Consider the following 72,089-nt stretch of genomic DNA (forward strand, 5'->3'; position numbering starts at 1 on the left):
CATCCAGTTCCATAGGCTTTCTGTCTAGTTACAAATATTGAGGAGATGGTTCATGGACTCTTCCTCATTTTCACATAGGGGACAGCGTGAGGGGCCTATGAACCCTTTTTTCTAAAGATTCTCCCAGGTAAGAGTTCTTCTATGCATCAAGAGCCAAAGAAATGTTTTAATCTTCAGCCAAAGTTCAGCATCCCATACTCTGTTATACCAATTGAATTTTTCCCCTTGGTCTCTTCCTTCGATATATCCTCTTGCTTCTTTGAGGGAGAAATTACCCCCCTCAAGCTTGCTCCAACGCAGCTGATCTGCATCATAAGCATTTCTCATTTTCCTTTTATCCAGCTCTATTTGCAACATCCTCATAATGTTGTCCTCCTCTTCTGGTTGCAATGTATTGTTGAAGATCCACTCTTACCAAGCTTGATTAGTGTTGTTAGGCTTCCAGTAATGATTCATGGTTATCTTCCCTAGTTCCTGGTTTCTTCTCTGAATGGTGAGGAAATCTAGGCTTTCTAGCCTAGGTAATTGCTGCCATGCCTCCTCCCAGAATAGAGCAGTCTATCCATTACAGACTTCCCAAAAACTCTGTTCCTGAATTATACTTCGATTATTTCTAGCAAGGTTCCAGATTGGAGATCCGTCTGGCGGTTCCTACATCCTGATTAGATTCTGAGGGCTCTAATTAACTGCATACTTAGCTTTCCAATATTTGGCCCAGGGTATGTTTGATTCTTTAACCCATCTCCACCATAACTTAGCTCCACAAGCTCGGTTGACAGTATAAGGGTCCTGAAGGTTTAACCCACCCAGGTGTTTGGGCTTGTAGATCTTGTCCCATGCCATTAAAGACCACTTCTGTTTAACTAAGTTTCCCGACCAAAGAAAAGCTTTCTGGATGAGATGAATTTTCTGAAGAACACCTTTAGGTGCCGGGAGAATAGATAGCATGAATTGAGGAATAGCCTGGAGGATAGATTTGGTGAGGACAAGGTGGCCTGCAAAGTTAAGGGTCCTATGAGTCCAATGCTGACAATGCTTCTCTAGATTGGCGATCATTTTTTACCAATGCATTTTTTTCCAGGGTTTGTCTGTCAGTGGAATGCCTAGGTATCTGGACGGGAGGTTACACTTCTTGAATCCGAGGACATTAGATAGGTTTTTCTGGACTACTAGGTGTGTGTTAAAAAAGAATATGGAAGATTTAGCTAGATTGAGTTCCATACCTGAAGCAAGGCTGAAACGGTTGAGAATGTTTTTGAAACCAAGAGCCTCTTTAACTGAGGGCGTGCCATGCAACATTGTGTCATCGACAAACTACTGATGAGTGGTTGTAGGGCACGAGGGCAGGGGTTCGAGTCCCTGAATCAAGCCATCCTCTTTAGCTTTTCTGATAAGTCGGCTGAGACTTTCCATTAATATTACAAACAAGAAGGGGGGACATGGGATCCCCTTGCCTTATACCATGAGAAGGTGTGAACTGGGCTGTGGGAGCTCCGTTAACCAGAATTGAGAATCTGGTATACTTAATCAGGGCTCGGATCCAAATTATCCACTTCTTCTCAAAGCCAAAGGCAGTACGAATAGCCTCCAAGTAGCGCCAGCTGAATTTATCATAAGCCTTTGAAAGATCCAACTACATTAGCATGCCAGCTTTTTTCTAAGTTTGGAGGGTGTGAATCATCTCTTGAGGTAGCAATATGTTATCCATAATCTATCTCCCTTCTACATAACCAGATTGTTCTTATGAAATGATTCCTGGAAGAATTGTCTTTAATCTGTTAGCTATGACTTTAGATATAATCTTGTACAGAAAATTGCACTGAGCAATTGGTCGAAATTTTGACGGAGTGTTTGCTTCTTCCTCCTTTGGTATAAGGGTTATGAACGTAGAGTTGAGGGATTTTAGGATGGAAGAAGAGCGTCGAGAATCCTCCACCACTTCCCAAACTTCTGTTTTGATTATATCCCAATAGGCTTTGTAAAAGTCGATGGTGAAACCATCCGGTCCTGGTGCCTTACCATTGGGCATTTCTTTCACTGCATCTTCCACTTCTTCCAAGGTGATTTCTCGATTTAAAGCCTTGTTTTGGTCCTCTGTAATAAGCTTGGGAATAGAAGTCATTAGATCCCTAATGGCTTCCTCTCTATCAATGTTGGGTTCCAAAGCTATTTGGCTAAAATGGTTTATGAGGAGGGCGGATATTTCATGATGAGTTTGCATAGAGGACCCCTGATCATCCTTTATTCTTAAGATTTTATTAGCACTCCTGTGATCAACGGCAGATCTGTGAAAGAATTTTGTGTTCTTTTCACCTTCCTTAAGCCACTAAATTCTTAATTTTTGCTTCCATAGAGTTTCCTCCTGTTGACATCTGGTCTGCCACTCCTGCATGAGCTTTTGTTCTGTGTTTCTAGTTTCTTGAGTAATATTCCCCTGGATCCATTCCTTGTGAATCAGTTCCAATTTCTCCTCCAGCATCTTCTTTTCTTTAAATATGTTGCCAAAGACTTCTTGATTCTAGGATTTTAACTTGGTTTTGATATGTTTAAGTTTAGCTTGGAGCACGTACATCTTAGTGCCTCTTATACCTATCAGTTCATTCCACCATTGTTTTATTTTTTATGTAAACTCTGGATGACTGAGCCAAAAATTTTCAAATCTGAAGGGCTTATTCCTTGGTGTGCCCAGGATGGCCGCATTCATTATTATGGGCCAGTGGTCTGACCCTCCACTAGGTAGTATGTCCGAATCCACAGTAATCCCTTCCAGTAGGATGGTTTCAGTTACTAAGAACCTGTCCAATCTAGAGGTGATTTGCCTATCACCCCCTCTTTTATTGTTCCATGTGACAACTCCGCTCTTAGGGATGATGTCTACCAGCTTGGCTGATTTGATGAAGTCTTGGAAGGATTCGGTATCCCGGTTGAGCGTTCTGATTCCTCCTTTTTTTCCGTAAGTGAAGTAATCATATTAAAGTCTCCTCCAAAAATAGCTTTTGCTTGGGGATATCTCAGCTGCAGGTTGGATAGATCTCTAAGCATTAGCAGTTTTTCCTCTAGTTTTTGAGGGCCATAGACATTTGTACATAGATAGGTGTTGGGATTCCCTACTATTTGGATTCCTGTTGAGATGTGAGATCTGGCCGCTTTAGAAGATATAAGCTAGATAACCTGAGGATCCCAAAGAATGACCAAGCCCCATTCCCATCCATTGCATGTTGTTTCCAGGCATTCCATCCTTTTGCCCAATTTTTTAATGATGTTTTCCATTGTTTTGCTGGAGCATTTAGTTTCTTGCAAAAAAATTATATCTGGTTGTTCCTTTTTGACTTTCTTCTTTAGTAACCTCTACTTCTTTAAGCTATTTATCCCCCTAGCATTCCATGAAAGTACTTTCATAAAAAGGAATTTTTAGGAGGTTAGGGTAAACGTCTCAAGGGCTTTCATCTTTCCTGAGTTTAGGAGCATTTGACCTAGCTCTTGTAATGCTTCATTGTTTGTTCTTCGTCCTCGTTTTTTTCGGTGCTTTGGGTTGGTTGTAGTTTGATGCAGCCCCTGAGCTCTCACCCCTAGACCTTTTGTTGTTCCCATACTTCTTCTCTGCATATCCATCTCTGCTTGTTGTCTTGCTATGAATAACGTGTTGATTCTATTCACCTCTTCTTTTGATATGTGTTCAATGCCTTTCTTTTTCCATTGTTCTACCATGTTTGGTAAGTCCATTCCTTCCTGTTCTAGAATGTCTCTTAGTTCCATATCCTCGAGTCACATTTCACTAGTCATCATTTTTGAATCCTCTTCCAGTCCTTCTGTTGGTTCCGGAACAAGATGGTTAGAATTGGGTTCTTGTGTCCCTGGTGTGGTTGTGGTCTGACATTCTCGTAATGGCTCCTGCACTTGAGTGGTGTCCTCTGGTTTCATCTCTGATTCCAACACCTCAAAAGCATTGCCTATAGTTCTGAAGGAGGTACTTGCTTTATTTTGTTGTCTTTTGTTTGCTCGCTGTCTAGCATGAGGTCGAATAAAAGCCTCCTTATTCTTACCCCCTGTGTTTTCCTTAGGTTTCTCCACCGTTTTGTTCATTGGGCATTCTCTGATCAGATGGCCATGTTCATGACATTTCCTGCAGTGAAATGGGATTTTCTCATAGTCTATGGCTTGAAAATACCCTTCATCTCTGTATTCCAACCATAGACCCTCATGCAGAGCTCCCGAAACATCCATCTCGACACAGATCCTAGCACAGGAGGTGTATCTCTTCTGTAATGTTGCCTCTGAGGCTTTGATGAAGGTTCCTAACTTATTTCTTATCTGTTCAAGTGCTGCATGTCCCTAGTAGTCAATGGGTAGAGAAAACAAGTGAATCTAGACTGGTACCTATTGAAGGTTTCTTGTTCTGGTGTGAAGTTGTGCTTCCAAGGTCTCATGTATAGATCTGCTGAGGCAAAGAAATGTGGGCCTCCATCAAGGATCTAATTCTTGTCATCCAAATTGTTGAAAACCACTGTAAAGAAGCCTTTGGCTCCTAGGCGGAGTCTTACATCTCCTCTGGGTTTCCATTGTTGATTGATCCACAAGCATAGGGCACATTCTATTGGCCAGAAACCCATAAACTTGCAGATCGCTGCATGTTCTGCCATATGTTCTCTGTACGCATCTAGTTACGGGTCAGACATTATTACCCTTAGGGTTTCAGTTGCTTTGGGATTGCATGGTCCCTAGGTCTCTTTCTTTCTAGCTTCCGAATCTGTTCCTTCCTGTCCTACCTTATCTTGGTTTGAATCCTTCTTTTTCCCTAATCGTTCATCCTTTAGCTCCTTTTCTTTTGATTTCTGTTCTAGGGTATGGTTTTCCTTGTCTTTGTCAGCTTTGCTGTCGCCTCTAATGATTTCTTTTCATTTTGGGGAATCTTTGCCCTCACTGTTTAGCTTTTCTTTATTTGTCAGATCCTCCTTTCCTGTCTTCTCAGAACCTGAGATTTGCACCCCATCCACTACAGTTTTACCCTTGTGCATCATTTCATGTTTATAAGATGGGGTCCCGTTAGACCCCACGTTTCTCATCTGTAGGGTTAGAACCTGCCCTCTTCTGCGAAGCTCTGCTGCTCTGGCACTGTCTTCCTCCAGAATTGGTACTCTTACTACAGTTTGAACAGGTATTCTTCAAACCCTAGCCGCCATCGCTTTTTCTCCCCTTTGCAGCGTCCTAGAAAGATACTTGATTAATACATACAATCATTAATTTATTATAAACGAAATGTTATTAGCGTCATTGTTACTTAATGAACTTTAGAGTGTTTCTAGGTGCAACAAAAATTATTAATAATTTTTTTTATCAAATCATTTCATAAGAAGTATGAATAAATAATCATATTAAATGTATATGAGGAAATAATTGGATAATAATTTTATTTTTTTTGGAAACATGAAAATGCAATTATGATATTTACTATTGTATTTAAACAAAATATCAAAAAATGTTTGTTGACTTGATTTGACTTTATTGAATTGAATATTTTATTTATTTTTTGAACATTTTTATTTTGTTAAATATTAATAATTTTATTTGAGAATGCGTTTTATAAAAAATGAAATTTTTAATTTGACCTATTTAATTTTTATTAATATTTTTTAATATTTTTTATTATTGATAAGTAATAAAAGTTTGAGAAAATCCATTACCAAAAATATAATAAGTTACACAGTTTCACTAGTATCAACTCAAGTAATAAAACAATCTATACAAAAAAGCACAGTGACATAGTGACTCTGCTTTAATTTCTATAACAGAAAAGCCGGCTCCTCGTGGACATTGTCACTCTTAAAGGTATCGTAGTAGAATTGTTAGACAGACAGAAATAATGGTGATCTGATTCTAAATGATTCAAAAGCCGTCGTAAAATGCACCCGTAATATCTTCTTCAGAGCGCATTCTTTGTCATGATTGTCTGCTAATGTTTCTTTCCACACTGCAAAGACGGGGAATTCATCGTGAAATCAACAGTCAATGTCCTCCCCGCTAGTATCCGCCAAATTATATTGGAGTTGAGAGTAGAGAGGGCCTTGCTAATATTCACACCCATTATTCCGCTCTCACTCTCCTCCCAAATTGAACGGATCATCGCAGATACTTCTTCCTCTCGCACACCCTTGAACGACTCAATTCTTTTGGCACTCAGCAGTTCTAACACGCATATTTTCTTCATTTCCCTCCACTGATCTCCATAGGGAGCGAAGGCCACATCTTTAGAGTTGAAAAACGTTAATCTCCCAGCGGCTTTTGGAGGTCGGCTGGCAAAAATCAAGTAATGAATTTTGAGAAACTCTTTGGCTATGTCAGAAGAAGAGACGACGACAGTAGGGAGAGAGCCTAAGCGCAGAAAGAAAATGGGGCCATATTTATCAGCAAGGGCTTTAAGAGCACGGTGAGCAGGAGGGATCAGTTGGAAGAGATTTCCGACGATTGGCCATGGAAAGGGACCTGGAGGCAATCTTCAATCATGAGGACGGAATAGGGAGTGTTACATTTAATCTTGATATTTTCGGTTATAAAACCTTAAGGTGTGTTATATCTTCCTCCATGTATCTTTATAGTTATTGCAGCCCTTAACTTCACACCCATATAAAATAATAAGAGTAATAAGAGTCTCCAAGAAGAGTTTATTTTTATCCCATATCTAAAAATATGCAAACCTATAGTTATTTTCAAGCCTATAATAAGTTTTCTATCCTCCCTTTATTCTTTTCTCATTGCGATAATACTAATTCGGCTTATGATGGATATAGGTTCGAAGATATTTGTATGGTGGAACTTCTTCCAAATAGTTGTTGTAATATATGAAAGTATCATAAGTAATTTTTTGGATTTAATTGTCATGAATTTAGTCTGGAAAATATTAGTGGTCTTAATGACTCTTGGTCAAGAAGAAAATATCAATAACATAAAGGAACAGGGTTACAACAATACTAATGAAGTGTTGTGCCAACACAACCTATATCTTTGATTAATAAAAAAACTAAGAGTGAAATAAAAAATAGAGTTACAAAAATTTATGAAAATTTTGCTAGGTATGAGAGAGTTGTGAAAAAATTTCATCCTCAACATGCATCTGAAGCCTATTGTATTTAATTGAACAGTTATTTGGTGCATGTATTAGTAATCTTATGTTAAAAATGGTAGTGAATTACATCAATTATGAATTTAAAAATATGGAATAAATTAACACTAAAAACATGATACCAAAGAACTTGAAATCATTGGTTCCAAATATATCATAATATTTTTATGGAAATGTTATGTCTTTATATTAAAATAGTATGTGTATCTTTTAAAATAAAAATTATGTTTTAAATAGAAAAAAAAGTTTTAGGGTTAAATTTTTTAATTTATCCTATATATACTCTATCGAGCATTAAAAATAAAATTTAAACAATAAAAAATACCACATTATGTTTTACACTTTAAAAAAAAAATTGATCCCTATAAATCTTTCTAATTTTTGAAAAACTCTCAATATTATATGTCAACTACATGCTATTCCTTGAAAAGAAATAAATAACCAAAAATCTAAAATATCTCTGAATACAACAAAAACTCTACTTTAAACAATTGAGCAAATCACACACACTAATATGAACCCATTAATTTTACCATTAACTGTAGCACTTATATATACTCTATTCAACATTAAAAATAAAATTTAAACAATAAAAAATACTACATTATATTTTACACTTAAAAAAAATTAATCCCTAGGGAATCTTTCTAATTTTTTAAAAGCTCTCAATATTATATTTCAACTACATGCTATGCCTTAAAAGAAATAAGTAATCAAAAATCTAAAACATCTCTAAATACACACTAATGTGAACCCATTGATTTTATCATCATCTGTAGTACCAACCAAAGCGATGTAACGAAGTAAAAGGAGGCCAATGTCATAATGCATGAACAGTCCAAAATAATACTGTGTCGACTTCGCTGGCTGCCTTGGAGAAGAGATCAAAATATGGGAAACTGACTAACGTCGTTTTGGCGGGAAACGAAAATGATTACACCGCATTTTACATTTCTGGCAAATTTTATCGTGTCTATCAATATAGTTGTGATGTGTGTTTCATGATTTTTTTACGGGAAAAATATGCTAAAGTTTGAACAAATTATCTGAAGCCCGTTTAGCATTCAGCCTCTTTTTGATTCAGTAAATCCCAGATGGGCAAATTTATATAACATACGCTTTCTTCTTTCCAACTATAGAGTGTAGCATTTAGAAAGGTTGTGTGTGTGGATTTTCATAAGTTGCTTATATTATACTTCTCTTTCATACTCGGTAATAAATAATCGAAATTTAGTTTATTGATTTTCTTTTTAAATTATGTAGATTTTTATGGCTCAAACTTATGATTGAACAAATTTTTAATTGATTAGAAATATATTTAAGAAGAGGGTTATTTTAACAATAATAACAAAACATAAAACTATTACAAGGAATGGAAGATAATCATGTCAATTGCATGAATTGAACATGGAGAGGGAGTGTCTCAATTATTCTTCCCAACCATTTAAAATACGCTCAATTAACATCTTTATGTATTAATAATTAGATAGCTAATATAAAATATGGACATTTTCACTTATATAAATATGACATGTTAAAATGTGATTATATGAAAATATCAATAACATAAAGGAAGAGGGTTACAACAATACTAATGAAGTGTTGTGCCAACACAACCTATATCTTCAATTAATAAAAAACCTAAGAGTGAAATAAAAAATAGAGTTACAAAAATTTATGAAAAGTTTGCTAAGTATGAGAGAGTTGTGAAAAATTTTCATGCTCAACATGCATCTAAAGCCTATTGTATTTATTTGAATAGTTATTTGGTGCATATATTAGTAATCTTATGTTAAAAATGGTAGTGAATTACATCAGTTATGAATTAAAAACATGATACCAAAGAACTTGAAATCATTGGTTCCTAATATATCATAATATTTTTATGGAAATGTTATGTCTTTATATTAAAATAGTATGTGTACCTTTTAAAATAAAAATAATGTTTTAAATAGAAAAAAAAGTTTTACGGTTAAATTTTTTAATTTATCCTATGTATACTCTATCGAGCATTAAAAATAAAATTTAAACAATAAAAAATACCACATTATGTTTTACACTTTAAAAAAATATTAAACAGGGAAAATTTTGATCCCTATAAATCTTTCTAATTTTTGAAAAACTCTCAGTATTATATGTCAACTACATGCTATTCGTTGAAAAGAAATAAATAACCAAAAATCTAAAATATCTCTAAATACAACAAAAACTCTACTTTAAACAATTGAGCAAATCACACACACTAATATGAACCCATTAATTTTATCATTAACTGTAGCACTTATATATACTCTATTCAACATTAAAAATAAAATTTAAACAATAAAAAATACTACATTATATTTTACACTTAAAAAAAATTAATCCCTAGGGAAATCTTTCTAATTTTTTAAAAACTCTCAATATTATATTATTTCAACTACATGCTATGGCTTCGCTTGAAAAGAAATAAGTAATCAAAAATCTAAAACATCTCTAAATACACACTAATGTGAACCCATTGATTTAATCATCATGTGTAGTACCAACCAAAGCGATGTAACGGAGTAAAAGGAGGCCAAAGCCAAGCCAATACCAAGCCAATACAACAATATTTACCAAAGGAATTATAGCTCATCATGCCACTTGCAGGGATTTTAACCTATGAGGGGAAAATAATTATCATTATGCCAACCACTTGAGATAACCTCAATTGAATATATAATCATAATTATGATTTTGAATTTTTGGTTCATTAAATTGGTTGACTAGACTAATATACCAAAGTTGGTTGGAGTTGATTATTAAAAAATAATAATAAAAATTAAGAAAAACACAAAATGTCATGCGTTTGTTTGTTTTGGGAATGATGTGCATGTATGTAACATATTCTTGGAACATTTTGTCATTTTTATGGTGTGGGTGATTGTGATAATAGGTCTAACACCACCACAACTTCTATAACAACATTGACTTTGTAAACATGTCTATAATTTTTCTTGAGTGTGGACCATTTTAAAATATACACATCTCCATCGATAACTCTTGTTCCAAAATGATGCCCAATATCAATATACCTATTTTATCTAAGAAATTTTGTGTACAAACAAAGTTATAAATTTATTTATGTAAAAGTATCTAATATTATTCCATTTACATATTAATCCACAGGGAAATTATTTTAGACCAAAAAAAACCAAAAAATAAAAAGTTAAGATAAATAAATTTAGTAATTTTAATTAATACATATTATATTCTATAATAAAAAAATATTATTTATCAAATAATACATTTTATTTATTCTAATAACTATTATTAATTAATTAGTCATTTTCCATGTATACCTATTTTATCTTAAAAAATTTGTGCACAAACGAAGTTATAAATTAATTTATATATTAATCTACACGCAAATATGATCTTTCCGTATATTACTATTAACATGATTTCTCCGATTCAAATACATTACCATACTTAAAACATGTTAAGTGATCTAGAAACTACAACATTAGCAACTTTGAATTCTAGTTATCGTAATGTAAATTATCTATTACTAGATCAATAGCTATTGTGATATTTAATTATTCACATTCAGAAAAAGATATTTCCGTGTAGTGCTAGGCTTAAAATATGATTTTTCTGCCTCAAAGATATTATTATATTTAAAATAAGTGATTTAGAAACTACAATTAGCTATTGTATTAAATGTTGTAAAGGAAATGTCGTAAGAAATAGATTTGAGAAGAACCGTAACATATAAAGAATTATTGAAAATAAATATTCTATGGAGATTAAATACGAAGTTTCAGCATTTGCCTTCCACTCTTGAATTAACATTCTAAGTTTTACCTTAGTATTTTCTTTGAGATGTGGAAGCGATCAATTTTAGGGTTTTCCATTAAACAATTGTATATGTCTCTACAATGGATCACTCATTATTTCATTCCTAAAATCCAAGATAGATTTTTGATCATCATGAAATGAATATGGAGAGGAGGATATGAAGAAGGGGAAAATGAAGAGGAAAAAGAGGATATGAAGAGACAAAGAAAAACAAAGGAACGACATACCACTATTAAACTATTAAACTATTTGGTATGCAAACAACCCTCAAGATATAGTTAATTCCACAACACAATACTGATTGATTAAAAAAAAGGCCTTTGAAAAATTTAATCAATGAGCAAAATATCTAATTTCAAAATGGATACGAGAGAACAAGATATAGACATGAAACAATACAATAATATTCTATATACAATAATATATTTAAAAAGCATGATCTATAAACCAAGAATTTCTTAATTTCATAATTACCATGACAGTAGAAACATGAATTTTCATTTAGAAAGGTTGTGTGTGTGGATTTTCATAAGTTGCTTATATTATACCTCTCTTTCATACTTGGTAATAAATAATCGAAATTTCCATATTAATATCGTGTCTATCAATATAGTTGAAAAATGATACCACTTTCCACTGTTGTGATCTGTGTTTCAGCCTCTTTTTGGTTTAGTAAATCCCGGATTGGCACATTTATATAACATACGCTTTCATCTTTCCAACCATAGAGTGTAGCATTCAGAAAGGTTGTGTGGTATGGATTTTCATAAGTTGCTTATATTATACCTTTCTTTTATAATATAAATTTTTATATTAATATTGAATTAATTACTTTGAGAATTTGAAAATACTTCCTAATAATTTTCCTAATAATTTTAAAATGGAAAAATATATATTAAAAAAATAAAAAAATTTATTAATATCTTTTAAATGATATTTTTAAATAAATAGAAAAATATTAATATTAATTTTGTTTTAATCAAATTTAAAATAAAAATAATTGTGAAAGTCAATATCTTCTAATTGTATTAGAAAAATCATAAGGTAATTACAACTATCAAGAAGATATGGAAATATTAATGGTTTTTGGAATGGTTATATTGACGAGACTGGTAAGATTTGGTTTGTTGTAGCCAATTCTTCATGTTCTTCCACCCCAACATGATAATATTTTTTGAATGTTTTGTAGATGTTAAAGTATGTTAATATTTTATACAAGCTACAGATAATATTAATAATAAAGAAATATTTAAAATAAAGAAATAATGACGCGATGAATAATTCACATAAGATGAATTTTACATGTTTAAAGACTAATATTGTGTAAGATATCAATAATAGAGAAATAATGACGCAATGAATAATTCACATAACATGAATTTTGCATGTTTAAAGACTAATATTGTTTAAAGTAAGGTATTTTATTTATCAAGAAGAAAATCCAGCTTACAACCCACTCCACCCATCTTTCAGGTTGCCTTGATATATCTATCTAGGTTTACAACCCACTTTAATAATCTCTCTAGCTGCCCTAGATATATTTAATCATGGGGCCATTACGTTTGTTATATAAATTTACATAAGTTTTGAAAACAAACAATGTTATTCAAACTTCCAAAATATTCACATGATATAATTTTATTTTATTTTTACAATTTTTTATAATTTGTTTGTCACAAATTCTAAGAATCTTCACCTCTACAACAATTTACATGATATCTTTCCCAAGCCCTTTCATCACCTCTTCTATAAACAAAGGTAAGCTAGACACCACCACAATTTCTATTACAACGCCGCTTTGTAAACATGTCTACAAAATTGCCTCGAGTGTGGTCTATCTTAAGAGATACTCCACCTCTATCAAGAATTTGTGTTACAAAATGATACCCAATATCAATACGCCTAGTCTTACTATGATAATATGGATTATTACAAAATATTGTTAAATCATCCTACATTCTTCCAAGCTCACGCAAAAGGCCCATTCAATCAAATTTCCTCCTTGCAAGCATGTGAGACAAGGATGTATTTTGCCTTGGTAGTGGATAAAACAATTGTTTCTTGAAGCTTTCACATCGAAATTACCTATCAAATATGAATCAACGTTACTGAAAATAAAATCACTACAACCATTAAATGTGTTGCAATAATCACTTATTCCTCTAAGATACCAAATCACTTGTTACAATCCATTTCCATGCTCTCTTTCCAGATTTTCCATGCACCTACGAGCAACACCCACTTCATATAAAATATCTTCTCTAGTATATATGATCGCAGACATCAAACTTCTTACTACATTAGCATATGATACATGAGACATATAATCCTCTTCTTCCTCATTACTAGAACATAAAACTAAAGAAATGTTAAAATGAGAAGCTAAAAGGATATTTATAAGTTTCATATTATTTATTTTGAATTTTACAAGCATTTTCTTGTTATAGTTCTATTGTGAAAAATAAAGCTTACAATTTTTCTTGTCTCTATGTATTTCTATGCCTAAGATTTGTTTTTCTACCATTATATCCTTCACATCAAAGGTCCTAACCATATGAGTCTTCAACATGCTGATATCATCCATGCTTTTTCCCATATTCACTGCTACTATAATCATGCCTGGTTATAAAGGAATCAAACTTCTAATGATGATGATGGTGATCATTAACATCCAAAAATACCTAGATGGTATACTAAGCGTTAAGGAGGTAAGAGGTTAATTAGAATTATTTAACATTTTCTTTCTGTACTCGAAAATAAGTGAGAGAAGTGTTCCGAGATTGCCAATTTTTTTCAAACTTAAAAGGTCAAGAAGGTTAGTATCAACAAAAATATTTTGAAAATTAGATCAAATGTGAGTATAAAAAAGGAAATTTAAGAGAAAGTGATTTCCATCTTCAGTGCTCTTGGCATCGCAAGGGTGATAAACTCTTCCATTCCAACATGTTTTGGGAATCTACCAACTCCCAGTTTTATTGTGGAGCTCATGAATTTTAGAAATGTTCATTTTTTTCTTAACACTAGTTAAGACAAAAAGATAATTTTGGTTTTCTAGATTGAGGTTGATGACCTCCTTATAATATATTACTCTTTTTTTCCCTCTAACTCTTTATTACCCCACAAATGCACATTAAATGGGAAAGTAATAATATGTTTAATATTATCCTTATTCTACAAAATGATATCCTCCTTTATCCCCCAATGTCTTAGCCAAGCTTGTGCATCCTTATGTCATCCTCACTTGAGTGGCACATAGAGGTTTTTACTAGATTTAGAATTAATTTTAGGAATTCTCTTCACTTGCATGTTGCATAAATTATTCCTTTCCACAAGGTACCTAGTAATTTCCATGCTTTCAATGGGGGAAAGGATGGCTTCAATCAGGAGAATAGAATATTGGGTATTTCCTTTAATCTTGATATTGAAGGCTATAAGCTACTTTTGAATCTGATCAATCTTCCTCTAAGAATCTAAGGATGTACTCCAACCCCACACATCAAATACATGTGAAATAATAGGAGTTAAGATAATCTCAAAGAGGAGTTTTTTCCCTATATCCAAGGATCTCCCAACTTACAATTGTTTTCAACCCACAATAAACATTCCAAACTCCATTTATCATTTTCTCATTGTTATAATTTTAATTCAACTTATGATGGATGTTGATTCCTAGATATTTGCATGAATGTACTTCCTCTAAGTAGTTGTTATCATAAATTAAAGTATCATAGGTGATACTTTTGGATTTAATTATCAACACTTTAGTTTTTTTCAATATTAACAATTATACATATCTTGGAGTAGAAATCTTGGAGGGTTCTTAGTTGGTTGTTAATATCATATTGGATTCTTTCCAAAAGAGCAATATTATAGCATAAAGTAGAAGAGTTATGACTATACAAGTGTATGGGGCCAACACAACCTCCGTCCTCCAAACACACTTATAGCTCATCAATGTATATGCCAAGGGGATAAGGGACACCCTTGCTTGAATCTGATATTGCAGTCAATTTCTTTTGACCAGGCCTTAGTGGTCCTAATGTTGGATATAATGTTCTCATACAACCTTGTCACACAAACGCTCAACTCAAGAGGAACCATTAATATTCTCACCTTTTCCATAGCACCATCTTAGGAATGGTGTCAAAATATTTTTAAATTTAAGAAAGCAATAGAAGAACTTAGGTTTATTATTGCACCATTCCTCAAAATTTATCTTAAGAGTAACAAGATGGTCCATAGTTGAGTAATGTCTCTTAAACCTTGTTTTTCTTTGGCTCTTTTAGCATGCAAATTAATTAATAAATAATTTACACCATATTATGACTATGATTACGAATATTTACATATTTTCACATTTATTTTTATAATAATTAGAAAAATAAATTAAAGTTAAAGAAAGTTAAAAAATAATGAAACATCAAAGATAAAGATAATTAGAAAATTTAGTGCATTATATATTTATTAATCCCTCCCATGTAGTGATTATATCAATTGACTAGTCATCAAAATTACTTGATTAAAATGGGATTATAATGATTAGTTGTTAAAAGAAATTGATTAAGATAAATTATTTTAAATCTTGTAATTTTTTAAATAATTTTTAATGGTTTTGTCTAACTATTCTAAGTTTTGGAGCTTTTCACTGAAATAATTGTTTGATTAGATCATGATTTTTAAATGTTTAAAATGTGTTTTTAAAGTTATAGCAGGTAGACTATGGTATTTTTAATTATTAAAAAGATTTTTAGGATGTGTGTGTGTGAGGAAAGAAATCAACCTCTCTTTGAGCCTAACAATTAGAGTGAGGTTGCTAGTACCAATCAATTAGAGTGAGGTTTCTAGTACTAGGTTAGAGTGAGCTTGCTAGTACCAAGCCAATACAACAATATTTACCAAAGGAATTATAGCTCATCATGTCACTTGCAGGGATTTTAACCTAGGTGGGGAAGATAATTGTCATTATGCCAACCACTTGAGATAACCTTAATTGAATATATAATTATAATTATAATTTTGAATTTTTGGTTCATTAAATTGGTTGACTAAACTAATATATCAAAGTTGGTTGGAGGTGATTATTAAAAAATAATAATAAAAATTAAGAAAAACACAAAATCTCATGCATTTGTTTTGTTTTGGGATTGATGTGCATGTATATAACATATTCCTGGAACATTCTGTCATCTTTATGGTGTGGGTGATTGTGATAATAAGTCGAACATCACCACAACTTCTATAACAACACTGGCTTTGTAAACATGTCTACAATTTTTTTTGAGTGTGGACCATTTTAAGATATACACATCTCCATCGATAACTCTTGTTACAAAATGATGCCCAATATCAATACACCTACATTATGACTATCATAAATAGAACATCTCTTTTTTGAATCTCTTACATCCAACTAATAAATTATCCTACAAAAATAAAAGCATACCCTCAAGTATATCTCCTCTTGTCCAAATTACCTACAAAATATGAATCAACTTTATATGAATTAACTTTATTTAAGATATAATATATTGAAATACTAATATTTTTAATTAATTATTTGTAAATTAAAAAAATATATATTAAAATTATAAATTTGAATTATAAAATATATTTTAAATAATATAAATAATAATTTTATAAAAATAATATTTAGAGTAAAAACCAAAACATAAAAAAGTTAAGATAAATAAATTTAGTAATTTAAATTAATACATATAATATTTTATAAATTTATTTATGTAAAACTATCTAATATTATTCCATTAACTCTTTACATATTAATCTATAGGGAAAAATTATTTTAGATAAAAAACCAAAACATAAAAAAGTTAAGATAAATAAATTTAGTAATTTTAATTAATACATATTATATTTTATAATATTATTTATTAAATAATAAATTTTATTTATTCTGAGAATTATTATTAATTAATTAGTCATTTTCAATGTATACCTATTTTAACTTAGAAATTTTATGCACAAAGAAAATTATAAATTTATTTATGTAAAACTATATAATATTATTCCATTAACTCTTTACATATTAATCTAGAGGAAAAAATGATCTTTCCGTATATTACTATTAACATGATTTCTCCCAATCAAATACATTACCATACTTATGACATGTTAAGTGATCCAGAAACTATAACATTAGCAACTTTGAATTCTAGTTATCATAATGTAATTTCTCTATTACTAGATCAATGGCTATTGTGATATTTAATTATTCACAATCAGAAAAACATATTTCCGTGTAGTGCTAGGCTTAAAACATGAATTTTCTGGCTCAAATATATTATTATACTTAAAATAAGTGATCTAGAAATTACAATTAGACATTGTATTAAATGTTGTAAAGGAAACGATGTAAAGCATAGATTTGAGAAGAAATCGTGACATATAAAGAATTATTGAAAATAAATATTCTATGGAGATTAAATACGAAGTCTGAGTATTTGCCTTCCACTCTTGAATTAACATTCTATGTTTTACCTCAGTGTTTTCTTTGAGATGTGGAAGTGATCTATTTTAGGGTTTTCCATTAAAACATTGTATATGTCTCTGCAATGGATCACTCGTTATTTCATTCCTAAAATCCAAGAGAGATTTTTTATCATCATGAAATGAATGTGGAGAGGAGGATACGAAGAAGGGTAAAATGAAGAGGAAAAAGAGGATATGAAGAGGCAAAGAAAAACAGAGGAACGACATACCAATATTAAACTATTAAACTATTTGGTATGCAAACAACCCTCAAGATATAGTTAATTCCACAACACAATATTGATTGATTAAAGAAAAGGCCCTTGGAAAATTTAATCAGTGAGCAGAACATCTAATTTCAAAATGGATACCAGAGAATAGGATATAGACATGAAAGAATACAATAATATTGAATCTATATACAATAATGTATTTAAAAAGCATGATCTATAAACCAAGAATTTCATAGTTACCATGACAGTAGAAACATGAATAACATGGTAATCCAGAAAAAGCTTGTAACTTATTCTTATTGGAGAATATCCCACATTTAATGACCCAAAAATTATAAATGTCCCAAACCCTTCCAGCAAGCAAAAAAAGGGTTGACCTTTCAGGTCCAACACTTCACCAACTCAGTTGAGGAGTCCAAGTTACCTTTTGTTATCTTGGCATTCATTCCCGGCCCAACCTACTTGGTTAGAATGAAAGCGAATACATATGCAAGTGTGTGGAAGGAGAACCTCATTTTTGTTCCAAATGAATAAATAAGAAAGCAATTAATGAATGGAAATGGACGAAAAATCTATGTCTTGAAATACAATGAAATATATGGACACAAATTCTTAGATTTATGTGATCATCTTCTCACACTGGTTAGAAGGTAGTTGACCATAGTTTTGGTAAGGTGCTTGTATCGAGAACCTTTATAATAGGCTAAAACAGTGGAATCAATTATGCCTTATGAAGTCAAGAAAAGTGTCAACATGAATTCGTGAGTTTCACAATAGTTTGATATTGTGAATGCGTGATTTTTCCAAATAATGGCCTCATGGCCATAGAAATTCTTTTTTGTCATAATCAATGGTAATGTCTATCTTACTTGGTTGGGGACAAATTTTTCTTAGTAAATCATTTTCTAATGTCTATCTTGTGGATGTTCGATGAACATTGCCCAAACTGTCCTCCTGGAAATGAGTTGGCCAAACTTAATGCTGAAACATATCTCCATGATTGTATGCATCAATTGTCTCAAATTAAATCAATGCATTAAAGACAAAATATTAGTATAAAACAAAGAAAAACATTAGTTAAAGTAACATAATAGGCCCTCTAAAAATTGAATCAGTGAGTAGAACATCTAAAACTGGCAATGGACATTTTCCACATTGTCATTGTTTCAAAATTAAGTAGCCCTAACCTAAGACTTGAGCGCACTTCATCATTATAGGCAAGCATTTTCTCAACATGGCCTAGGAGGTTCCACATTAACCACCATTAAACTATTCGGTATGCAAATAACCCTCAAGATACCGTTAATTCCACAACAAAATATTGATTGATTAGAAAAATAGGCCCTTGAACAAATTAATCAGCGAGCATAACATCTAATTTCATAATGGATACCATAGAACAGTAGACAGATGTGAAACAGTACAATAATACTGAATTTATATACAATAATATATTTAAAAAGCATGATCTATGAACCAAAATTTTCTAAATTTCATAATAACCATGATAGCAGAAACATGAATAATAGGGAATCCAGAAAAAACTTACAACTTATTCTTGTTGCAAAATATCTATATCTTCATCTTCACAATCTATATCTTCAATTAAATCCATTTAAAATTTACAATAAAAGAAAATCACCTCAATCATTTTTTTTTGTTATTGATATCCTATAAATGATATTTTTACATTTTATGTGAAACTATTTGTTCTTAATACATCATAATGTTTTTATAGAAATATTATGTCTTTATATTAAAGCAGAGCATCAATATCTTTTTAAAATAAAATTAAAAATTAAAAATTATATTTTAAATAATATATATATATATATAATTAATTTTTTTAATTAATTTTATATATACTCTATTAATCTTTAAAAATAAAATATAAACAATAAAAAAAATATTACATTATATTTTACACTTCAAAAATTTTTACACATGAAAAAGATTGATCACTCTGTGATGTGAATCTTTCTAATTTTTGAAAATCTCTAATCATTATACGTCAACTGCTATGCCTTAAAAAGATATAAGTAATCAAAAATCTAAAGCATCTCTGAATACAACACAAACGTCTCTTTGAGGCAATCACACACACTAATGTGAACCCATTGATTTTATTATATGGAGACGCTGCATCCCCCGAAAAAGAAAAGCGATGTAACGATGTAAAAGGAGGCCAAAGTCATAATGCATGAACTGTCCAAAATAATATGGGAAACTGACCAACGTCGTTTTGGCAGGAAGCATTTTACATTTCTGGCAAATTTTATCGTCTATCAATATAGTTGAAAAATTATACCATTTTCCATGGTTGTGATCTGTGTTTCATGGTTTTTGGAATGGTTATATTGAGGAGAAGGGTAGGATTTGGTTTGTTGTAATAAAATTTCCATATTTTTTCACTCTAATATGATAATATTTTTTGAACATTTTATAGATATCAAAGTATAAGCTGCAGATAATATTAATAATAGAGAAATAATGATGACATGAATAATTCACATAACATGAATTTTATTTGTTTAAAGACTAATATTGTGTAAGATATTAATAAAAGAGAAATAATGACGCAATGAATAATTCACATAACATGAATTTTACATGTTTAAAGACTAATATTGTGTAAGGTAAGGTATTTTATTTATCAAGAAGAAATTTCAGCTTACAACCCACTCCACCCATCTTCTGGGCTGCCTTGATATATCTAAGTTTACAACCCACTCTAATCATCTCTTTGGCTGCGCTAGATATATTTTATCGTGGGGCCATTACATTTGTTATATAAATTTATATAAGTTTTAAAAAGGAACAGTGTTATTCAAGCTTCCAAAATATCCACATGATGTAACTTTTTGTTTTTTTACAATTGTTTTTAATTTTGTTGTCATAAATTCCCATGATCAGGATGAGTGCGGTGTCAAAGGTGCCGGACCTGAGTGGACATGGACTGGACAATGAAATTGATTGCAGCCACACCCCACATGCTCAAGGTAGGGAGTACGGTGTCCTCTGCCTTGATTGCATGGGAGGTGGGCTGGCAAGGTGGCGGAGGATGACATAAGGGAAGGTGGCGAAGGAGGAAGGTGTCTTGGACGTGCAGGGAAGGCGTAAGGTATAGTGGGGAAGGAAGGGGAAGCAAAGCGGAAGGGAGGAGAAGTAGCGAAGGTTGAGGGCAAGCTTCGACCATCCCGTATGTAGTCTGGCCCTAGCACTGTTTAATTCGTATGCCTTCATTGGGTTCCAAGGGAAATCCCATGAGTTGGAGAGAAAGTTGTTGGGAAGGAGCGAGGGGCGCGAGGCCACTCTAATGAGGCTCGGCTTAACCAGGGAGAAACCAGGGTAGACAAGGGGATATTTCACCTGGCTCTGCACTATTTTGACTCTACTCTTGAGCAGAATTTGGGGTTATGACATGGTGGGCACCGCGAGGAGCCTCAATACAAGGTCGCTCTAGAGTGACCAGCCTTCGAGTTGGGATGTTAGCATGGTTGAAAATTGGCTGAGCGAACCCGAGAAAATTGCAAGGCAAGACCATAGGGGAATTTCCAGGGACCCCGGAGGGCATGAGAGGCGAAGAGGTGAGCTAAAAACGGACTGGAACTGGCAGGCAGAGGCAAGGCTCTGTGAGTATGGGAGCACTAGCAACACCTGGCTACAAATGGGTCTGTGAGCTAGGATATGGCTGCAAGATGGTGACCAATACTAGAACCAAGGTAAGGGTGCGAGGCAGGGAGATAAGCTCAGGGACTCTTGCCTAATTTCCATAACCACTACCCACTTGTGGGCACAGCGGTGCCTCTGCCCGATGCAAGACAAGCATGGTAGTGAAGTCTAGATATCACACTTGCACTGCGTTGCGATGAAGGAGGTACTGAATTTAACGATGTTGAACTGTAAACAAGTTATAAGTTGGCAGGGCATGGCTCTAGCACGATGTGGCCGTGGCTGGGGCGACAAAGGCCCGGAACCCCAGGCAACCAAATTCCCAAGGAGGACGGATGGCCACAGGGGTTGCAAGGTCGTCGAACACATCATAGCTGAGGCAACCGCAACTTACAAAAAGGAAGTGGATGAGGGAATCTGAAAACTGATAGATGGTTGGGAAGACCAGGTGAAGAATGAGATGGAACCAGATGATGAAAATGAGGTTTGGACAACAATGGTGCCTGACCCAAGAACGACAAGAGGGTGAATTAAACAGTTTAAGCACACCCTATACCTGTATTTTCTGATGAAAAGTCTGCTAGGCAAAGCACTTGAGAAAATTTCTATCGGGATGGAAGTTACCATGCAGGGCCCTCCCAACTACAAGAGAGACATGGAGAAGATCCTATTCCAGCTACATAAACAGGATGTTAGGATGGACCGTATTGACAAATGCATCCCATGCATTGGGGAGATCTTTGGAATTCCAGAAGAAACTGTAGAAGATCCTACCCCGGTAGCCTCTGACACTTAGGAGCAAAATTACAAGCAAGATTAGTCTACCTATGCTTAGATTTTGTTTATGCGGATAGCATTTAAATTTTCTGTTGCATATGTTAGATGTTATAGTTATGAAGTTTGTTATCATGAGACTGAAACATACCTAGCTCTACTAGAAAAACTAAAGAAGCTATGTTTTTGGATGGCGTATAATGCTGACCGATGGCGAATAGACTCGATTTCCCGTTGGGGCGAGTTGAGGCCACCAAGTAAAACTATGTGGTGTAAATTTGCTTCATATACATAATAGAAAATCGACGGCCCTACCAAGCATTACAAAAAAAAAATGTTGTCACAAATTCTAAGAATCTTCACGTCCACAGAAATTTACTTGATATCTTTTCCAAGCCCTTTCATCACCTCTTCTATAAACAAAGGTAAGCTAGACACCACCACAATTTCTATTACAATGTTGACTTTGTAAACATGTCTACAATTTTTCTTGAGAGTGGACCGTCTTAAGAGATACTCCACCTCTATCAATAATTTGTGTTACAAAATGATACCCAATATTAATACGCCTAGTCTTACTATGATAATATGGATTATCACAAAATGTAGTTAAATCATCCTACATTCTTCCAAGCTCACCCAAAAGGCCCATTCAACCAAATTTTCTCCTTGAAAGCATGTGAATCAAGGATATATTTTGCCTTGGTAGTGGATAAAACAATTGTTTCTTGAAGCTTTCACTTCCAACTAATAAATTCTATTGCAAGAGTAAACACATAACCTCAAGTGGATCTCCTATTGTCCAAATTACCTACCAAATATAAATCAACATTACTGCTAAGAAAATCATTACAATAATTAAATTTGTTGCAATAATCAATTATTCCTATAAGATACCAAATTGCTTGTTACACTTCATTTCAATACTCTCTTTCCAGATTTTCCATGTACCTGCAAGCAACACCCACTTCATATAAAATATCTTCTATAGTATATATCAACGCATACATCAAACTTATTACTACATTAGCATATGGTACATGAAACATATAATTCTATTCTTACTCATTCCTAGGAGATAAAACTAAAGAAATCTTAAAATGAGAAGCTAAAAGGATATTTAAAAGTTTCATATTATTTATTTTTAAGTTTACAAGTATTTTATTGTTATAATCCTATTGTGAAAACTCAAGCTTACAATTTTTCTTGTTTATATGTATTTCTATGCCTATGATTTGTTTTTCTACCATTATATCCTTCATATCAAAGGTCCTAGCCATATGAGTCTTCGACATGCTGATATCATTCTAGCCATATGAGCCTTCAACATGTTGATAATATTCTCAAGGAAGAGTTTATTTTTATGCTATATCTAAAAATGTGCAAACTTATAGTTATTTTCTAGCCCATAATAATTTATCTATTTTCCATTTATCCTTTTCTCATTGTGATAATACTAATGGGGCTTATGATGGATATAGATTTGAAGATATTTTGTGTGGTGGAAATTCTTCCAAGTAGTTGTTGTAATATATGAAAGTATCATAAGTGGTTTTTTCGGATTTAAATGTCATGAATTTAGTCTTCACATTATTAGTGGCCATAACGACTCCTAGCCAAAAGAAAAACATCAATAACATAAAGAAAGAGGGTTACAACTAGTATTTGCACCACATGTTGCAAAGGAAATGATGTAAGGCATAAATTCGAGAAGAATGACACTTCATATTGAAAATTATCATCAAATGTTGGTAGCAGCATCATGATAAGTTATATGAAATCAATAGAGTTGTGAATTTATCCTTTCATCCACTAGTCCTTAGATAAGATGCTCACTAGTCATCCTGGTCAGCTCTAGATGTAATGTTGGGAGAAACAATTTATACTCAAAATATTATTTCAAGGCCATTTAAGTTATATTAGACAAAAGAATTTATAGTGTTCAATTTCATCCTTTAAAAGAAAATATACCCTGTCCATGAAGCTATGTAGTCCATTACCTTTTCCATTTATCTAATTTCTCCTTTAGTTCTTTCGCTGTATGCAATCTTGGGTGCCCAAGCTCCAGGACTCTAGTCACCCCTGCCGAATCAGAGCTTTTTTGTTGTCAAAGAATTGCTTTTTTGATTAAAGATAGATTATTGTTTATAAATTATTCTTAGCCTTCACCCAGTGAATAGAATATAGGGTGGTCTACCTTGCTAAGAGCTTCACTTGGTTTTGAGTACTTGTATTGTTTTTATATGAGGTCAATACAAAAGTCTATAGCCATGAATGGAAATTTTGTTTCATGAAGCTATACCAAGGATTTGTGCCACCCTTATAGTAGTTATCATATTTCAAATGGTCAATTCCTTGTATGGTAATGATTGCATGTTGCAACAGAAATCTATCAAGAAGGTGATCAAATTTATTGACATCAAGTTACCTATAATGCAAATGTTTGGGCATCTTGTTTCTTGTGTCCAAGTGGCTTTACTACATGTATTGTATATGGAATATACCAAATTAATAAAATTTAAAATCAATATGAAGTGACAAGTAAGACCAGATGGAATTAGATTATAGATATAATATAACATATGGTTTTGATCGATATAGCATTCATCTACACTCGTCTAGAACTAGAATATATTTCAAGATTGAGACCCTTAAGAGTCCATGAAATTTTCTACATCCTTGATGCCCCAAGGAAATGTTGGGGATTGGAGATTGACCTGACAATACACGGTAAGCTCTACTTTTAGCTCATCAATAATTCTAGGTTCCAACTAAAGAAACTAATCTACAACAAGTGGATAATTTTACTCTATCTGTAATTCTATTACAATCCCTGAGCATCATGGCTATGCTCACACCAACAATCATCTGATTGTCCATTAACACAACCAGTTTAACAAAATAAAATTAGCTAGACCCTCTTTCCAACCACAAATTTGACTAGAATCCAACAGGAATTTCAGGCATAGTCAAAGTTCTCTATGGTGGAATGATTCCATTGGTTTGTTTTGCCTAATTTTAAATTAAACCATATCATCCAAAACAGTCAGAGTTTCAGATCAATCAACACTCTGACTGAATTGTACATCAGACTTCAACAAGGGAGTGAAGTCTGCTACAGGTTTAGGCAGCTCCTATAAACAACCATTTATCACTAAAGTCTAAGGCCGTTTATGAACATCCATTTAACACTAACAGCTGGCATAGATCAAATTTTGAATTATTGGCCATTTAAGTTATATTAGATAAAGGAATATATATTGTTCAATTTCAACATTTAAAAGACAATATACCTTGTCCATGAAGCTATGCAGTCCGTTACCATTTCCATTTGTCTAATGCTCTTGTAGTTCTTTAGATGTTTGCAATATTTGGTGCCCAGGTTGTAGGACTCTGGTCACCCCTACGAAATCAAAACGTTTTTGCAGTAATGATTGCATGATGCAACAAAAAACTATTAAGAAGATGATAAAATGTATTGATAGCAAGTTAATGTAACATACTGTTGTAATGCACACACCCTAGGAGATGAAAATAATTTGTGATTCCAAAGTTGTACGATAAATGATAGAAAAAATGACCTAATTTTGACTCTCACATGATTTCATCCTTTCACACATGCCTTGACAAGATGTTAGTTTCATCCTTTGCACCTATTTCTCAATGTCTTCTATGTGAATTCAAATTCAACTTTGACTAGCACGTCTCTTCTACAAGTCCACATTCATCTCTTGCTAGAATGTCTAATTCAAATCCATACATAAATACATTAAGATAGAGAAGTACGAGAACATCATACCCAGGGCTAGTAAAGGGTATTCTAAAACATACTAAACAACTCCAGTATTCAAAATAATTGGGCTTACATAACTTACTGCAACATCGTAGTTATTCATGCATTAATGTTGAACTGAAGCTGAATTGGGCCTTCTATTCCTCGCTTAGCAGGAAACTACTTAGACCATTCAAAAGTGCTTTTTTGAAGCACGACTATTATAAGTTTAACCATATTACTGAACTTACACAAAGAAACCTTATTGTTTAGCCTTACTATTTTCCAACTGCATAAAAAATAAAATCCTAAATTTACAGTGTTTGATAATAGTAATTTACATATCGATCTCAAACTTTATGTAGTTTTCACACTAATGATCAGAAGACCTTTTAGTCCACCCCAAATACTAGGTAGTGATAGCTGGGGATGAAATCTGATCCTAGTGGGAGCTTAAGAGAGCCTGTAAAGAGAAGAAACACGATTGCAAGATTTCTGCATAATGAGAATGATCAACATGCTACACTATCTTTTGGTACAAATTTGGTAAAATGCTCGACATGGCCCGAAATTTCCTCAAGTATATGTTCTTTATATTCCATATTCCAAACATGAACACGTTGTTAGCAATCAGAAATCTACATGAGGCCATCGACTTATGCCAAATTATCCAAAAAGGGGTTGAGGTGTGAACATTGCTTTCTTGCATGCTTATGAATCAGCTTTTGAAGAAGCTTAGGAGTAGCTCCCTTAATTTTTGCAAGAAACTTCTAGCATAATTTAATAAAAACATAACTATTGATAAAACAATCATTGAAAAATCAACATCAAGCCAGAAGCATCATGTTCTTACCCTTTGGTTTGAAGTTGAATAGAAGGGGCAGAGGGCGGCCATTGGGCAAGTGAGTATTGGGATCTCGAATCTCATAAAAAAAAGGGTGTATACAAGATTCAAGCTTTCATACAGTGGGGGAGCATCATGAACAACACTACACCTTCGGTTGTGTTATCTAGAAAAATTTAGGGGAATTCAAGGCGCATATAACAAATAATGTTGTTTGTCATGGACTTTAGGTTTACTAATTGGTCAACAGCTTCTGTAGAATAGGATTAGGGTTCTAGGAGGCTTAAAAATTGAGTCTGCAGATAAATGGAGAATTTTTCTAAAAGTGCAAGCACTGATATATGCAGTTTGATGGAATATTCAATTCTGGTTGTAACCTTTTACTACCCAAATAAATTCAGCAAGAGAGATAAGGTTGCACAAAGACTATGCAAAAATATTTTTTAGGTACTCTGAGTGTGATGTTGTTACTTCAACTAAACTCCATGATGACATCATTGATAATGAGAAAGATAAAGAGGAAGTTATTATGGGTTGTCATGATAAAGACAATGAAAAAGTAACAATATCACTGGTGAGGCAGATGGAAATAGGGTAGCAATTACAGTTATGATAAGGTCGAAACCCTCACCAAAGAGATTGAAGAAGAATCCCAAGTTCTGAGAGAGGTCTTTAGGATCAAAGATACTTGCAGATCTAGAAACACTAGCTCATCTAGGTTTGCATATCATACACTTCAGTCAGTGTAAATGTGATCTCCAACTTAAGTTGATTTGGCATCATCAAGCAATTCAATGAAGCTAAGGAAATCCAAAACTCTGGTAAAGCTGCAATGTCATTTATCTGGATATAGACAACACATCAAAACATGAAAGGACTTTTCTCTTCTACTTCTTAACATTTTGATATGGCATACTCTCAAGCTAGGCACATAGGACCGAAACTTCAAATCAACAAAAAATGGAGAGGAAGGAATCCCAAAGAAAAAACCTAGTTTTTTCATCTCAATCTTGGAGCTCCAAAAATGTGAGAGTTCTAGACAATCTAGATTTAATTTTCTAATAGATCTAGATCTATTAGAAACAAACACAATGCAAATCAGGCCAGTAGGCTAGTCACTTCCTCCTCATCATAGGTTTTCACACTAGGACTTTACTTCCTCCTCATCAGAGATTTTCACACCTCATGGAGCTACCTCTTGACTACTTTACCTTTCAATATAGTGTCACTATATCCCGTTATTCATCCACTGACGATGATGTTGTGACATTGGCCTACCATGCAATAGTTCAGGCCTTGTTTAGGCAGGTCTTGCAATTTCATTACATGAACTATACACTTCTTCTGGGCTGCAAAAGCATCATTACTCCATTAGTTACCAAGTTCATGAGCTAGCATCCACTTCATAATTTACTGCTATTATAGTAAACAAATTTTAAAATAAAAATACATTCCAATAGGCTACAAACCATTTTCTATTCATTGATATCCTTTCTGAATCTGCCATTTGCAGCTTTGAACTTCAATTTAACATATGCATCACCTGGGAAATTTGGTTTCTACTGTACAAATACACAAAAGAATGTTTATAAACATTTCACTATATTACAAATAGCTTCAAATAAGAAATGCATATTTCCCTACTATAAGCTTCGTCTAACATATCTAGTTGGTACGTAAGTTTATCCCCTATAAGATTTTAAAAAACAATTGTGGATCAGTAGTAATTAAGATTGTGAATTAATAATATTTTTCAAAATAGATAAAAACTATTGGTTACATAATACCTAAAAAGAAAGGAATGCTCTTTTAACACTCGATTATCCATAAATTTATAATCCACAAATTCGTTTTCAATTTAGCTTTTACACCCTAGTTTGCTTACATTTTCTCGATATCCCTTGCAATCTGAAGATATTGGAGGTCTATCAGGGCCAGCACTGGTATTTATATGATGTGAGCTACTCATTCTATGGCCAACATGTATTTGAGCATTTCTTTTCACAACCCCCAGTCTTTGTCTGTTTCTTGCTTACCACAAGGACTGTTATACCCTATCAGATTATTGTGGTGAGCTAATAGCTTTATTTTATGGGGTCGTTCTACTGTGTACTATTTTTCATGATCTACATCATTATACTTATATTTAGCATTCTCAATCTTTGCGTAACATTAATATATACATCTATTACAGAAAACAATGTCAATGATGATCCCAAGTCATAAATAATAACAAATAAAACTAATGGATTCATAATAATGGATTACGTATTATGAATTCCAACAAAAAATATATTTAGAAAGTGAGCCAAGAATAACTTACTCCCATCATCATCCATGCAATCAAAGATATTAAATTCCAAGCAAATACAAGAAACATAAAACCATATAGTCACAAACAAGCTCAGAATCAAGATATCGATACCAATTAGAATTGTATCAATTTCTTCCAAAGACAAACAATGTTCCTTTTATATTCAACTTTGGTTTGTTTCTCAATGTGCTTGAAGATGAGATATCATTTGGCCATGGAAGAAACCCTGAATCAAGCATAAATTATATGATATCGAAAAAAGACCTCAAGACTACTAAGCTTCTTCCATGACCAAGTGACATCTCACCTTCAACCACATTGAGGAAGAGAGCATACTAAACACATATTTGAAGACTACCTAAGATATTCAAAGTTGTCTAGGTTGTCAAAAGTGAACCCTCACCAAATGGGGGTGAAGGGAGTATATTTTCATCATCTACAGAATCTGGCTAGGTACCTGCAACATGAAAAATGATGCTTATGAACAAAAATCCCTTCTAGTAAAGCATAGGAAAAACTTCAGTAACTTTGGCACATTACCATGCCTGCAATTGTTGCCACAACGACATTAACAACAATCTTCACCCATTCTTCAAGTTATTTCCAGCCACTGCAGTATACCACAGAGAAGCAATAAGCACGTTTAAGCCTTTAGTAGGTATGTAGGTAGGTCCAAGTCAACGTAAATGAAGCCTTAAAAGTTGCTTATTTTACTTGTGTTACGATAACTTCCCATAATGCAACATAAAAGAAACTGATGTTGTGACTAAACACTACATTTCTGCATAACCATACATTGGAATTCAGAATTAGATTATCGATGCTTCCAATATTGAACAAGGATGTTTTCGATTCAAATACCTGATAAGCCTTTTCACCATAGACCAAATTTCCTTTAAAGTGTGCTTCTACAACTAGTTAACTTATTTCCCAATTTCAGTTGCCTCGATGGAATAAACCATTGCACATGTGGGATATTGAACAATATGGAAAAATGATGTGTAACCTCGCATCACATTTGGAAGAGCTCCTCTCATCCCTATTTTACATATAATAGGGAAATGTGTTCAACTCTGCCATGGAGCACATTTTTCAAATGACTGAAAAAGCATAATTTGAGGGTATCCACTGTGATTTTCATTAATTCCAATCTTCTCAAGAACTTGTATAACTTTCTATTAGACTGCAATACAAAACAAAAGGGGATTGATTTTTAGAGAAATGAGTGAACCCTTGTGTATGCACTTTTCAAAACTTGTTATTGTTTCAATAAAATATGCATGAGTACTTATGAAACGTATGTTTAATGGTTGCTAACAAAAAAAAAAACTATCAAAGTACTATTGATGTATGAGTTGATCCAATAAAACTGATTGATATTTAACTCAGAACAAACACTACCTCATCTAGGTTTGCAAGAACGTCTTTGATTCTGAAGACCTTCCTAAGAAACTATGATTCTTCTTCAATCTTTTGGGCGAGGGCTCTGGCCTCATCGTAGCTGTAATTGCTAAGCATGTTCCCATTTGCCTCGCTAGTGGTGCTATTTATTTTGTCATTGTATTTATCATGACATCCCCTGATACCTTGATCATTATCTTCATCATCAATAATTTCATCATAGGTCGCAACCAAAATAAGAGCATCACACCACAACACCTACAAAACCTAGATGCCTACAGTCTATGTGCAACCCTACGTCCTTGTGAATTCACTTGGGAAATTAGAGGCTGCAACCAAGAATTTGTATTCAGTCAAACTTGATATGTCAATCCCTGCCACTTTAAAAAACAATTCTCAATTTCTCCACAGAATCTATTTTTAGCCCCCCTTGAAACCCTAATCATATTTCACAAATCTTGGATCAATCAAGAAAGTTAGAATCCACAACAAACATTGCCTATTAGATCAGCCCAGGGGCATGAATGTATGGATCATTTATTTCATGACCAAATGTAGCTGCTCAAACCACCGAATTTTCCATCCAAAACCCAAAATTGTGCCTTGAATCTCCCTAAATCTACCCAGATAATAGAGTGAGAAGGCAAAGTGTAGTTGTTGTTGACACTCTCCTACTTATGAAATTGAAAAATCTTTAAAAACGGGCGCTGATAAAAAACAATTTACATTAGGATTGGATTAAAAAAATGATGGGTAGAAATAAATGATACTGTAACTCAATATTTTAACATAACTATTCATTTACAAGGTAATATATACATGAGTATTGACAAATAAAAATGACGCTATACACAGAAGAATCATAGTGCCATGAAAGCCATTCATTCATTTATTCTTAAGACTTCTGTAGGAAAAACACAACAATAAAACACGAAAGTAAAACACACTTGTCGAGGAAAAAAATAGAATGGTGGGAGCACCAACTCTGCTTTACTTTGCATTTGCGTAGACACACAAATTGAAACGGTCCAATAAACCTGCATGCAACCCTATTTGGAAGTTGTAGTGATAGACAAGTAAACAGAAATAACATAAATAACAGTATGGAACCCAATCAGATCAACATTGACCAGACCCTGTAGAATCTGTTCATGCACCAGAAGAATGCGGTAAATCTCAAAGGAGGCAAATGGGTTGTGAAGGAAGAAAGTTATCTTCATCTTATTGAACGTCTTTCACAGAAATGTACGAAGAAGCATGAGATGGTAATCATGGATCCACACGGAATCCTCATCAGGGCTAATGACCTCCATGACCCTATCAGCACAGATTTTATTAACAGAAAGATATGCCTCACCAACAAATTCTTCAAAAGGTTCTTCAAAAGATCCAATAAGGGTGATCCAGTATCGTTGAGCAAGGGCAATCCAGGTAGTGTCGAGCAAGGCAAGATTGTTGTGTTGCGTGGCCAATCGCGATTCTTATAATTTTTAACTAAATCTAATTTAATATTGGTGGAATCAATGTGATGGCTCAAATAATTTTAATCATCTAACACCTAAATCAAGGGCCCACGAATGGACACGTAGCCTGAGAGGAGAGTTGATTTTAGATGGGAACGCCTTACAGCGTAACAATACTATTGAGTTTGGGTCAACACAACCTATATCTTCAAGTAATAAAAAAACTAAGAGTGGAAAAAAAATAGAGTTAAAAAAATTATGAAAGGTGTTGCTAAGTATGAGAGAGTTGTGAAATGTTTTCATGCTCAACATGAATCTGAAGCATATTGTATTTATTTGAACAATTGTTTGGTGCACATATTAGCAATCTTATGTTAAAAATGGTAGTGAATTACATCATTTATGAATATTAAAAATATGGAATAAATTAAATGTAAAAACATGATACCAAAGAACTTCAAACACTAGGATAAAAATAAAAGAAATGTAATTTTTTGGAATTGACTTTTGAAATAATTCATAGCTCCCATTTTGAACCATCTAATGTGGTTCATCATCAAGACCAAGATTAGAATATGAATATGATAAGCATATATTTGTCAATGTAATAAACATATATTATTAAAGAAAAATGAAGATATATGGTAAATACTTATTATTAAAGGAAATTCTATAATAAAATGTATTATCAAATTTAACTTTCATTTTCTAAAAATGTCACGTAATCATTATTATTTTTCATAATTCTAGATCTTTCACCAATAAAAAGAGAAATCCCTTAAATGTAAAATGGTTTTTTTTTTTAATATATTCCAATTGATGCCTAATAAATTGGCATTGCATGATATTCACGTGATTAATGTCTTTTCAAATATAATATATCATCTACATCTTTAGTTTTTCTTTAATGTCTTTAAACACAATAAATTCAACATTCATGGATAAGCTCATTTTCTTTAGAATTTTATAAAAAAACTAAAAAATATAATTAAAAAACAAATTATGTTATATTACCTTATATAACTATAATATAACTATTTATTTTACAGGTGAGAAATTTATTTATTTAAGATTTAAGTAAAACCAAAACACTTAACCTTATCATCTACGCTGAATATTTATTTATTTATTTATTAGAGTAGTTTACTATTTTGCAAGATAGGATTCAAAACAAGTGAGGGTGATTATTAAGGTTTGAATTTAGTTTATTAGAATCTAAAAAGATATTTTTAAATTTTACAATTTATTTTTATATTTAAAACAAAAAAAATTACAATAATTTTATTTCAATAAAAATTAAAAAAAATATAATATAATAAATATTTTGAAATTAAAATTTTATTTAACTATATATAAAATATCATTAGATTTTTAACTATATATATATAAAAGCTCTCAATATATGAATAAAAATATATATCCTATTATATATAGGAATGAGAAATATATATAAAAGAAAAGCTCTCAATATTATATATCAACTACATGCCCTCCAAAAAAAAGTAATAAAAAATCTAAAACTTCAAAAACTTCACTTTGCCGTCCCCTATCATTAGGTGTAGTACCGACTCATACTGCATGAAATCTTTGGCTCGCTGCCTTGGAGAAGAGATCAAAATATGGTAAACTGACGAACGTCGTTTTTGGCGGGAAGCGAAAATGATTACACCGCATTTTACATTTCTGCCAAATTTTATCGTGTCTATCAATATAGTTGAAAAATGATACCATTTTCCACTGTTGTGATCTGTGTTTCATGATTTTTTTACGGGAAAAATATACTAAAGCTTTTCAGCCTCTTTTTGATTCAGGAAAAATATACTATAGAGTGTAGCATTTCGAAAGGTTGTATTATACTTTTCTTTCATACTCGGTAATAAATGATAAATAATCGAAATTTCCATATAAATATTGAATTAATTACATATTTTTATAAGCTTTAGAATTTGAAAATACTTATTGAATAATTTTAAAATGGAAAAAAATATATTAAAGAAATAAATAAATAAATTATTAATATTTTTTAAATATTTTGTTTAAATAAAAAATTATTAATATTATTTTTTTTTAATCAAAATTGAATAATTGTGATAGTTAATGATTTTTTTACCAAATATCTATATATTAATTAAATGTATAAAAAAGGTCTAGCTACCAAGATTTCATTATGCAAAATATGATGTCTCATTTTACAAGTTCTAATTGCACTAGAAAAATCATAAGCTAACTACAACCACCAAGAAGATATGGAAATATTAATGGTTTTTGGAATGGTTAGATTGACACGTGCAAGATTTGATTTCTTGTAGCCAATTCTTCTTGTTTTTCCACCCCCAACAAGATAATATTTTTGGAATGTTTTGTAGATGTTAAAGTATGTTAATATTTCATACAAGTTGCAAATATCAATGGGTATGCTATTTTTCTTTGCTCTCAAGCCAACTATGAAAATAGGGTACTTGTTAGTATTTTATCTTTTATAAAATATTAATAATAGAGAAATAATGATGCAATGAATAATACACATAACATGAATTTTACATGTTTAAAGGCTAATACTATGTAAGGTATGGTATTTTATTTATCAAGGCGAAAATCCAGCTTACAACCCACTCCACCCATCTTCAAGGCTGCCTTAATATATCTATCTAGGTTTACAACCCACTCTAATCATTTCTCTTGCTACCCTAGATATATTGTATCATGGATGATGCAATGAATAATTCACATAACACGAATTTTACATGTTTAAAGGCTAATACTATGTAAGGTATGGTATTTTATTTAACGAGGCGAAAATCCAGCTTACAACCCACTCCACCCATCTTTCAGGTTGCCTTGATATATCTATCTATGTTTAGAAACCACTCTAATCATTTCTCTCACTACCCTAGATATATTATATCATGGCACCATTACATTTGTTATATAAATTTATGTAAGCTTTAGAAACCAATAATGTTATTCAAGCTTCCAAAATATTCACATAATGTAATTTTTTTCATTTACAATTTCCTTTTTAATTTTGTTGTCACAATTCTAAGATTTTTCACCTCGACAACAATTTACTTGATATCTTTCTCAAGCCCTTTCATCACCTCCTCTATAAGCAAAGGTAAGCTAGAAACCACCACAATTTCTATTACAACACTCCATAAACATGTCTACAAATTTTCTTGAGTGTGGATTGTCTTAAGATATAGGTCACCACTATCAATAATCTGTGTTAGAAAATGATACCCAATATCAATACACCTAGTCTTACTATGATAATATGGATTTATATCCAAATGGATAGCACTTTGACTATAACAAAATATAGTTAAATCATCATACATTCTTCCAAGCTCACCTAGAAGGCCCATTCAATCAAATTTCCTCCTTGCAAGCATGTTAGACAGGGATATATTCTGCCTTGCTAATGGATAAAACAATTATTTCTCGAAGCTTTCACATCCAACTAATAGATTCTCTTGTAAGAGTAAAGGCATAACTTCAAGTAGATCTCCTCTTGTCCAAATTACCTGCGAAATATGAATCAACACTACTAGAAACAAAATCACTAAAACCATTAAATGTGTTGCAATAATCACTTATTCCTCTAAGATAACAAATCGCTTGTTACACTTCATTTCAATGCTCTCTTTCTATATTTTCCATGCACCTACAAGAAACACCCACTTCATATAAAATATATTCTCTACTATATATCATTGCATACATCAAACTTATTACTACATTAGCTTATCATACATGAGACATATAATCCTATTCTTCCTCATTACTAGGACATAAAACTAAAGAAATGTTAAAATGAGAAGCTAAAAGGATATTTATAAGTTTCATATTATTTATTTTGAATTTAACAAGTATTTTCTTGTTATAGTTCTATTGTGAAAACGCAAGCTTACAAATTTTCTTGTACCTATGTATTTATATGCCTAGGTTTTGTTTTGCTACCATTATATCCTTCATATCAAAGGTCCTAGCCATATGAGTCTTCAACATGCTAATATCATCCATGCTTTTTCCCATATTCATTGCTAGTATAAATATGCTTGATTATGAAGGAATCAAACTTTTAATGATGATGATGATCATCATTAACATAAAAAATACGTAGATGGTATACTAAACGTTAAGAAGATAATTGGTTAATTAGAATTATTTAACATTTTCTTTCTGTAGTCAAAAATAAGTGAGATAAGTGTTCCCATATCGCCAAAGTTTTGCTAACTTAAAAGGTCAAGAAGGTTAGTATCAGGGAAAATATTTTGAACATTAGATCAAATGTTAGTATAAAAAAGACAGTTTAAGAGAAAGTGATTTTCATCTTCAATTCTCTTGGAATCACACAAGTGATAGACTCTTTCATCTCGACGTGTTTTGGGAATTTACCAACTCTCAGTTTTACTATCGAGTTCATGAGAATTAGTTCTAATTTTAGCAATGCTCATTTTTTTCGTAACACTAGTTAACACAAAAAGATAAGTTTGGTTTTCTAGATTTGGGTTGATCACCTCCTTATAATATATTACTTTTTGTTTTCCCTTTAAATCTTTATTTCCTCACAAATTCACATTAAATGTGGAAGTAATAATATGTTTAATATTATCCTTATTCTACAAAATGATATCCTCCTTTATCCCCTAATGTGCTATCCAATCTTGGGAATCCTTATGTCATCCTCACTTGAGTGGAAGGCAGAGGTTTTTACTAGATTTAGAATTAATTTAGGAAATCCCTTCGCTTCCATTTTGCATAAGTTCTTCCTTTCCATGAGGTACCTAGTAATTTCCGTTTTTCAATGGGGGGAAGGATGGCTTCAATTAGGAGGATAGAATATTGAGTATTTCCTTTAATATTGATATTGAAGGCTATAAGATACTTTTGGATCTGATCAATCTTCCTCTAAGAAGCTAAGGATGTACTACAACCCCACACATCAAATCCATGTAAGATAATAGGAGTGAATAGAATCTCAAAGAGGAGTTTTTTCCCTATATCCAAAGATCTACCAACTTACAATTGCTTTCAAGCCCACAGTAAACTTTCCAAACTCCACTTATGATTTTCTCAATCTTATAATTTCAATTGAGCTTATAATATGTAACAACCCTGGTGAAAATTTCATGTAATAAAAGTTAATAAAGGAAAAATAATAACCACGGTTGATGGGACACTTATTCCAAGCTAAATGTTCAGCATAATCCTAGTTATGAGGGTCACTTGTGATTGATTAATGGCTAAGGAAATTGGAAAAGGAAATGGCTAAGGCTTTGAAAGGAAAAATGGCATTTTTGGCACATTTATTTATGAAAATAATGGAAATTAGGAGAAAAGGGAGGTGAAAGGTCACAATTTGCATGCGAGGAGGAAAATGAAGAAAATAGAGGTCTCATTCATAAAAGGCTTCTGAGGAGCGGTTGGTAACCTTTTGTCAATTCATTGTTGGAGCTCTCTCACTATTCTCTCTCTCTCTCTCTCAAACTCTTGGATAATTAGAGTTTTCTTTGAGCACTCTTGGAGGGTGTGGCATACTTGTATTTTTGGAGCAAGAAGGATAAGGAAGAGAAGGAAAGTGCAAGAGGACATCAAGATCAACAGCTATAACAGGATTTTCTTGCAAGTACTAAGTTTCATGTATGTTTTCCTCACTAGTTTTGGCATGCATGGCATATGAATGTGGATTATTGGTCATGATATGTCACTGGCATGGAGGATTGCCTGGATTGACAATAGATTTTCTAACCTTGCCATTTTCTGGATAGACATGGAGATTATGGGCTTATTTCCTTGTTTTGTTTTGGTTGGTTCTCATGTTTCCTTAGTTTCAGTTGAGCTATTCCTTCCTAGAAGCCCTAGTTGGACAAACCGTCTGGAAGCCATGTAACAACTTGGGTTGGGTTACTAGTCCTGGAAGCCTTGGTTGGAAAAACGCTATGGAAGCCCGTTATGGGTCGAGTTACTAGTCTTGGAAGCCTTGGTCAAACAAATGCTCTTGAAGCTCAATGACAGCTATGGGTTGAGTTACTAGTCTAGGAAGCCTTAGTTGGAACAAATAGTCTAGAAGCCCTGGAAGGCTTCGATGGAGACCAATCTGATGATGGTTTTTTGATGTCCAACTGTGACATGGAATCATTGTTTGATGGGTTGAGGTGGATGGCATCTAGACACCCTAGATGGTTTTAGATTGATGTGTTCTATAAGATCCCACATTCATGCTTGGAATATGGCACGGGGGTGAATGATTGAAGAGAGATTTTTCTTAGCCATTCTATGGTCTGGTGGAATGTGGAAGTCACATCTCTGGCTTGGATTTTGCATAATCAATATGAGGTTAGTTATCCTTGTATTTCTATGAGTATTATACTGGTCTATATGTGGATTATATGGTTGTGATTTCATTGGTATTTATGTTTCTATTATGCTCATTATGTATGTGTTTTCTGAGAGTAGCTATGTATAGCTCTCTCAATGCTTTTACTTGTAAATGAATGTATCAATGACCTAATGGATGAAACAAAGGTCAACGTGTTGGGGCATCAATGTATCTTAGCGATTTTCAGCTAAGTATGATACCCCTATGCTCATATCAGTTATTTACACCTGTAGATTACATATTCGTGATATGCTTAACGAAATTCCTGTCATGGCTAGTAGGGGTGCAGTCAAGCTCTCATTCAATTGATTGCATTTATACTATCATTTGTTTGTTATTTTACTGTTTTGAAGATGTCATTCTATTCTGGTCAGTGACTTGGGCTCTGGGCCTAGAAAAGTGGCTCAAATCCTGCTGGCACAACATTATGCAAAAAAGTCCCTGGACACTGGCTTGTAGTCTTGCGAGAGAGTCCATAGGTCCCTGGACGGTGGCATGCCCATAGAATGAGAGAATCCAGAGTTCAAGTGGTCCAAAATCTTAGTGGGACCCAGGGGCTAGTTGGAAAAAAGGTTATATTAGTTCCTAAAGGTCCTAATGCCGATGTTGAATGTCGGTATGGTGTGTTTCTATTGGTTCCACTTCCTTAACATGACCTAGGAGGTCGAATAATATCATAATGGCATCTCATCACATGTTTACCCCAAATGGCCAGTTGTTTGGGTAGATGTGGGAGGAGGGTGTTACAGAGTGGAATCAGAGCATGGTCTTAGACTAGATGGGTTGTGTGTTGGTCATGCATGCATGTCAGTTGCATGTGTGTCTCTTACACTTGCATTCCATGTGCTTGTTGCATTTTCATAATGTTGATCATGCTTGTAGTGATGTCATGATGTGGAAGTTGATGTTCTTATTGTGGAGTGCATTGACATGAGTGTATGATTTGTTACATGTTGTTATATGTCTCTTACATGTATCATTTTTCATTCTTGGTTACATTCTCATATGTTTGGTTTCATTCTTGTATGCTTGGTTACATGTATCATTCTTTTAGGTTTGATTACACATATTGTTCATTTATGCTTAAGTACATGTGTTTATGCATGTGTGTGGTTGGATACACAGTGCTTATGCATGTTAATGTTTTCATGTGGTCAAGTGTGTAGTGATGTAGTGATTGTTGTCATGCATGAGGTCGTGGTGTGTATTGTTGTTAAGGTCATGCATGAGGTCGTTGTGTGTATTGTTGTTAAGTTCATGCATTGATGATTGGAACCTAGCTAGAATGATGGTTGCAGGATTACATAATTATGCATTATGTTTATATATTCTATCATGATTATGTTATACATGTATCACGTTAATTTTTTATCTTTCAGACAAGGTATCCTCCCCAAGATATACTAAGTTATGTTGGTTTATTGTGGTTTGTTTTAGCTGACATGATATACCTTGCAAGAAGAAATATCAAATGGATAGCAAGATGGTAGACTACAAGGACTCTTCCTATGAATCAAATGAGCAGTATGGTGTTGGGAAGTCTTCCGACTTGGCAGATACATTGAGAAGCTTAAAGGAAGAGATAAGGAGTTATAAGGCAGATAATGACTGAATCATGCAAACACATGAGTAACAAGCAGACGTAAATGCATTGATACTTTAGAGTTTGTCAGATTCGCAGTGACAAGAACCACGTCAGATTAACTATCAGCAGGAGGACATAACTAATGGGGCATATGGTAGTAGATTTCATGGTGGTCAAAAGTCAAATACAGATGACACATTAGAGATGGCAGATTGTTGGACACTCCAGATAGGAGAGGGGATGGACACAAGTACTATTATAGTTATGATTCAGATAGGCACTATGATTGTCATCGTTATCATCCTTATAGGAGGAGTGATAGGGGATACTTTCCAGATGATTTTAAGAAAGAAAAGGCACCAACTTTTGATGAAGAGATGAAGAAACAACAGTATGCACAGGCATGGTTGCTTGGCATGAGGAAGTTCTTTAGATTGCATGATTATTCAGAGAAAATGAAAGCCAGAGTAGCTACATTTAATCTCAAAGATAAATAATACATTTGGTTGGAATACGTGAATAATGTCAGATGTATTCATGAGGAATAATTGACTTGGAGTGAGTTTTCATAGTTATTCAAGAAGAAGTATTTGTCAGAGAGATACTTTGATGACAAGGAAAAATAATTCTATGAGCTAAAGATGGGATCAATGACAGATGATGAGTACACTAGTAGGTTCTTGGAGTTACTACAGAGGAAAAGGACAAGATTCAGATGTCCATTAGTGGATTACTTGTTTTATTGAAATACAAGATTGAGTTCAATGAGCCTAGATCATTGGAGGAGGCCATTCGAAAGTTAAGGCATTGCTATGAACAATTGAAGAGCATCTGTGAGACTAAGTCAAATAGGAAAGGTAACGAAATGAACAAAGGAAAATGGGACAGAAAGCAAGAAAGACCTTACGGTATAGGTAATAAAGAGAATGCAATGCCATATAATAACTTCAATGCATCAAATAGAGGATAGAGGCATCGATATGAAGAGTAGAACAAGGATGCAGGCTGCAAGTCTATAGAGTGTTGGACTTGTGGCAAAGATCATCGCAGGAGAACTTGCCCATAGAATCAAGGTGGTAGGCCTCAGATAAATAGTGCAAAATATGTACATACCATTGGGGATGTTGGCCAGAGTATTTCTTGTATTTTTACAGCATTGGATAGCAAACATGCATACGATCAGGCATTTATCATTGATATGGATGGTAAGCTCTGTGATCAAGTTATTTCTATTTTGATTGATCTTGGATCTAATTATAATTATGCATTAGAGGAAATTTTAGGCTAAAAGTTCTCATGAAATTTTAATGTAATTTCCATGTTATAACATGTAAACCAATCAAAATACTTTAAATTTAAAAAGAGGTACATGTAAATATTTTGGAGGGAAAATAAGAAAAACTATTTTTTTTTAATTGTATTTTTGTCTTATTTCCTTATAAGTTTACTCAAATTTCAAGCGTAGACACTCATTGGATGCAAAATTAAATTTTGCATCCAACGAGGACCCATCACACATACTTTTTAGAAGACACACATTGATAAAAATTGAAGATACATTAAAAATCATGTTCAGCGCGCTTATTTAATATATCTTCAATCTTTATCAATGTGGTTCTTCTAAAAACTATTCATGATGGGTACTCCTTGGATGAAAAACTTAATTATGCATCCAATGAGTGTGTACACTTGAAATTTGAGTAAACCTATAAGGAGATCAGACAAAAATACAATTAAAAAAGTAGTTTTCTTCTTTTCCCTCTAAAATTCATAACAATTATTTTATTATTTTAACTATTATTTTATTATTTTTTCTTAGGAGGCCATTTTTTGGCTAAAATTTCCTCTAATCTTAGGCTTGACTTGGTGGATAAGTGTGGTTTCAAGGAATTACATGTAGAATCTTGGTTAGTGTAGTTGGTTACAAGTACAAAGAAGCGAGTTCACCTTTGGGTAAGAGCTTGTGCATTTGATATGAATGGTATGCCTATCGCAGCACATTTGAATGCATTACAGTTGGGATCATATAATATGTTGTTGGGCATGGATTCGTTGTATCTTCATAGAACTAAGCTAGACTGTTATGACAAGGCCATTGCATATGTGGATGAAAATGGGGAACCAAGAGTCTTACAAGGAAAGAAGAAAGCCTACATATTGGAAAGTACCTCTAAAAATCACATTATTTAACCCCATAGCAATACAAACCCAATAAAGTTTCCCAATTTAAAAAACCCCTACTTTCACTAGAAATTATAGGTATCCATTTTTTCAGTAACATTTTTAATACCTCTTTGTATTTTTTCATTAACTTTGAGCTCCATATTTTATACCTACCAATATAAAAACTCTTTAGCCCCCCTTATTTGACCAATATATTATGTCATTTTTTCCTCAATATATATCCCCCAATATGAATTCACATGGTATGGTATTGCTCCCACAGTGAAGCCCCGTTATTTTTAAAAACCTACTTGTATATTAAACTATTTGAGATTGTTGTTAGTTCGCTTTAACTTTTAAGTTATTAACTTACAATGGTGTACATGGTTAGTTATATGATTTATTTTCTAATTTATCTTGCTACTATAATTAGTTTTGTTTAATTTTCTTGTACGAATATGATTTAAATACTTTTCTTTCATCTCTTTATAAATATTTGTTGTAAATAATAATATCATAATTTTGGGCATTTGTAATGTATCCCAAAATCCACTCTAATTTTTTTTTCCTCTATTTCTAATTCACATTTATGGGGAATTTCCCATTAAGGATGCTAACCTTTAATTCTAATGTCAATAGGATTATGAAAAATATTTTCTCTTCATGTTTATTTATTAGTTATTTGTAAACATATGTTTCCTTGTACCTGTAGGAATTTACAAGGTAAGTTCCTCAGATAGAACACCAACAGACACCACTCACAAACAGATCATAGATCAATACACCAGTATTGTTGACGTGGTTAAAACCCTCAAAGAGGGAAACAGTCCACGGCCTGAGCCAACGTGGCCACTTCAGGCAATTTATTAATAAAAGAATGAAAATTTACATAAGCTTCTCTCATGAACGGTTATCCTACAAATGACCCTCCATGCTCTTTAAATAGAGATCATGGAGCAATTAGGTGTTAAGCCATGGATCAAGTGTTGATAATATTGAGGAGAGAATGAACCTTTGGATCATTACATATCATGATAGTCAGATTGTAAGTTACAAAAGTACATAGTAAAGAAACACACTTTACCTAACTCTACACTAGACCAAGTTATACTTAACTATTTCCTATGTGTCGGAATATCCTAACATCCCCCCTTAAGAACAAATTGGGATAGGATTGAAGGATGTACAAATATGACACAATAAGAGGAAGGAGGCATTAGAACCTATCCCCCCTTAGTAACAACTTCCTGAACTCCAACCATAAATCGAAGTTTAGTAATCTTCGCCTCTGTGAGAGCCTTTGTAAAGATGTCTGCAACTTGATCATCTTTTGAACAATGTTGCACTTCTAGAACATGGTCATGAATGAGCTTTTTTATGAAGTGCATGTTTAGTTCAATGTGTTTTTTGTTCTGATGTTGGACTGGATCTTTGCATAGTTGAATGGCACTTTGATTATCACACCAAAGTGTAGTCGGATGCTGATGTTGAAAGCCAAACTCTGACAGGATTTGACGAAGCCACAGGGCTTCCTTACTAGCTTCTACAGCACCACGATACTCTGCTTCTGATGAAGAAAGAGAAATGGCACTTTGTTTCTTGCAAGCCCATGTAATAGGTCCTGAACAAAGAGTGAACACATAACCTGCAGTAGACATTTGATCATCAGGGTCACCAGCCCAATCAGAATCAGTGAAACCAACCAATAGCGGAGATGCTTCTGCACTGTAATGAATCACGAACTGAACTATACCTTGAACATAACAAAGTATTCTTTTAGTTTCTTTCCAATGACTTTCATGTGGGTTTTTCATAAACCGACAAAGAAGGCCAACAACAAAGGAAAGGTCAAGATGAGTATGGGTCAAATAAATTTTTTTTTCCTACATGTTGACGGTATAAGGTAGCATCAACTTCAGGGGAAGTAAAAGTGACAGAAATTTTGGCTCTAGACTGAAAGGGAGAAGGGGCTGGATCATAGTATTCCATGTGAAAATGGCGTAGAAGATCACAGGCATACTTGGATTGGGAAAGGGAAATACCTTCCTTGGATTGCAAGACTTGAAGACCAAGAAAATAATGCAAATGTCCTAAGTCTATCATTTCAAACTTATTTTTAAGGCTGGACTTCACATGGTTTATAAGGTTGGGATCACTACCAGTAAGGATAATATCATCGACATAAAGAACAAGAATGATAAGAGACTTGCCCACATTCTTGGTGTAGACAGTATTGTCAGAATGACACCTAAAAAAGCCAGTTTCTAAAAGAAAGCTATCCATTTTGGCATACCAAGCCTGAGGAGCTTTCTTGAGACCATAAAGTGTTTTCTTAAGCCGACATACAAGGCCGAAGTTTGTTTCTATAAAGCCAGGAGGTTGTTCCATATAGATTTCTTCATGCAAGTCCCCATGCAAGAAGGCAGATTTAACATCCATCTAATGGACTTCCCATTTGAAAGATGTAGCAAGGGAAAGAACAAGGTAGATAGAGTTCATTTTGGCAATAGGGGAGAAGGTTTCAGTATAGTCAATGCCTTCAACTTGTGAAAAACCCTTAGCAACAAGACGCGCTTTATGTTTATCAACTTTTCCATCTTGCCCATACTTGGTTCTGTAAACCCATTTGTATCTAACCTACTTGTATATTAAACTATTTGAGATTGTTGTTAGTTCACTTTAACTTTTAAGTTATTAACTCACAATGGTGTACATGGTTAGTTATATGATTTCTTTTCTAATTTATCTTGCTACTATAATTAGTTTTGTTTAATTTTCTTGTATGAATATGATTTAAATAGTTTTCTTTCATCTCTTTATAAATATTTCCTGTAAATAATAATATCATAATTTTGGGCATTTGTAATGTATCTCAAAATCCACTCTAATTTTTTTTTCCTCTATTGCTAATTCACATCTATGGGGAATTTCCCATTAAGGATGCTAACCTTTAATTCTAATGTCAATAGGATTATGAAAAATATTTTCTCTTCATGTTTATTTATTAGTTATTTGTAGACATATGTTTCCTTGTACCTTCACCAGTATGTAGCAGATTTCCATGTTTACCCTTTAATCCCCTAGGTTAATCTCTCTTCTATTTTCTTCCCATGATATTTAATTGTAATTTAAACTTGATATGGTTTTTTATTGACGTGTTTGTTTTTGTTGATTCAGGTCACATACTCAAGAGGGATGCTTCTCCTATTCATTATCATTCTAGACACATGGATGTTGTGACAAGTTTTTTCCTAGTCATATCACTCCTCTCCTTGGTATTTATCACACACAATCAAAGATTAATCAAAACTATTGTTTCAACATTTTATTAGATGCATTGTAACACATAAGGCATAATTCTAACACTAGGGAATTTATTAACAAAACCCACTTAATCCCTTATATGTCCCAACTATCCCTCCACCTTACCCACATACATATAGGTCTTTCCATTCGGCCTAAAATTTTAGCCTAGCACATTATAAACTTTTATGAATGATACCTCACCCTTTTCTTTGTTTCTCGAGCCTTGGTATATGTCATTTGTTTACCCGCTTTTTTCCCATGTGATTCTAGGTATGTGTGTTTCTATCAATGTCCCATTTTACTTAATTCATGTTGAGGTGGAGCTTGCATGGTTGGGATTTACGCTTTGATCCACCGGTGAGATCATACATTTTGTAGTGATTTGGTTAGGGTATACCACCCCTCAGTTAACTCATTTTCTATTGTATTTTTTAGCTACCAATGACTCAAAAATAGTGGGGGAAAGAAATTTACTTTGTCCCTCTAGGATCTTTTATGCTCAAGGAATTAACCATTCTATTATATTCCCTACCCACTGGTTGCATCTAGTCACCAATGTTCTTTCCTAAGATGATGAGGGAAAATGTGGTCGAGCTAAAAGAACGTATTCAAAGTTAGGTCCGGAACTATGAAGAGCTCCCATAGCTCATCACTAGCATATAGGCTTCCCATGCATGACTATTCAAGAGTATGGATGTTGTGGTGCGCACACATTCGATCCCATCTATTGGAACTCTCACCCAGGAAAAGAAAAAGGCACAAGTCTGACTAGAGCCTAACTCGTACTTCGACAAGTTGATGCACATTGCCACTAGCCCAAACTTCCATATCAGTGCAAACATCATACACAAGTATGTTGTTGGTCTGGCTGCATTGAAGACAATAATGCACATGCTTTTAGACAAGTTGGAAAGAGGAGCCTGAGCTGTGTACTTGGATGTTATGGAGGCAAGAGTCTGGTTTCAGACAGATGTCACCTCAGAGCACATGGACACCATCAAGGACTATCAATCTTAGCATCACTATGTTACTATCGATCAGCATGAGGATGTTGAGGAGTTGGACTTCCATGGTTGTCTAAGTCATAGTGATGTCTAGCATGTCTTGCTCAAGCCATTTTGTCTCAAATGGGTACATGTGCATTGTAATGTAATGTCTTGTCAAGTGTAACTGAAGTGTCGATAGTCAGATGTAACAGTCATAGAGTAGATGAAGAGTTAGGAGGATAGTTGAGCTGTCACAAAGGGGAATGTCAAGGGTCACCCCACCCTTTGCTATAAATAGTCCCTCATAACTCATTGTATAGGCTTTTGGTCAGCCAATCTTCTGATAAGACTATCTTGGAGAGAGCTTGGATAGTATTGTAATGTGCCTTGGCTTCTCCACTACCCAAAGCTAGTACATCTCTTTGGAGGAGCAGGCAGAGGTGCCTATAATGTTCGACTATTGGAACTAGTGGTTGGACATGGATGTATTGTATGACTGGAAATTACACTTATTTATATAATAAGAGCCAGCACGTTTCATACATATGTTGTATTGTATTCTATGCTATCTGGTTTACTCTAAATCATATATGTATTGGTTTGCTTATGCGCGCATGTATCAACTATTTTGTATAAGTGTGTATGAATCTTTCTTAAATGTCTTGTTGGTTTAACCATCACTTTGGATTGCTCACTAACTTTCCTTCCATGTTGTGATGTATCTTCACTTGTGTGTTCCCTTCTAATCCAAGTACTATTACAAGTTTCCAAGGGGCGCACTCACCTCACCCTTAGTGTGTTAGAACCTCTCATGCACCTTCCTTATGTTACTCTAATTGTCACACCCTTTCTATCAATAGAGTTACCTTACTTGCCTCTGTGCGAAATCCAGTCAAGGCATTACCTTACAACCCAGTGCTGGGACTCCTACACCAATGGTATGAGATCTAACTGGGAGTTCTTACCAGGGAGATCCCCTGACATGTTGGTGGGTCCAACAACATCAACATTTCTAGTGCGAGAAGGAGGGCCTGATGACAAGTTGCATCCTCTCATCCGGTTTTGAACCTTTTCATATCTTTCATGGATTCTTGCACTCTTCTCCCTTCGCGATGTTTTTCGAATCATGAAGATGTCACCATCACGAGGGATTTTTTTGATCACTTGTCCACTTACACGTATGATGGTGAAGGAAAAGTGGCCTGGCTTGAGTACTTACATGACTTTCTTTCTATTCTTCATGAGGAAGATGGGTTTTCTGACGAATAGGGCAACTTGTTTCTTGCATACACACTTCGCGAATCTCCACTTCGATGGTTGTTTAGCCTACTAGTTGACAGCATGCACTCACTTGAGAACCTTTGTGATCTCATTGAAGACACTTTCTATAATTTTGATCCCGACCATCTTGACCAAAAATTGTTACAACAACGCAATGCTCTGCATGAATAAATCATGGATTTTTGGCAGCGTCTCCGTGACTTGCAGTTTCAAGCTCCGAGGAGCCAGATGAAATTTTCCTATCTTTGGGACCAATTCGAGTATTGCCTTAAGAAATATGCTTGTCCCAAGAGGAGGTTTGAAATCAAGCATCTCTCAACATTCTTCACTGATGGAGCTGCGCAATCTCATGCAGATGTAGTCACTTTCATGAGTGACTATCCACCATCCCCTCATCAAACATCTCCATCACTACTGAGTGATGTTGAGAATCATGCTCACACACCTATCTAGCTTTCACATCCTTCCAGCATCACTTCGCTTAATTTTTACACAGACTTGGTTGTGAGTCCATCGAGTTGTCATATGCATTTTCTTCCACAACCTCCATCTTCGTACTCGGCTATTCCACCGGATGATACTGTCTTGTGTTCTTCCATTCCAGACTCTACACTTTTTGTGAACAAGGAACAAGCCATTGACGAAGTTGGTGTTGCACAACCAATATGCGATGTCATTCATGAAGAGTATGAGTGGGAGCTTGAGAATCAACACTCGACGAAGGATGACTCCCTTCTGTTCGAGCCTCGTCTATTCTATCCTGACATATTTGGTGAACCTGTCAACCATGATTTCACATGTGTGTCTTCATCCACAGATGAACCCATTGTTGATCACTTGCAGGACACAATGGATGTTGGTCCATAATTCAAAAACAGAAAGGATAAGTCATTCATTGAAAATCCACTTGATCTTTCATTTTTCTTTTCTGGAAACACAAAGGATGAGTTTGTTCACTTTTCATCGACCCCTCTATTTGATTTATCTAATCATGAGGATGCCGATGAAATCATTGATTTTTCTAATCATGGTTGTCGTGGTCCATTTACTCCCATATTTGATCACGATAATGACACTATCGCAGTTGATATTTCGAAGCCACCATGATCTATCTAATGATGAAGTTGAAACACCCAAGACTATTGAGGCACTTCATCCCGAGATGATGGTTATGTTAGGTCCTCACTCTCTTGGGGTTAGTCTCACTTCTAATCAGGAAACTATTCAATCACCCAAGGCTCCTCATCACTCATCTGTATGCATTGAAGAACAATCTCACACACAGATCATGCTTCCTCCACTTGAAATGCACGATCCTATCGCTCATGCATTGGAGGAATATTACATTGCAAGCACACGTGCATGACACAATTTATCTTTGTTTCTTTCGTTTGCTTGCATGTCACAGTCAAGAATGTGCTTATGCTCCAAAGTTGCACGTAGCATCACACAATGCTATGATAAGTCCACAGACTGCTTTTCATGCACCTACACTCACTTATGTCGTGTGGGAACATTGAAACATGAAGGGTGGTTTTTTTCATTGTTATATCTTTGCTTGTTTTCTAGTTTGCACAACTAGATTGTTCGCGGACCAAGCCTTCACCAACATGGGTGTTGGGACAAGGTCTGCTATAGTCAAGTTTTGGGGCAGAAAGCCTAATTTTTTGTTATGTAAAGTGTAAAGTCTCTGCAAGTTGTGGTCGCAGAGCACGTAGATAATAAGTGTCATAAAGGGATTTTCCCTTCTTTTATGTAAGTCGTGTCGCCTTGTATAGACATAGCCGTGGTCCGTGGACCATGGGATTGTATAAAAGGGAGATTCTTAGAGAGTCTAACAGATAGTAATGAACAAAGAGATTAAAAAATGTAATGGGTCATTAGAAGGAAGAACAAAGAGTCTTAGAGTCTCTGCAGCTGTGTGCGTAAAGGCCTAGAGTAGAGTTTGCAGCTGAGTGCATGGACCCTTGCAGCTAAGTGCGCGGACCCCTACAGCTAAGTGCACGGACCCCTGCAGCTAAGTGTGCAGGGTAGTCTTGAGTCTATAAGCGGAACTGAAGTATCAATAAAGAGATTATTGTGGAGATATTTGTGTTTTGTCCATTTATTTCTATTATGAATTTATGCATTTATCTTATGATGAATATTGGGTTTATGATTTAATAATGTATTGATGCGTGATTCTGCATGGTTTACATTGTTATATGAATGCAAGTAATAATATCTATTTACATGAAGAATATCTTAATACATGTTAAAGATATCAGACACTTAACCCGATCTGGGTAATAATAGACTTAGGAGTAATTACAAAGGCGAGTAAGTGGTGGATTTACCTATTTAGGATTCGTGAAAGACAGTCGTAGACCTTCGCGTAGGTCTATAGGATGGTAAGAGGGAGTTACATCGATAAGCCTTAAGGGTTTATCGATCTGCACGAAGGTAGGTTTAGGGCATAAAATGACATCACAACCATCTTTGGGTGTGGACACTTGGTTCCAACATCCCCCCATAATGCTTCAGGTGAGACTTCAGTCCGTGCTTCGCGGATTGATGCTGAAAGGGCTAATAGTGAAGGGATTTGTTTGGAAAACTTAATTCTGAACCTGGGTCAGGACCCACTAAGCCAACAAATGGTTTAGTTGCCAAAACTAGGATTTGCATAAAGAGATGTGTGATGTCGCATCACTAGAATCCGATAAAGAAAGAAATTGAATATTGGTTGGATAGGAAGATCCATGAATTTACAGCAAAAGAAAATAGGAATCTAAGATTGGCGAACAAGCAGTGATTGGACAGGTATATGTACATAGAGATACATGAAATTTTTTCTTGTTCCTTCCCGGTCGAATTATACGAGTGGATCCCTAAACTAGCGAACAAACAGGGAAGGTGGAGGCTTAACGGTCCAAAAGTGTGGACCCAAGAGTTAGTGAAGAGATTGGAAGCCTCTGAAGATAATATCACTTGATGTCAATCACTGGCTTGATCATGTCAGTGGAGGATTTGTGACAGAGTTCGCAGTCGATACCTCAGTCATCTATAGCGAAGCAAAGCGACGCTTATTCAAGGGACCATAAGGTAAGTATTTGAGATCTTTGAATATGTGGATTAAAATGCTATTGTGTGAAAAGTGGGTTATGAAATTACCTTGATGTTTGGAGCTACACGAAGTGGAAAAGTGTTTAGGGACAGACGAAGAATAGGACCTAAATATAGCTTGTTGATTGAACCTCCTCTAAGTGACGATAAAGTAGCAACGTACGCTTCACCAAAGAGTGTTGTCCACCTAATAAGGCAAGGTTTCCCGTGAATACCCCATCCACCCACACCACCGCCATCTTCACCTCCATCACATACACCTTCTTCCATAACGCCACCACCACGACCACCGTTCAATATGGAGAATATAGTAAAGTTTCCCATTTTCAAGGGCTTGGGAAACGAGGACCCGAACCAGTTTTGGTTTGTTGCGAAGGTTATGTGGAAAGCCCAAAACATTACATATGACCAGATGAATAAAGCAATGTTGGTTACTACTTTATAGGATTGCAGCTAACGTGGTGCATCATGTGCTGCATTGATAACCCGACAGCTGTGTTGGCAGATATTCAGACTGCACTGAATAAGGAATTTAGTAAATCCAAGTTTGAAGTGCAATCAATCGTGGGATTCAAGGAGATCATGATGAAGCTGGGTGAGACACCCTGGGAGATGGATCAAAGATTGAAGTGCAAGATCTATGAAGCTAACATGAATCTTACGGATGGGCAGCACTGCGAATGGTTTGTGGCTTTGCTCTTGCCTCATTTAAGGGTTTCTTTATCACAACAAAAGATCGAGACCTAGGTGGAAGCCCTGGAAATTGTGATGAGACTGCATGAGACAGTAATTCAGGATGCTACTTTAGGAGTTCAACAAATTCACATGCAGTTGCAGAATCTTTTCCTAGAGTTCCAAAGTCTAAAGAAAGATAGAGTGGCTCACACTGAGGTGCGCGAAGAAGTTTGATGTTTGAAATGTAAGATTCAAGGGCATGATAAAGATCATTGCCCTATCTTTGCAAATTATGTTGCAGGAGGAGGGCTGATGCCTCTGAGGTCGGAAGCTCAAGGAGGGCCAAGTGCAGGGCCTACACTATGGTGTGCTATCTATCAGGTAGCTAGAAAACATGTGACAAACAATTGTCACTTGAAGCAGAAATTTGTACAGACACCGCAACAACTACTTCTGCAAATCAGTGGGTCACGATGAGCGTAACTACCATAGTTATGAGCTAGTGCTAGAGAGAATGCCCGCGTATCAAACGTAGACTGAAACTTGGCCTCTAGATCAAGGTGTTGTGGGAGAGCGAGGAGGATATCAGGGGTGCAGATGAGGCAGATGCAGAGGAGGACCTGCAAGAGGTCGGGGACAAGTTATTTTCTACAATTGTGGAGGATCAAGACACTATGCACGAGAATGTATGAACCCGATGCTCTTGTCATGTCGATAATATACTCAGTTTGAACATGCAATAGAAGAATTCCTTGTATTAATAGCTAAGATGTGCGAAAAGGGGATGCAGCCTACCCAGAACATGTAGATGATGATGGCTGAACCCGCAAAGAGGATCCTAAAGTGAATATCATGTTGCGAAGTGGAATGACGAATGGTGAGGATAAGAGAAAGCAGCCTAAAGAAAGTTAATGGGTCCACAAAGCTCCATAGAAGGCGGTTGGCTTTGATTTTGAGCGCGCAAAAGAAACCTTCATGGAAGTGAAGAAAAGCTTTGTTGAGGCTTGTTCCTCAGGAAGCCAGGATAAGCAGTTTGAAGAAATGGACCCATCCATGCTTACTACCTTTCTAGAGACTTGTATGAAGCTACTACATGATAGCAAGGTCATAAAAGGATTACAGGAGTTGATCAATAAATGCGTTGGAAAATAAAATTCTCCTGAGGGATCATGTATGGTTAGGAAAATTGGTAAACATAAAGCAAGAATAGGGTGCAAGATGAGTCTTACCGCAGAAATAGGAGAGTGTGAAATGGACCAAGTTATCTTGGATCTTAGGTTAGATGCGAATGTTTTTCTAAAACAGACATGGGAGAGAATGGGGAGACCTACGCTGCAGTGGTCTCTGATTCAATTGAGGATGGTGAATCAGCAAAAGACTATCCCAATGGGAAGGTTGTAGGGAGTGGCAATCAATATTGAAGGCGTGAGCGTGTTGGCTAATTTGGAAGTGATAGAGATTGTCGATGATAGCAATCCCTACCATGCACTCAGGATTTATTAGGCTATTCACATGAATTAGGTCATCAATTTGAAGAAGTGAATAGTATCCTTCGAGAAGAAATCGCTCCACGTAGTAGTACCTCTAGACCCTGCAGAAGGACCATGCTATACTGAATCGGTCCATGATTATGAAAGTGACAATGATTTGGACCAAATTTATAAGATAACGGCACTAGATTAGGATTGTGTGAATCCAACAGCTGATGGATGTATTGCATGGGACCGCGAAATCTCCTGCACATCAGATTCAGATGAGGAATTGGAACACTTCCAGAATCGATTGCACGAAGTGTCTACACTGTGCTGTAATATGATGACTAAATTGTTGCACTATGTATCGTTGGAGGTAAGAAGGCTTCCTTATTATGATGGTTTAACTGATGTTGATAAATTTTTGGATGCGTTTGAAAGGGAAGTGCCTGAGAAGCATCGCTTCCAATACTTGGACATGGCACTGCGCACTACACCCACAAGATGGTGGGGTACGCATAAAGACAATTTTGATGGATGGTGCAAATATAGACGAATGATGAGGGTGTTGTTTGGTCACCCAAAGGTGCGATTGATGGAGAAATATGATGGGAGGAGTGATCCATATGATCACTTGGGAAAATGGATTTATGCTTATGGAGCAGAACTGAAACCGGAGTGGGTGCATTTGTTCTGTCACACATTGGATGTGGTGCCAATGAATTGGTACTTGTAGTTAGAGCTCCACCATGGCACGAATGAATGGGATATTTTGAGATAGGGATTCTTAATGAAATTCAACTTTGAAGATGGATTCGAGTGTATTGATGAAGCATTTCAGGATGTCGAGGTAGTGATCTTCAGAATTGTGCATGATCCCTCTGATTTGATTCAACCATTTTGGACCACCTAGCTGCGCCATGCACTGGAGTGCTACAATGTGACTATTGAAGAAGAAGAGGAGGATCTAAGGAATATTAATATCCCAGAGACAGAAGGTCACTGCAAAGTTGAGGGGCCACAGATAGAGAATCCATATATTATCGTGGTACTAAAAAATAGACAAGTGAACATTGGAACAGAGGTGGAGCTGAGGTTTCCGAAGATAGGGGACTACTGGGATGATGCTATGGTGGATAAGGTCACTGAGTTGCTCCGCAAATACCAGGATTTGTTCCCTAAAAAAAATTTAGACTTGAAGGGGATAATAGGCGATTTAGGAATAATTAAGATAACGTTGAAACCAGACATGAAGCCTGTGAAGTAGAGGCCATATCGACTTAATCCAAAATATTAAGAAAAGGTCTGATTAGAGTTGGATACAATGCTTGTAGTAGGGATTATTGAACCGGTGGAGGAGTCTGATTAGGTAAGCCCCATGGTAGTTTAGGAAAAGAAGTAGAAGTATGGGACAAGGATCTACGTCGATCTCAGGAAACTGAATGATGCTTGTGTTCATGATCACTTTCCAACTCTGTTCACGGATTAGGTATTGGATAATGTTGGTGGACATGAAGCATATTCGTTTACTGATGGGTTCTATGGATATCATCAAATAAAGGCTGCGTCAGAATATAGGAGTAAGACAACCTTCGCGACTGAGTGGGGATGCTTTTAGTATACTGTAATGCCTTTTGGACTTAAGAATGTGCCGACAATCTTTTCACCCGTAGTCATTACGACATTCAAAGAATTCATTTAAAAGCTTTTGGAGGTATAATTTGATGATTGGACAGTGTTTGGATTGGTAAAATGCCATGTAGCTAGTTTGCACTTGATGTTGGATACGTGCCGAAGGTATCAAATCACGCTAAACTTGAATTTTTTTTATTTATTTTGTGTCCCTTTCAGAATCTTGCTAGGCCATGTAGTGTGCAGACAAGGATTAATGGTGGACCCATCTAAGATCATAGTTATAATTAATTTGGAGGTGCAAAGAAGTATTAAATAGTTGTGCACAACACTGGATCATACTGGATACTATCAAAATTTGATTAAGAGCTACGTCCATATTACCTTGCCGATGGAAAAGCTATTAAAGAAGGATGCTACATTCTATTGGAATGAAAAATGTTAGTGGAGCCTGGATGTGTTAAAGGTGAAAATGGTCACCGCATCGATCCTAGTCTTCCCGGATTAGAAGAAGGAATTTCATGTGCATGTGGATGTGTCATATATTGCGCTGGGGTCAAGGATGACACAGGACAGTGAAGGAGAACTCGATCACCCAATAGCATTTGCGAGCAGGAAGCTGTCGAACACTGAAAAGAACTATTCGATGATAGAGCGTGAAGGGTTGGCTATGGTGTACACGCCCCAGAAGTTCAGGCATTACTTTCTTGGCGAACACTTTAAGATGTATACAAACCATTCTACATTAAAGTACTTGGTCAGCAAGCCTGTGTTGGGGGAGGGGGGGGAATATGTAGATGGTTGTTGTTGTTTCAGGAGTATGATTTCAAAGTCATTGTGAAGCCAGAGCAATTGAATGCAGCGCTAGATCATCTGTTGTGCATTGAAACAGGAGAGGAGCCTACTGATTTGGAGGAAGGACTGCCTGACATGTAGCTCTTTGCGGTGCCCATTGTAGACAATCATTTTGTAGACACCATCCACTTCCTAACTATGGGAATGGCTCTAGAAGGGTACACTAGTCAACAGAAGAAGGAATTAGTGGTGCACGCGGTATAATTTTCTGTTATTGTAGGTCACTTGTATAAAATGGGATCGGATGAGATATTGGAACGATATGTGCCTGATTTTGAATGTAGAAATATCCTAACTGAAGCTCATGGAGGAGTCACGGGAGGCCACTTTGTAGGAAAAGTGACAACGTAGAAGATTTTACACACTGGGTTGTGATGGCCAACCTTGCATAAGGATTCTAAATAATATTGTAGGGCATGCGATGCATGTCAGAGGATGGGCATGCCATCGTAGAGGGATGATCTACCTCTGAATCTGTAAGTGCCATTGCAACGATTTGAGAAATGGGCGAATCATGCTCACACACCTATCTAGCTTTCACATCCTTCCAGCATCACTTCGCTTAATTTTCACATAGATTTGGTTGTGAGTCCATCGAGTTGTCATATGCATTTTCTTCCACAACCTCCATCTTCGTACTCGGCTATTCCACCGGATGATACTGTCTTGTGTTCTTCCATTCCAGACTCTACACTTTTTGTGAACAAGGAACAAGCCATTGACGAAGTTGGTGTTGCACAACCGACATGCGATGTCATTCATGAAGAGTATGAGTGGGAGCTTGAGAATCAACACTCGACGAAGGATGACTCCCTTCTGTTCGAGCCTCGTCTATTCTATCCTGACATATTTGGTGAACCTGTCAACCATGATTTCACATGTGTGTCTTCATCCACAGATGAACCCATTGTTGATCACTTGCAGGACACACTGGATGTTGGTCCATAATTCGACAACAGAAAGGATAAGTCATTCATTGAAAATCCACTTGATCTTTCATTTGTCTTTTCTAGAAACACAGAGGATGAGTTTGTTCGTTTTTCATCGACCCCTCTATTTGATTTATCTAATCATGAGGATGCCGATGAAATCATTGATTTTTCTAATCATGGTTGTCGTGGTCCATTTACTCCCATATTTGATCATGATAATTACACTATCGCAGTTGATATTTCGAAGCCACCATGATCTATCTAATGATGAAGTTGAAACACCCAAGACTATTGAGGCACTTCATCCCGAGATGATGGTTATGTTAGGTCCTCACTCTCTTGGGGTTAGTCTCACTTCTAATCAGGAAACTATTCAATCACCCAAGGCTCCTCATCACTCATCTGTATGAATTGAAGAACAATCTCACACACAGATCATGCTTCCTCCACTTGAAATGCACAATCCTATCGCTCATGCATTGGAGGAATATTACATTGCAAGCACACGTGCATGACACATTTTATCTTTGTTTCTTTCGTTTTCTTGCATGTCATAGTCAAGAATGTGCTTATGCTCCAAAGTTGCACGTAGCATCACACAATGCTATGATAAGTCCACGGACTGCTTTTCATGCACCTACACTCACTTATGTCGTGTGGGAATATTAAAACATGAAGGGTGGTTTTTTTCATTGTTATATCTTTCTTGTTTTCTAGTTTGCACAACTGGATTGTTCACGGACCAAGCCTTCACCAACATGGGTGTTGGGACAAGGTCCGCTGTAGTCAAGTTTTGGGGCAGAAAGCCTAATTTTTTGTTATGTAAAGTGTAAAGTCTCTGCAAGTTGCGGTCGCAGAGCGCGTAGATAATAAGTGTCATAAAGGGATTTTCCCTTCTTTTATGTAAGTCGTGTCGCCTTGTATAGACTTACCCATGGTCCGTGGACCATGGGATTGTATAAGAAGGAGAGTCTTAGAGAGTCTAACAGATAGTAATGAACAAAGAGATTAAAAAATGTAATGGGTCATTAGAAGGAAGAACAAAGAGTCTTAGAATAGAAGAGAGTCTCTGCAGCTGTGTGCGCAAAGGCCTAGAGTAGAGTTTGCAGCTGAGTGCATGGACCCTTGCAGCTAAGTGCGCAGACCCCTACAGCTAAGTGCGCAGACCCCTGCAGCTAAGTGTGCAGGGTAGTCTTGAGTCTATAAGCGGAACTGAAGTATCAATAAAGAGATTATTCTGGAGATATCTGTGTTTTGTCCATTTATTTCTATTATGAATGAATGCATTTATCTTATGATGAATATTGGGTTTATGATTTAATAATGTATTGATGCACGATTCTGCATGGTTTACATTGTTATATGAATGCAAGTAATAATATCTATTTACATGAAGAATATCTTAATACATGTTAAAGATATCAGACACTTAACCCGATCTGGGTAATAATAGACTTAGGAGTAATTATAAAGGCGAGTAAGTGGTGGATTTACCTATTTAGGATCTGTGAAAGACAGTCATAGACCTTCGCGTAGGTCTATAGGCTGGTAAGAGGGAGTTACATCGATAAGCCTTAAGGGTTTATCGATCTGCACGAAGGAAGGTTTAGGGCATAAAATGACATCACAACCATCTTTGGGTGTGGACACTTGGTTCCAACATCCCCCCATAATGCTTTAGGTGAGACTTCAGTCCGTGCTTCGCGGATTGATGTTGAAAGGGCTAATAGTGAAGGGATTTGTTTGGAAAACTTAATTCTGAACTTGGGTCAGGACCCACTAAGCCAACAAATGGTTTAGTTGCCAAAACTAGGATTTGCATAAAGAGATGTGTGATGTCGCATCACTAGAATCCGATAAAGAAAGAAATTGAATATTGGTTGGATAGGAAGATCCATGAATTTACGGCAAAAGAAAATAGGAATCTGAGATTGACGAACGAACAGTGGTTGGACAGGTATATGTACATAGAGATACATGAAATTTTTTCTTGTTCCTTCCCGGTCGAATTATACGAGTGGATCCCTAAACTAGCGGACAAACAGGGAAGGTGGAGGCTTAACGGTCCAAAAGTGTGGACCCAGGAGTTAGTGAAGAGATTGGAAGCCTCTGAAGATAATATCACATGATTTCAATCACTGGCTTGATCATGTTAGTGGAGGATTTGTGATAGAGTTCGCAGTCGATACCTCAGTCAGCTATAGCGAAGCAAAGCGACACTTATTCAAGGGACCATAAGGTAAGTATTTGAGATCTTTGAATATGTGGATTAAAATGCTATTGTGTGAAAAGTGGGTTATGAAATTACCTTGATGTTTGGAGCTACACGAAGTGGAAAAGTGTTTAGGGACAGACGAAGAATAGGACCTAAATATAGCTTGTTGATTGAGCGTCCTCTATGTGACGATGAAGTAGCAATGCAGGCTTCACCAAAGAGTGTTGTCCACCTAATAAGGCAAGGTTTCCTGTGAATACCCCATCCAACCACACCACCGCCATCTTCACCTCCATCACATACACCTTCGTCCATAACGCCACCACCTCCACCACCGTTCAATATGGAGAATATAGTAAAGTTTCCCATTTTCAAGGGCTTGGGAAACGAGGACCCGAACCAGTTTTGGTTTGTTGCGAGGGCTATGTGGAAAGCCCAAAACATTACATATGACCAGATGAATAAAGCAATGTTGGTTACTACTTTATAGGATTGCAGCTAACGTGGTGCATCATGTACTGCATTGATAACCTGACAGCTTTGTTGGCAGATATTTAGACTGCACTGAATAAGGAATTTAGTAAATCCAAGTTTGAAGTGCAATCAATCGTGGGATTCAAGGAGATCATGATGAAGCTAGGTGAGACACCCTTGGAGATGGATCAAAGATTGAAGTGCAAGATCTATGAAGCTAACATGAATCTTACGGATGGGCAGCACTACGAATGGTTTGTCGCTTTGCTCTTGCCTCATTTAAGGGTTTCTTTATCACAACAAAAGATCGAGACCTAGGTGGAAGCCCTGGAAATTGTGATGAGACTGCATGAGACAGTAACTCAGGATGCTACTTTAGCAGTTCAACAAATTCACATGGAGTTGCACAATCTTTTCCTAGAGTTCCAAAGTCTAAAGAAAGATAGAGTGGCTCACACTGAGGTGCGCGAAGAAGTTTGATGTTTGAAATGTAAGATTCAAGGGCATGATAAAGATCATTACCCTATCTTTTCAAATTATGTTGCAGGAGGAGGGCCGATGCCTCTGAGGTCGGAAGCTCAAGGAGGGCCAAGTGCAGGGCCTACACTATGGTGTGCTATCTATCAGGTAGCTAGAAAACATGTGACAAACAATTGTCACTTGAAGCAGAAATTTGTACAGACATCGCAACAACTACTTCTGCAAATCAGTGGGTCACGTTGAGCGTAACTACCATAGTTATGAGCTAATGCTAGAGAGAATGCCCGCGTATCAAACGTAGACTGAAACTTGGCCTCCAGATCAAGGTGTTGTGGGAGAGCGAGGAGGATATCAGGGGTGCAGATGAGGCAGATGCAGAGGAGGACCTGCAAGAGGTCGGGGACAAGTTATTTTCTACAATTGTGGAGGATCAAGACACTATGCACGAGAATGTATGAACCCGATGCTCTTGTCATGTCGATAATATACTCAGTTTGACCATGCAATAGAAGAATTCCTTGTATTAATAGCTAAGATGTGCGAAAAGGGGATGCAGCCTACCCACAACATGTAGATGATGATGGTTGAACCCGCAAAGAGGATCCTAAAGTGAATATCATGTTGCGAAGTGGAATGACGAAGGGTGAGGATAAGATAAAGCAGCCTAAAGAAAGTTAATGGGTCCACAAAGCTCCAGAGAAGGAGGTTGGCTTTGATTTTGAGAGCGCAAAAGAAACCTTCATGGAAGTGAAGAAAAGCTTTGCTGAGGCTTCTACCTCAGGAAGCCAGGATAAGCAGTTTGAAGAAATGGACCCATCCATGCTTACCACCTTTCTAGAGACTTGTATGAAGCTACTACATGATAGCAAGGTCATAAAAGGATTACAGGAGTTGATCAATAAATGCGTTGGAAAATAAAATTCTCCTGAGGGACCATGTATGGTCAGGAAAATTGGTAAACATAAGGCAAGAATAGGGTGCAAGATGAGGCTTACCGCAGAAATAGGAGAGTGTGAAATGGACCAAGTTATCCTCGATCTTGGGTTAGATGCGAATGTTTTTCTAAAGTAGACATGGGAGAGAATGGGGATACCTACGCTGCAGTGGTCTCTGATTCAATTGAGGATGGTGAATCAACAAAAGACTATCCCAATGGGAAGGTTGTAGGGAGTGGCAATCAATATTGAAGGCGTGAGCGTGTTGGCTAATTTCGAAGTGATAGAGATTGTCGATGATAGCAATCCCTACAATGCACTCAGGATTTATTAGGCTATTCACATGAATTAGGTCATCAATTTGAAGAAGTGAATAGTATCCTTCGAGAAGAAATCGCTCCACATAGTAGTACCTCTAGACCCTGCAGAAGGACCATGCTATACTGAATCGGTCCATGATTATGAAAGTGACAATGATTTGGACCAAATTTATAAGATAACGGCACTAGATTAGGATTGTGTGAATCCAACAACTGATGGATGTATTGCATGGGACCATGAAATCTCCTGCACATCAGATTCAGATGAGGAATTGGAACACTTCCAGAATCGATTGCACGAAGTGTCTACACTGTGCTGTAATATGATGACTAAATTGTTGCACTATGTATCGTTGGAGGTAAGAAGTCTTCCTTATTATGATGGTTTAACTGATGTTGATAAATTTTTGGATGCGTTTGAAAGGGAAGTGCCTGAGAAGCATCACTTCCAATACTTGGACATGGCACTGCGCACTACACCCACAAGATGGTGGGGTACGCATCAAGACAATTTTGATGGATGGTGCAAATATAGACGAATGATGAGGGTGTTGTTTGGTCACCCAAAGGTGCGATTGATGGAGAAATATGATGGGAGGAGTGATCCATATGATCACTTGGGAAAATGGATTTATGCTTATGGAGCAGAACTGAAACCGGAGTGGGTGCATTTGTTCTGTCACACATTGGATGTGGTGCCAATGAATTGGTACTTGTAGTTAGAACTCCACCATGGCACGAATGAATGGGATATTTTGAGATAGGGATTCTTAATGAAATTCAACTTTGAAGATGGATTCAAGTGTATTGATGAAGCATTTCAGGATGTCGAGGTAGTGATCTTCAGAATTGTGCATGATCCCTCTAATTTGATTCAACCATTTTGGACCACCTAGCTGCGCCATGCACTGGAGTGCTACAATGTGACTATTGAAGAAGAAGAGGAGGATCTAAGGAACATTAATATCCCAGAGATAGAAGGTCGCTGCAAAGTTGAGGGGCCACAGATAGAGAATCCATATATTATTGTGGTACTAAAAAATAGACAAGTGAACATTGGAACAGAGGTGGGGCTGAAGTTTCCGAAGATAGGGGACTACTGGGATGATGCTATGGTGGATAAGGTCACTGAGTTGCTCCGCAAATGCCAGGATTTGTTCCCTAAAAAAAAATTAGACTTGAAGGGGATAATAGGCGATTTAGGAATAATTAAGATAACGTTGAAACCAGACATGAAGCCTATGAAGTAGAGGCCATATTGGCTTAATCCAAAATATAAAGAAAAGGTCTGCTTAGAGGGTGATACAATGCTTGTAGCAGGGATTATTGAACCAGTGGAGGAGTCTGATTAGGTAAGCCCCATGGTAGTTTAGGAAAAGAAGTAGAAGTATGGGATAAGGATCTACGTGGATCTCAGGAAACTGAATGATGCTTGTGTTCATGATCACTTTCCAACTCCGTTCACGAATTAGGTATTGGATAATGTTGGTGGACATGAAGCATATTCGTTTACTGATGGGTTCTATGGATATCATCAAATAAAGGCTGCGTCAGAATATAGGAGTAAGACAACCTTCGCGACTGAGTGGGGATGCTTTTAGTATACTGTAATGCCTTTTGGACTTAAGAATGTGCCGATAATCGTTTCGCGCGTAGTCATTGCGACATTCAAACAATTCGTTTAAAAGTTTTTGGAGGTATAATTTGATGATTGGACAGTGTTTGGATTGGTAAAATGCCATGTAGCTAGTTTGCACTTGATGTTGGATACGTGCCGAAGGTATCAAATCACGCTAAACTTGAATTTTTTTTATTTATTTTGTGTCCCTTTCAGAATCTTGCTAGGCCATTTAGTGTGCAGACAAGGAATAATGGTGGACCCAGCTAAGATCATAGTTATAATTAATTTGGAGGTGCCAAGAAGTATTAAATAGTTGTGCACAACACTGGATCATACTGGATACTATCAAAATTTGATTAAGAGCTACGTCCATATTACCTTGCCGATGGAAAAGCTATTAAAGAAGGATGCTACATTCTATTGGAATGAAAAATGTTAGTGGAGCCTGGATGTGTTAAAGGTGAAAATGGTCACCGCATCGATCCTAGTCTTCCCGGATTAGAAGAAGGAATTTCATGTGCATGTGGATGTGTCATGCATTGCACTGGGGTCAGTGATGACACAGGACAGTGAAGGAGAACTCGATCACCCAATAGCATTTGCGAGCAGGAAGCTGTCGAACACTGAAAAGAACTATTCGATGATAGAGCGTGAAGGGTTGGCTATGGTGTACACACCCCAGAAGTTCAGGCATTACTTTCTTGGCGAACACTTTAAGATGTATACAAACCATTCTACATTAAAGTACTTGGTCAGCATGCCTGTGTTGGGGGAGGGGGGGAAATATGAAGATGGTTGTTGTTGTTTCAGGAGTATGATTTCAAAGTCATTGTGAAGCTAGAGCAATTGAATGTGGCGCTAGATCATCTGTTGCGCATTGAAACAGGAGAGGAGCCTACTGATTTGGAGGAAGGACTGCCTGACATGTAGCTCTTTGCGGTGCCCATCGCAGATAATCATTTTGCAGACACCATCCACTTCCTAACTATGGGAATGGCTCTAGAAGGGTACACTAGTCAACAGAAGAAGGAATTAGTGGTGCACGCGGTATAATTTTCTGTTATTGTAGGTCACTTGTATAAAATGGGATCGGATGAGATATTGCAACGATATGTGCCTGATTTTGAATGTAGAAATATCCTAACTGAAGCTCATGGAGGAGTCACGGGAGGCCACTTTGTAGGAAAAGTGACAACATAGAAGATTTTACACACTGGGTTGTGATGGCCAACCTTGCATAAGGATTCTAAATAATATTGTAGGGCATGCGATGCATGTCAGAGGATGGGCATGCCATCGTAGAGGGATGATCTGCCTCTGAATCCGTAAGTGCCATTGTAACGATTTGAGAAATGGGCGAATGATTTTGTAGGACCAATTTAGCCTCCAGGAAAGCAGACGAGTGCATGGTATATCATCACCGTGACTAAGTATCTGACTAGGTGGGCGGAGGCACAACTCATGAAAGATTGTACAGGGGAAAGAATAGTGAAGTTCCTATTTGAATATGTTCTCACCAAGTTCAGTTTCCCAAAGATTTTGATGAGTGATCTCGGTACACACTTCATTAATGAAATGATCAATGTGTTGACGGAAGAGTTCCAAGTTTATCATCAAAAGAGCACGCCATATCATCCTGAGGCCAATGGGATGGTGGAAGCATTTAACAAGATATTAGAGAATGCACTGACAAAATTCTGCAATGCACAGAGGAATGACTGGGACATGCACGTACCAGTGGTGCAATGGGCTTATAGGATTACTTGTAAAATGCTAACTGGACAGACACCATTTAGGCTGGTCTATGGCATAGAGGCTATGATGCCTATGCAGTATATTGTGCCTAGCCTACACATAGTGGCATTCACAGGAATGGCGGACCGCTGAGACTTAGAAGAATGGCTCGTGCAGTTGACAGAGTTGGAGGAAGAAAGATTCTTTGCTAGATTCCATCAACAAGTTCAGAAGGAGAGTGAAAAGGCATGGCATGATCGGCACATAAAACTATGCACCTTCAACGTAAATGATTTAGTTTTATTATATGATAGAAAGTTTGATAAGTTTCTAGGAAAATTTCAGATGCATTGGCTGGGGCCATATGTGATCAAGGAGATTACCGATGGTGGAGCAGTTCAACTTGTGAAATTGAATGGAGATCCATTTCCAGGAAAGGTAAATGGCAGCTGATTGAAGCCATACACCGGGGATCTAGCCAGATGACTATATGACAGTAGCATAGTCTTAGCACTCCAGGCAGCTGCAAGGAGGTGCGGGACTATAAACTACACTGCTCGGGTTGTAGAGTTGCACGATGAGGGGTCTGCGCGGAACAAGAGGATGTCACAGTACCAACATAAGTGCAAAGGGAGCTGCGCTACAGGATGAGAGACCATGTAGCATAGCCAGAAAGTGACCGTTACTATCACTATTCATGATTTGACTGCTAGAAGATGGTTAAGAGGAGTGGGTGGTTAGCATTTAAGGAATTTAAGGCTGAAATCAAGTGTGAAATCTTTGGAAATCTGCCGCCAATCTCGCATTTATGGATAGATTTTGGGGGGAATGGTTGAATTTAAATTCAAAATTTCCTATAAATTATAGATGGTTATCTAGCGAGAAACACTTTACATTTTAATAATTTCTATGTTTTCCTCTCTGTTGCATGATCTCTCTGAGAATTTGCTTGCAAGCCCTATGTATGAGTCTGATCAAAACTTCATTAACAACATCATGTCTACCCCTGATGAGACCGCTAGTATTGGGGGTGTTGTCACCTCCAAGGGAGCTTCCCTTGAGGTCGCGAGTATGGAGCTTCTCTCAACAGTGCCTAAGGCATCGAGGTTGCCTAGGCTGAAGCATACACCACCAAGAGAGGTTCCCATGCTGAAGAAGGATAAACAGAAGAAGATGTTGCCATGTACAAGTCACCAAGGAAACATGGAGCTACATAGGTGCAATGGAAAGAAAAGCCAACTACGCAGGAGAAAGGCAAAGTGATAGACCTGGAGGCCGACGAGCGCGCGAAAGACATATATGTTGAGCAGGTAGACCCTATTTCAAAGCTCCCGAAGTACATCCCTCCACACCAAGGCAAGTTGAAGGTCCCAAAGGACCCAGATGAGGGACAGTTCCTCCTGAACACGCCCATGCTACCAGAAAAAATCACGTTTGAAGGTCCACGTTTGGCGTGCGTCCCACATCTAAAACATGAAGATTTGGATTTGGGAGACGTTGAGCAGTTTCCCCACCTGACCATGGATACCTTCATGAGGCGACTATTCTACAAGGAGTCTAGTGTCACCACACTGGAGCTGGTGGAATGGATTCATGGGGTAAACAAGGCAGGGTTGTTGAACCTCCTATGGGTGCCTCACTACCACCGCGCCCTATAAATTTGATAGTCATTAAGCAGTTGTTGTGCCTTGTGCATGACTAGTTCTTGTGGTTGACTGAGCCAATACCAATCACTGATATGTTGATCCATAGGATCACATTACTGCCTCATTCAGAACTAAATCTGGCAAAGGAACAACATCTCCAAGAATATGAAGGACAATTTCAAACTTGTTAAGAAAGCGCGCAAGTATTCTATTTGCAGTATTACTGACCCCGCAGTGAAGGTGGCCACCCAAATTTTGGCTGGAAAAGTAATGAGGAAGTGTCATGCAGATGAGGTGCTGGCACCGGTGGTTTCATTAGTGGCCTAGTGCGCAGAGGGCATACAATTCAACTAGGCATGCTACCTATGTAGTGAGTTCCTCGCGAACTGCAGAGAGGCACAGAACCAAAGTAAAAATTTCCATTAAACATGGCTCTTGCTATCAATTGTGCTTGTCGCATGGGGTTTGTCATAGGACAGCCAATTTCCTCTGATTCAGATAGATTTATGAGAAGCAGCGAAGTTTTCTTTGCTATGGGTCACAAAGGACAGTCCGTGGGTTGGAGAAGCTAATTTTTTTTGGGTATTAATGGAGATGAGCATTCATATGGCAATCAACCGAAAGCAGCAGTTGCCGCCGACCATTTTTGAGCAGTTATTTGGGTATGCGGAGTTCAGAGAGGACTTCCACCACGTTTACATCCAAGTGCTCAAGGATCCAGACCAAAAGTGGTATGATTTTCCCTACCTGGCTACGGATGATGCCATCGTAGAGGTCCTCAAGTGATGACCAGCTGATTGGCACACACTATCAGATTTGGCCATTGAGACTACCAAGTTTGCTAAGAAGTAGAAAAGGGAAGCAGCCCAACTGAAGGTGCAATAGTTTGCAAAAAGGGGGAATAAGGAGACCGAGGACAAGGCATGCCTAGAAGTGGAAAAAGGAAGCAAACCAACTGAAGGTGCAGCAGTTGGAAGAAAAGGGGAACAAGGAGACCACGGACAAGGCATGTGCAGAAGTGGAGTGCACTGCAAAGGAACAAGCAGTGTGGCTTTGAAAGAAGTCAGAAATCTCCTTTACCCCAAATGGAGGAAGAAGAACAGTCAAAACATGGTGGTGGAGATCTGGAGAGCACTCCTTTGCTTGTAAAGTTACATAAGGAATAGGAAAATGAGGGATAGGGAAAGAAGACCAAAGCCTCAAAATCACTGCTAGATCCAATCATCTTGACAGAGGGTGACTTGGATGATATTGGAGATAAGGTAAGGGATACAACAGCAGAATTGCTGCAGTAGTTTGAGTAGTAGTAGAAGCAGGCACTAAGTGCCATACATATTTATCTGTGCGAGCTACAGATCCAAACAACTAGATTGTAGGCAAGTGTAGGGCAGAGCAGTGCAACATTAACTAGTTTGGCATCGGGGACCACTCAAGCTACAGAGTTGGTTTGATCCTTGGATCTCCGGGAAGTCGTGCTACCGGATGGAGCTTTGAGCACAGAGGCAGAGGCTAACAAGGCTACTGTCAGTGCTTTGAAGAATATTGGTCTGAACTTGGCTTGATCCCTAGTGAATTCCTTCACACACTACAAGCAGGTGTGATTGTAGAGCTTAAGGCCCAAGATCAGTGCACGCTAAGCATGATGAGCGAGTAGAAAGTCAACAACGAACATATATTCATTGAGAAGAGAGCCATGCTAGAAGCATGGAAGAAGTGAACTGCAACAGAGGTAGTTGAATCATGTAGAACTGTTCCAGAACTGCATATCCTAGAAGAAGCATCGGCCGAGGCCAAGATTAGGAAGCTAGCTACAGGTGTGCATGATACAGGGACCGAGATGGCCAAGGTTTAGTTTGAATTGAACCTTAAAATCATAGAGCTTGAGTTGAAGTCATAGCTTTCAACTCCCCTAGAGGTCAGAGCACAACACAATGCCACTATGAAGGATGCAGTTGCAACAGTAGATGTCACAATGATAGATTGCAGCACACTCTTTGAGCAGTCTATGGAGGTCATTACAACTCTACAGGAATATCCTAACTTGCAGAGGTTGAACACAGAGGCCCAGGAATTTGAACAATAATATGAAGAAGCAAGAGCGATGGCGCGCACCATCACTATATCACAGCCACTGGCTAAGCTGCATGAGGCAAAGCAGTTGCTCGAACAGGTGAAGGTAGTGCAACAAAAAGAGGCGGTCCTCAAGGCCATATTGGAGCCTTGGATGGATGAGGCCTATGTTATCTCTACTGCCATTGAGGAGAAGCTAGCAAGCCTATAGAGGACATAGCAAAAGGTAAAGGAAGACAGTGCAGGACCATCAACAGAGCAGCTAGTGGAGCAAATCAAGTAGGCAGCCACGCAGAGCGCGATTGAGGTAGAAGTGTGAACAAGTCACGCTGGGAGATCTTTGCAGCAAGATCTCCACACCAGCAGAGTGACTTGAGGGCAAGTCACAATATTTGCCTTGGGGGCTTGTTGGGATAGGGTCCCCTATGGTCAAGTTTTGGGGCAGAAAGCCCAAGTTTTTGTTATGTAAAGTGTAAAGTCTCCATAAGTTGTGGTCATGGAGTGCATAGATAGTAAGTGTCATAATGGGATTTTCCCTTCTTCTATGTAAGTTGTGATTATTTGTATAGACTGACCCATGGTCTGCGGACCATGGGATTGTATAAAAAGGAGAGTCTTAGATAGTCTAAGGGATAGTAATGAACGAAGAGATCAAAAAATGTAATGGGTCATTACAAGACAGAGCGAAGAGTTTTAGAATAGAAGAGAGGATTTGCAATTGTGTGTGCAGAGGCCTGGAGTAGAGTCTGCAGTTGAGTGTGCGAACCCCTGTAGCTGAGTGCACAGGGTAGTCTTGAGTCTATAAGAAGAACAGAAGTATCAATAAAGAGATTATTCTGGAGATATCTGTGTTTTTTCCATTTACTTCTGTTATGAATGAATGTGTTTATGTTATGATGAATATAGGGTTTATGATTTAATACTATATTGATGCATGCTTTTGCATGGTTTACATTGTTATATGAATGCAAGTAATAATATCTATTTACACGAAGAACATCTTAATACATGTTAAAGATATCAGACACTTAAGCCGATCTGGGTAATAACAAACTTATGAGTAATTGCAAAGGTGCATAAGTGGTGGATTTATCTATTTAGGGTCCACGAAAGATAGTCGTATAACTTCACGTAGGTCTAGAGGCTAGTAAGAGGGAGTTATATCGATAAGACCTTAGGCTTATCAATCTACATGAAGGTAGGTTTAGGGCACAAAATGACATGACAACCATCTTTGGGTGCAGAAACTTAGTTCCAACATCCCCCCATAGTGCTTTGGGTGAGACTTCAGTCTATGCTCTGCGGATTGATGCCGAAAAGGCCAGTAGTGTAGGGATTTGTTTGGCAAACTTAACTTTGAACCTGGGTTAGGACCCACTAAGCCAACAATGGTTCAACCAATGCGTTGGTGACTACATTGGAATTATCGCCTCACGTGATCAGGCCCATACACCATTAGTGTAGGAGTAGGAGTAGTGTTTGCTTTCAGTTGTTTGCTTGCATGCTCGTTTGCTTACGTGCTTTGTTTGTTGGTTTGTTGGTTTGTCTGCTTTCTTGTTTTCTTACTCTCTTTACTTTCGCTTTTTCTTCTGCCCTTGCTTTACTTTGTTGTTTGTTCATTTGATTGTTTCGTTCTTAGGTTAGTTTCGCATGAAACCATGTATGACTCTTGAAACAAGCTGGGTAAAGTACAAGAGGGCTTGTACAACTATCACTACTTGGCTATCTTCATCTTGCCTTTGTATGAAGAACTTGTTACTTTTTTTCCATGATATATTGAAGGAAAATATGGATTGTTCAAAGTGAACCTTGGTGAAAACACAATGCTTTCATGCTAATTAATGTCACCTACTCTAGTCGGTTGTTTTTGGGTTAACCCTTTTCAGCTCAGTCATTAGAGTAAGGTGAGGGGGAAAACCTTAACAGGCACATCAAAGATATAATAAACTACTTCCCTACTGGAACAACCTCTTCTGCTCTCAATAAGTCAGGATCCTTCTTCCACCTCTTGAAATGAATAAGTTTTATGCATAGTTGAAAAATGAAAAGTCAAAAAATTCAAAATGAAAAATGAATGACCCAAAAGAAGAGAAAGAATTCATGCACAGGGAGGTGATGCCGGTAACTCTGCCGGGGTACTAACTAGGCTCGTTGGTAGTGGAGCCATGCTTGTGCTCCAATGTGACTCCGTCGGGGTACTGTCTAGGCCTGCTGGCAGTGGAGCAACACCAGAGATGAAACTAAGCCTCTGATGACTATACTGCATTTGCACCAATATATCCCTCAACCCTAATCGAAACAACTATGGTGCCTTGGCTTGGAATGTGTGTCAATTGACTAGGAGCTTCGCAGATACTACATCTTACAATCAAGCAAGTTTAAAACCAAGATGACCTAAGAACTAAACAATACTTCTAGAGGTGTTAGACTTTATTTTCACGAACAAGGTCCATTCAGAGAGCTGGAGTTCTACCAGTGTGTCACCAAGTGTTGTAGCGGCTACAACCACCTCCCAAAATTTTACCTTAGCTTCATTTTGGAGCCTCCCTACTAATGTTTCACAACACCTTGTCTTGCTTTGTCAAGTACACAAGATTTAGTGTTCTTCTTGCAGAAAGGCAACCTGTCGATAACAACTTGATGCATTCTCCTCACAGGCTGTTTATCTGGACTTGGTCCAACTGTAGGCTGAGCAGCTCCTCTAAGAAATTGCAAATTTCTGGAGGGAAACTAGCCTTCCCTCAAGAAATTGTGCAATCTTGTCTGGCAGCCTATTAGGCTCCAGAATTGCACAATTCTACTAGTCAACACTCACAATGTAAATTGTGCAATTTTCACCAGTAGGGCTACTCAGCCCAGAATTTATGAAAATTTGGGCAGCAGTCAGCTTCTTTGCCCAGAAATTGCGCAGATCCCTTGGGCAGACAACCTAGCTCCCAACCAGAAATGTGAATTTCCTTCCAGCAATTGAGCAGCTTCATGCATGAGCAGTTGGGTTAACGAATTCCACCTAGGACCAAGGAAACTTCGCTTGCATTCATGGCTTACTATTTCTTGGAATAGCAAAAGACAACATGCAAAAGGCATCCCATGATTCAGGGAGCTATTTTTAGTAGCTAGAGGTTACATGCAAAGTTGTTTTAAAAACATTCCTTGAAGTGTTAGTTTTTCCTAGATTTGTGGCATGAACGTCATGAGCCCAAACTTATTTATTTGACTTATCAGAGCTCATTCTTTCACATTGATCTTGGAGCTTTGACATCCCACAACACATTCAGGACTCTTCAACACATCTGGCTCAGCTATTCATGGGTAACTTCCCTCAGCTTGTCTTTTTCAACATTTATATCGCTTTTTGTGTTTTCGCTTATGTGAGTGTTGTTTTCTTGATTTTTTTGAACGCTTGTTTTCATTTACATGTATACTAGCTTTTACTAGCACTATTTCATTTTCTGTTGCTAACTCACTACTATCGCATGCATGAAATTGTTTTGCACAAATGATTGCCAATTTGGCAACTCACTTCACTGACATGCATGTTGATATAATTATTAAATCTTTCATTCATGTTTGCATGCACTGTCAATCACTTCTTCTTTCACTTAGTGTCATCATGCCTTCACTGTCATATTTTCTTTCAGTTGCTCGTCAGCGAGTCGGACTAACCATGGCCTGGAATTTTCCTTCATTGAGATAGAATTGCACAATATGGGGAAGGAAGGCTTTGCCTTCATCTCCAGAAATCCACATTTCTTCCCAAGCCACTGTCCTCCAGGACAGTTTTGTGCATTTCTAAGGGACAATGACTGCTGGCCCAGAAAATTGTGCAATCTAGTCCCTGAGCCTGCAGTCACTCCCAACTGGAATTACAGATCCCACAATTCCAACAACCATTCTTTCCTCCTAAGCAGCCCAAACTTCCTTTTGTGTAGTTTTGGCAACCAGTCACCCAACCTTCAAGAAGAAATTGCATAATCTTTCCTATCCGTTCCCTAGGTATGTGCTATGTCATTCTTGAATTTGCTTTGGCTTTCGCTGATAGATTTCCTACCATGCATGTTGCTTTGTCTCTAGATCTTTTAGGTGCCCGTTCGCCTCTTAGCAGTAAAGGATCAATGGCCTCTAAGAGAGTGGGATCAAAGGACAATGTCAAAAGTGTAACTGGAGGAGCGGTTGAGTGAGTGTCTGCATGTCTACTGATCTATGAAGACACCAAACTGTTTCTAGACAAGCACATCAAACTAAAGTGGCAAGAAGCCAATGAAGCATTTGCAAACGTTTTTGAGGAAGACCTTGAAGACTGTTAGGTGTACGTGAACATTCAC

General features: G+C 36.3%; 1 pseudogene; it reads right to left on the minus strand.

Moving 5' to 3' along the window:
• Positions 1–5,950: 5,950 nt before the first annotated feature.
• On the minus strand, positions 5,951–51,027 carry LOC149252251 (cytochrome P450 750A1 pseudogene; annotated as a pseudogene).
• Positions 51,028–72,089: the final 21,062 nt, after the last annotated feature.

This window comes from Pinus tabuliformis, chromosome 7 (assembly GCF_031772625.1).
Source record: "Pinus tabuliformis cultivar Carrire ecotype Pingquan chromosome 7, CPIR1, whole genome shotgun sequence".
NCBI classification, from domain to species: Eukaryota; Viridiplantae; Streptophyta; class Pinopsida; order Pinales; family Pinaceae; genus Pinus; species Pinus tabuliformis.